Source organism: Saccostrea echinata, unplaced genomic scaffold (genome assembly GCF_033153115.1).
Source record: "Saccostrea echinata isolate AGI-Se365-2 ecotype Australia unplaced genomic scaffold, CSIRO_AGI_Sech_v1 ptg000006l, whole genome shotgun sequence".
NCBI lineage: Eukaryota > Metazoa > Mollusca > Bivalvia > Ostreida > Ostreidae > Saccostrea > Saccostrea echinata.
This window is the reverse complement of record NW_026889755.1, coordinates 2687311-2759399: the sequence shown is the minus strand read 5'-3', so window position 1 is coordinate 2759399 and position 72089 is coordinate 2687311. Positions and strand designations below refer to the sequence as shown.

The 72089-nt window shown below is 34.2% G+C and overlaps 3 protein-coding genes, 2 long non-coding RNA genes and 1 pseudogene across 5 annotated transcripts in view; 2 read left to right on the top strand and 4 right to left on the bottom strand.

Annotated features, from left to right (window-relative positions):
* LOC133180163 (uncharacterized) overlaps window positions 1-936 on the bottom strand; it is a 6906-nt gene extending 5970 nt beyond the window's left edge. Inside the window, exon 1 of the mRNA XM_061314734.1 lies at window positions 622-936. Coding sequence (XP_061170718.1) covers window positions 622-936 — 315 coding nt within the window. The remainder of the gene's footprint in view (window positions 1-621) is intronic.
* Window positions 937-6045: 5109 nt separating this feature from the next.
* Window positions 6046-7477, top strand: LOC133180226 (uncharacterized). Its single transcript, XR_009720283.1, has 4 exons — window positions 6046-6226; window positions 6315-6442; window positions 6581-6692; window positions 6806-7477. It is a non-coding gene; the product is annotated as an uncharacterized LOC133180226 (long non-coding RNA).
* Window positions 7478-18310: 10833 nt separating this feature from the next.
* Window positions 18311-24765, top strand: LOC133180162 (myb/SANT-like DNA-binding domain-containing protein 4). Its single transcript, XM_061314733.1, has 6 exons — window positions 18311-18501; window positions 18870-18937; window positions 22195-22341; window positions 22632-22700; window positions 23362-23430; window positions 24563-24765. The coding sequence occupies exons 1-6, from the start codon at window positions 18311-18313 to the stop codon at window positions 24763-24765; spliced, it is 747 nt and encodes a 248-aa protein (XP_061170717.1).
* A 392-nt stretch (window positions 24766-25157) lies between these two features.
* LOC133180218 (putative nuclease HARBI1) lies at window positions 25158-26035 on the bottom strand (annotated as a pseudogene).
* Window positions 26036-36049: 10014 nt separating this feature from the next.
* On the bottom strand, window positions 36050-38919 carry LOC133180225 (uncharacterized). Its single transcript, XR_009720282.1, has 4 exons — window positions 38777-38919; window positions 37105-37146; window positions 36347-36489; window positions 36050-36218 (listed from the first exon to the last, which is right to left on the bottom strand). It is a non-coding gene; the product is annotated as an uncharacterized LOC133180225 (long non-coding RNA).
* An 11151-nt stretch (window positions 38920-50070) lies between these two features.
* Window positions 50071-63788, bottom strand: LOC133180160 (serine-rich adhesin for platelets-like). The gene is made up of 15 exons (XM_061314732.1): window positions 63564-63788; window positions 63222-63308; window positions 62625-63020; window positions 59576-59661; window positions 59078-59141; window positions 57570-57755; window positions 56988-57211; window positions 56639-56885; window positions 56277-56432; window positions 55947-56115; window positions 55475-55665; window positions 54441-54680; window positions 52590-52704; window positions 51052-51901; window positions 50071-50420 (listed from the first exon to the last, which is right to left on the bottom strand). Exons 1-15 carry the CDS (start codon window positions 63786-63788, stop codon window positions 50201-50203), a joined length of 3456 nt encoding a protein of 1151 aa, XP_061170716.1. The 3' UTR covers window positions 50071-50200.
* Between the last annotated feature and the right edge of the window lie 8301 nt (window positions 63789-72089).

Below are 72089 nucleotides of genomic sequence, written 5' to 3'. Positions count from 1 at the left end.
TCATTTTTTTTTTTCATAAAATAACTAATTCGAATGATTGATTGTTGTTATACGTCCCGTTCGAGAATTTTTCACTCATGTAGAGACCTTCATCTATACCGTCGAAGGGCTTCAAATTTAGACATTTACTCGGCACTCAGGGCAATGGAGCAGTGAGAGTTATTTATCGTGCCAACGCCTACCCTTACATGTAGTTTACGGTTTTTAAGATCTCATCCGAAAGACCCGCAACTTTCACTTCAAAGTGCCGAGCGCTTGGGGATGGAAGGGATGCTTCCTATTTTTTTTTTTATCGACTCAGGTCAGTCGCGGCCTTGATTCGAACACACGACTTTCCGATCACGGAGCGAGCGCTCTACCGGAAACACAATTAACACTCCAGCAATCCATATTTAATACAGGCAGATTTTTTTTAACCGAACAGATCACAGATGAACGAAAAACTACAATAGAGGGTATCTCTAATTTTCTTTAGCAAAGAAAAAACTTGCATGATTCACAACCTATCCAAAAAAAATCCACTTTCTATACTCTTGTTCTAAGTCTTATATTCCAAGAGGTTTAAAAACTCATGAAAGTCAAGGATCATCTATGGCTCTTAAAATAAAGTATAACTTTTACCCTGATCCAGTCGATTGCGTTAGTATAAATCCAGCCATAACTTGGGGTATAATGATCTCTTCCGGTCGCTTTATTTTCATAATTGATTTCACATATATTTGCTCCTTTGTGATAATTTACAGATTGACACCTTGCTGTCCTGAGACATTCTTTGACACAATCCAAAATACTATAGTTGTCAAAGACATTGATTATTTTTCGGTCAAGTCTATATCCATGCTGTAAATGTGAGAATCCATTTTGCAAACTTGAAAAACAATAAAATATACTACTCCAAAGAATAAGAAAGCGTTTCAGATTTCTTTTTAGTGTCATATTTACATTTAAATAAAACTAATAATGCAAAATTTTCACATTAATTGTATATATTTCTAGAATACTGTTTCTACTTTCGATCAAGGCATCTGAATTAACAAATTAATGATAACGTTACAGCGTGCATGGTTATAATTTCTTTTGTTTGAAACCTGTTTAACTTTGCAGCATACGTATGATTGATTATGTTCATTCCTTTGAAGACAAGCCATTTGTTGCTTTAAATATTTTACTTTACTTAAAGGAATACTTGTGATTTCTAGGGCACGATTTTACTATTTCAACACAGTAAATGGTTTTCTCATTGAGTTTCTAATACGTAAAAAGACTACATTTAAAACCACTTTACATCAGCAATGAAGATGAAATTCATCAAATATTTAACTCTATAAATTCACTGGCGGTTTTACTTAGATAATATAAATAAATTATAACTAATTATTAACTTCCAGGAGCTCTGAAGTTAAAATGGTATCCACTTGTTTACTGATGAGAATTTGAACTCTTCGTATAATCTTAATCATTTTCTGAGATGTCAAAATTTTCAGCCCACCACCGGCAAGTGTTGGCGTCTCCATTTGAGTAAAAAAAATCACGAGAGGTACGTTAAACAACAAACATTTTCTCTCATTGAGATGGTCCTTTGTATGGCAAGGCTGAACCTACAAATAAATGTTGGCTGGTTATTAACTGATCGACAATAGACAGGTGAACACAAGAAAGAAACTGAGAGTAACAAGAGTGTTGTCATTTATACCAGCCTCGATCCAATTTCACCCCCCCCCCCCAACTGAACGACAGAAAACGTAAATTGATGGCTATCGCGGCTGATCAATTTTGAAGGTAAATTCAATACTTGGAACAACTGTTTGTCGCCATGTTACGGAGATCTATCAAAATATTTAGTTCGATACCCTATAATGTCTCTTAAGAGGCATAAAATACTTCAGTCTTTCAACCCTCATACGCTTAGATTCTCTTGTGTCTGTATGTCCTACATGCCTGTGTATATCTCTCTTTTTTTTAAATTACATTCCCCGACCTAAAGTAATGTGTTTAGAGTGATCACATTGTAATTAAATGAAAATTTCATTAAAAAAATCACTATTCATAAACAAAACGTTGGCCCTGCATATTACTATAAGGTTTCTACAACAAAAATGACACACTTTCCCACTCCTGTGTCTGCAGTAAAAAGGATTTGGCTCTATCTCTTTGTTTAAAACTATTCATTTGACCTAAGAACCTTATAATCATATTTCCCCAAATCTCATTCAAATAAATCTAGGTTTTTTTTTTTTTACCTATGGATATTCCTTAAAGGTTCAATTACCTTTTTATGCCTTTAAATCGCTGGATCTCACCCCATCGCTTCCCTTTCCTTTTTGATTTTCTTAACTATACTCTTAAATCGTGCCTTAATCTAACCTTCATCTTTTGGAAGGATGTTAAAATTCATGTTTAACCCACAATTTATTCTACCAAAGTATCTATCCACAAACACAAGATCGCACAAATATGGATTTGCAATGAATATTAACTCGTTACATACTGGCTTACAGGTGCTTACTTGTAGGCTCGCGCTGTGTCAATAAAAACGGAAGCTTGCTAGGTATCTGGCATTCAGTTAGTATTGCAAGTAAGCATACTTTTGAAGAAATTTTTCCAACACGGTGACTTACATCAGTTCCCGTTGTTCTCAAACATTACTTTTATCAATTTTACCACCAAAATACCAGAAAGACGGGAGAAAAAAAATGACCAGTCGTGTAGTATATATCTTCAGAATTGGAAATCAGAATATACATTTCACTGACTACCAGAGAAAGGATACACAAACATCTGACAACTAGAGAGTGGATAGGCGGCGCATAGACATCCCTCGCAATGAACGTTTAAAAACAAGCGTCTCAGCTACTGTTTGTCAAAAGAATGAGGGCTACAATAAGATCACAGAGGTAGATTTGTTTGTATGTTGTTTAACGTCTCTCTCTCGAATTTTTCACTCATATGGAGACGCCACCACTTGCCGGTGGAGAGCTGCAAATTTTGTCCTATACTCGGCACTTACGGCCATTGAGCAGTGAGGGATCTTTTTCGTGCCAGTACCTACTGTGACACAGGACCTCGGTTTATACGGTCTTATCCGAAGGACCGGTCTCCACGTCCCACAGTGGGATTCGAACCCGCGACGTAAGGATTAACTCCTTACGACGGGACTCTAGAGCAGACGATCTGACCACTGCGCTACGCGGGCGACTCACAGAGGTAGAATGAATTGTTTGGAAATGTTAACCAAGTTGTATACGTTTGTAGCTCTACTGGTCAGAGTCCGTCTGTCTGTCTGAAAACAATTTTTCAAAATGCTACTCCTCCTACAGTTTTGGTCTGATTTCAATATAACTTGGCACACAAGTACACTACACTTAGATACACAATTCTGTGTATCGGTTTATGATTTCGGTGAACGGTGTTGCCAAGGTTACTAAAAATAGAAATTTCTGTGAAATACTTTCAGAACGCTACTCTTCCTACAGTTTTGATCTGATTTCAGTATTACTTGGCACACAAGTACACTACACTAAGATACATAATTCTGCGTATCGGTTTTTGATTTGGATGAACGGTGTTGCCATGGATACTAAAAATAGAAATTTCTGTGAAATAGTTTCAAAACGCTACTCCTCCTACAGTTTTGGTTTGATTTGAATATAACTTGGCACATAAGTAGACTACACTAAGATACATAATTCTGTGTATCGGTTTTTGATTTTGACGAATGGTTTTACCATGGTTACTTAGATTGAAATTTCTGTAATATTCTTTAAAAAAGCTACTCCTCCTACAGTTTGAGTCTGATTGCAATAAATCTTGCAACAAAAAGAGACTAAACCAAGGATCATTATTGTATTTATTGTTGTTGCAATTTTTCAAGTCCAAGTGCTTCTTTTCTCTTCCTTGTTATAAGTACAAACCAGTAGAGCTACAGTCTCGTCAGAGACTTCTGGTTTTTAAAATAATTTGGTATATGTTGTTTCTTTTTATGCCCCCGTATCGAAGATTCGGGGGTGTATAGTTTTTGCCCTGTCCGTCCGTCTGTCTGTCTGTTTGTCCGCCAAAAACTTTAACATTGCCCATAACTTTTCATTGGTTGGAGCTATGGCTTTCATTTTTCACATGGGTATTCCTTGTGACAAGACCTTTCTGTGGGTACCACCATATTTGATCCTTTTGACCTTGACTTTGGAGTTTGACCTACTTTTGAAAAACTTTAACATTGGCGATAACTTTTGAACGGTTAGTGCTAAGGCTTTCATACTTAGCATATGTTATCCTTGTGACAAGACCTTCCTTTGGATACTAACAACTTTGACCTTGACCTAGGAGTTTGACCAACTTTTGTAAAACGTTAAGATTGGCCATAACTTTTGAACGGCTGGTGCTAGGGCTTTCAGACTTCACATATGTAATCCTTGTGACAAGACCATCTTTTTGATTCCAACAACTTGGACCCTTTGACCTTGACCTTGGAGTTTGACTTACTTTTGGAAAACTTTAACCTTGGCCATAACTTTTGAACCGTTGGTGCAAGGACTTTCATACTTCACATACATAATTCTTGTGACAAGACCTTCCTTTGGATACCAACAACATTGACCTTGACTTTGGACTTTGACCTAATTTTCGAAAACTTTAACCTTGGACACAGTTTTTGAAAAGTTGTTGCTAGGGCTTTCATATTTAACATGTTTTTTTCCTTGTAACAAGACCTTCCTTTGGATACCAACAATTGTAATCCATTGACCATGACCTTGGAGTGTGACCTACTTTTGATATATTTTATTCTTGGTCATAACTTTTGAACGATTGGTGCTTCATCTTTCATATTTCACCTGTATATTTCTTGTGAGAAGGCCATTCCTTAGGTACCATTAATTTTGACCTTGACCTTGATGTTTGAATAACTTTTGAAAAACTTTAACCTTTTCAATATTTATTCAATGGTTGCTGCTAGGGCTCTCATATTAAACAGGTATATTCCTCGAGAGAAGACCTTACTTTTGGTACCAACGTATTTGATTTGCATTTGAGAAAGTTTAACCTTTGCTATAGTCGCCCGCGTGACGCAGTGGTTAGAGCGTCTGCTCTAGAGTCGCGGAGTAAGGAGTTGATCCTTACGTCGAGGGTTCGAATCCCACTGTGGGACGTGGAGACCAGTCCTTCGGATGAGACCGTATAAACCGAGGTCCTGTGTCGCAGTAGGTGCTGGCACGAAAAAGATCCCTCACTGCTCAAAGGCCGTAAGTGCCGAGTATAGGACAAAATTTGCAGCTCTCCACCGGCAAGTGGTGGCGTCTCCATATGAGTGAAAAATTCTCGAAAGGGACGTTAAACAATATACAAACAAAAACAAACCTTTGCTATAAATTGCCATACGGGGGTATCGGTGTTTCTCAAACACATTTTTTTCCCTTCTTTTGTTGTTGTTAAGTTTGGCTATTGTTGTTTTCTTTTGCAAAGTTACCATTTTTTGCATTTTAATTTTCGATTTAACACTTAGGTTCAACCAGACATTTACAGTAAAAGTCATTTGTAAGGAAGTCACAGGGACCTCGACTTTTACTTCCTTTGTAACTGAAATTCTTTATATCCATATAAAGAACATAGGGAAAAGTTGCTAAAAAGATTAATGAAAAAATTCTTATAACTGAGATTTCTTTATAAAACAGTTCTTCATAACCCAAGTTTTACTGTATTGCGTTCCTAAGAAAACTGTTGCCATTTGAATACATACTGTAGATTCCTAAATATACGCGAGGAATTAATTATCGCGTAATTACGCGAGAATCACCACTCGCGAAATAAAATTACTCGCTTTTATTTTTATTGTGCTGAAATCAATGTAAAATCACTTGATCAACCGTCCACTCGCGAATCATTGTTCTCGCGATTTGACGTTAAATAGTCATTTCGCGATAATAAGTACTCGCGAAAAATAAGGAATCTACAGTATTACTCGGCAATATATCTTTGGCTGCCTATCTTGTAAACTTATATAGACTTGATATACTTTTGCGTATTTTATTAATTATTCAATGTGCTGTTAATTTCAGCTGAATAGACGATGTAAGCTGTCCCTTTGAAGGTTTACAGAAAAATGGACATCAAAATTAGCCAGAAAATTAAAAAAGACAAAGGCTGACGTAGGCTTAGAGGAGTGTTAAACGACGCTGCCTGCAGTTGAAAAATGAAAGAACATCAAAAGATGCCACCCAGTCTGTACTCGAAGGTAATATTTTATTTATAATAACAAGTAGTATAAAATAAATTCTGATTCATTAGTTTAGAAACTACAATATTTGATATAATACATGTAGGTGCAACATATAGTTCAAAGATCGGGCTGGAGGAATCGGTTGACTTAGAGACATCAGCATGGAGCCGAAGTCAGTGTGCCTAAAAAGCAGTTCATTTATAGTTTTTGATCTTGAAACAACTGTACTAGGTAAGTGTTAAGCTTATAATTCAAATATTGGCAACAAGTTTTCCTTCTCATATTTTTTTTAGCGACAATTATTTTAAAAAGTTTTATTTTATGGTTGAGCAGATGGTGCTAAAAGTTAAAACCCTTTCTTTAATATAGGCAGGTCCTCAGAAATCCCTCAGAGAGCATGCGTTTGTGGTACAGAAAAAAATTGATGTCTACAAGAAACCAACATGCTGCAGCATCAGTATTTCTGCATCTGATGCAACAAGTTAGTATAAAGAAGTTATAATGTGAGCAGTAAATAACTTTCGAGTCCTCCTTACATCTAGTGTCTATTACAAAGTGTTCACAGATTATTTCACCATGGTTTTCATGAAACAGTTCTTACATATGTTGGAGGTGTTTTGAAACACAATGGAAAAAATGTAGAGTCAACATCAGCATCTGAAGGACTCCAAAATTTTCTCAAGTTCCTGTCATGGTTTCCTGATTCCATTTTGATAGGACATAATATCCAAAATTTTGATTTACCTGTTCTCCTACACCAGCTGACCAAATGTAACCTTTTGAAGGGCTTTGAGGGGACAGTATCAGGATACATCGACACGTTGAAGCTTTCAAGAAAAGCCATCGATCTCTAAAGCTGATGTCGGAAACTATAAACAGCGATCTTGTTCAGAAATTGTTGGGAGAAACCTATGAAGCCCACAATGCCATCGCAGATGTTTCTTCTCTACAGAACTATTTGATCTGAAGCTAAAGTCGCACTGTGATAGTGATGACATATTTCATTTGTCCTACTACAGTTGTAAGGTATCTTTGGATCCACTTGTGAAAGCAAAAGTAGTTTTTTCTGTAACATGTAACATTGAAGAAACTTATTAGCCTCTCTTTAACTATAACTATAACTGCAGGTTATCCACAAGCGAGATCCCCAGAACGGAATTCACAATGTGTTTAGTGAGAACCTACCAAACTCTAAAAAACAACGAGTTTCAAAATCAAAACCTGTAATTGTCAAAGTGGTACATTACCTTTCTAATGTGTGAGATATTTTTTACCTCAAGCTTTATGCAGGTAATATATAAACATGTAATATCTAAACTGTTTCAAAGAGTGTTCTGTAGTTAAACTACTTTTATGCCCTGTTCAAACGGAGAGTTTAATTCGAATTACTTCACGCAATATAGGTACACTCAGTTGGACCACACCATAATGGAGAGTTTTTCCAATGAACTCTCTGGCATGTGAAATATGTAAAACTCGGCAATGGATTTGTTGTACTTCACTCTTATTTGGAGAGATTTGCTATTTGGTGACCTATTGCTATCCGTTTTTGTCCGTCGTCGTGCGATGTGCGTTAACATTTGATCATTTTTAGCTCTACTGGTCAGAGACCAGAAGAGCTTATGCGATAGTAAGGTGTCCGGCGTCCGTCCGTCTGTCTGTCTGTCTGTCTGTCCGTCTGTCTGTAAACAATTTTTCAAAACGCTACTCCTCCTACAGTTTTGGTCCGATTTCAATATAACTTGGCACACAAGTAGACTACACTAAGATACATAATTTAGTGCATCGGTTTTTGATTTCGATGGACGGTGTTGCCATGGTTACTAAAAATAGAAATTTCTGTGAAATTCCTTTAAAACGCTACTCCTCCTACAGTTTTGGTCCGATTTCAATATAACTTGGCACACAAGTAGACTACACTAAGATACATAATTTAGTGCATCGGTTTTTGATTTTGATGGACGGTGTTGCCATGGTTACTAAAAATAGGAATTTCTGTGAAATTCCTTTAAAACACTACTCCTCCTACAGTTTTGGTCCGATTTCAATATAACTTGGCACACAAGTAGACTACACTAAGATACATAATTTAGTGCATCAATTTTTGATTTCGATGGACGGTGTTGCCATGGTTACTAAAAATAGGAATTTCTGTGAAATTCCTTTAAAACGCTACTCCTCCTACAGTTTTGGTCCGATTTCAATATAACTTGGCACACAAGTAGACTACATTAAGATACATAATTTATTGCATCGGTTTTTGATTTCAATGGACGGTGTTGCCATGGTTACTAAAAATAGAAATTTCTGTGAAATTCCTTTAAAACGCTACTTCTCCTACAGTTTTGGTCCGATTTCAATATAACTTGGCTTACAAGTAGACAACACTAAGATACATAATTTAGTGCATCGGTTTTTGATTTCGTTGGACAGTGTTGCCATGGTTACTAAAAATAGAAATTTCTGTGAAATTCCTTTAAAACGCTACTCCTCCTACAGTTTTGGTCCGATTTCAATATAATTAGGCATACAAGAAGACTATACTAAGATACATAATTTATTGCATCGGTTTTTGAATTCAATGGACGGTGTTGCCATGGTTACTTAAAATAGAAATTTCTGTGAAATTCCTTTTAAACACTACTCCTGCTTCAGTTTTAGTCTGCTTCTAATATAATTAGGCATACAAGAAGACTATACTAAGATACATAATCTATTGCATTGGTTTTTGAATTCGATGGACAGTGTTGCCATGGTTACTTAAAATAGAAATTTTTGTGAAATTCCCATTAAACGTTACTCCTCCTACAATTTTGGTCTGATTTCAATCTAATTTGGCACACAGTTAGAATACACTACGATACATAATATGTCTTTCTGTTTTTTTTATTTGGGTGAGTGGTGTTGTCATGGTTACTAAAAATAGAAATTTCCGTTGAAATACTTTCAAAACGCTACTCCTCCTACAGTTTTTATTGGATTTCAATATAACTTGGCACAGAAGTAGACTACATTAAGATACATAATTCTATTCATTGTTGCATGTTGCAAAGTTTCAAATCCAAGTGCTACTTTTCTTTTGTTATACAAACAGACCAGTAGAGCTACAGTCTCATCAGAGACTTCTGGTTAGCTTCTTCGACGAAACTGCTTAACCAATTTCGACCAAATTTAGCATATAACATCTACGGGTAAAGGGAACCAAAAATTATGAATTTCATGGTCCCTGCCCCCCTGGGGCCTGAGGGGTGGGGCTAAAACCACCAAAATTAATACAATCTTTAAAAATCTTCTTCTTTACTCCTGGGCATCAAGCAATCAAACTGTTGGCATAATAAGCATTGAGCCCTCTACCAAAATTGTGAAATCCATGGCCCCAGGGTCAGGGGTTCAGGTGCTAGGGAGGGGCTATATAGATCATATAGGGAAAGTGCATTATTTCTTTGAAAATCTTCTTCTCTGCTCCTGGATATTAAATAATGTAACTAAGTACATAGTCATGATGAGCAAGAGTGACTCTTCCAAAATTGTGAATTCCATGGCCCCAGGGTCAGGGGTTCTGGTGTTAGGGCGGGGCTCTATTGATTATATAGTGAAAATGCATTAATTCTTTGAAAATCTTCTTCTCTGCTCCTGTGTATTAAATATAGTAACTAAGTACATAGTTATGATGAGCAAGAGTGCCTCTTTCAGAATTGTGAATTTCATGCCCCCTGGGTCAGGGGTTCTGTTGTTAGGATGGGGCTCTATTGATTATATAGTGAAAATTCATTAATTCATTGAAAGTCTTCTCTCTCCTGGATATTAAATAAACTAAGTATATAGTTAGAATAAGCATGACTGCCTTCTCAGAAATTGTGAATTTCATGACCCCAGGGTCAAGGGTTCTGTTGGTAAGGCAGGGCTCTATTGATTATATAGTGAAATTGCATAAATTCTTTCAAAATTTCTTCTCTGCTCCTGGGTATTATTCAAACAGAGGAAGTGCATGGTTATGATAAAGAAGAATGCCTCTTCCAAAATTGTGAAATTCCTGGCCCCTGGGTCAGGGGTTCTTGTGAAAGGTGGGGGGGGGGGCTATTGATTTTATAGTGAAAATGCTTAATTTCTTTCAAAATATTTTTTCTAATACTGGTTATAAAGCAAAGATACAAGTGTATAGTTATGATGAGCAAGGGTGCTTCTTCCAAAATTGTGAGTTCATGGCCCCTGGGTCAGATGTTCTGGTGTAAGGGTGGGCTTCATTTATTTAATAATATAGTGAAAATGCATTTCTCTGAAAATTTTCTATGATTCTGGGCATATTCGAGGCAAAGTGAGTAAAAGTTTTAATATGCAAAGGTATTTTTATTAGAATTTTGAACACCTGGACCATTTAATCAAGTGTTGTGGTCCTGGCCAGGGCTCTATTAACTTGTATTCTGCTGAGCAAAGTTATTCCCCTTTGCCATTCATCTTTGATAATTCATCACTGTAAGCAATGTATTTGAAAAGTTACTAGAATACGAGAATTATGCAAGAATATTTATCGTATAATACAAAAAGTACTTTCATAGTTTTAATGATCATGTAGACTTGAAAACAATAGATGAATAAAATTGAGACAAAAATATTTTATCTTTTAAATGTTCTTCAAAGGCCAAGAGAGGCCAATTTGAGAAGTAATAAATAAATATGGGGTTAAAAAATAGACATTTTGTTAATAGACTGCATGGTAATGGTGATAAATTGGGGACAGATAGATACTAGACCAATTATTTTGTTGATGCTAATCGTACTAGTCTATTTTTCTTGCATTTGGGCAACAAAGCTTCATTTATCAGTTTATGGATCCTCTAAATGATATTGTACTCAGGTGACTGTTAAGGGCCTTGGGCCTCCTGTTCGTATTGAAAGACTAATTGTTAATGCCGCAAAAGTTAACAATAAGTAAATAAGTAATGTGAAATCATTGTAGGTCTTACGAGACTGCATGTCAGATCATGTCACTTAATGTAATTAAAACTTAAGTACTGCATTACTGACACATGCATTTTTTTTTTAATTTTCAACAACCTAAACTCAGTATAAATATAGTTGAATTTAGTACAGAAGGACACTTGTTTCATGCAGCATCAATTTACTGGGACTTAAAGGAACAACATGCAATCATTGGTCCAGCTTAGTATGTAAAATTAAAATAAGTTAATCCAGGCTGGCACTACATACTTTTTAATGACCTCCCATGTTATCCTAAAAAAATTGGGAGTAATTGCCCAATCCAATTTTTTAAGGAGAGTTTCCAACTCTTCCCATTCAATTTCTGTAATTAAAAAAATAAAATACATTAATTCATGAAGTAAGTATTTTGATTTTTTCTTTTAAATTTTTGTATAACATGCATTTATAGTTAAAAAAGCATGTCTTTTTTGTAAGAATTTGTCAGCTTTCGGGGCTTTGGCCCCTGGACCCCCACCAGGGATTTGCCCTGGACCCACTGGGGCTTCAAGGCAGCCCCTAGACCTCCTGCCTTCTACTGCCCCCCCCCCCCCTTTATGAAATTCCTGGATCCGCCACTGCATATATATATATATATATATATATATATATATATATATATATATATATATATATATATATATATGCACAGGAGGAGGAGGAGAATAAAATAGAAATTATCATCAAACGTTTGCTTACAATGTAGAACGAAGTAGATCTACTGCATATATACACATATATATATATCACCAGGATATAACAAAATTACAAAATAAATTTTTTTACAGTTTATGGATCATGATAAAATCTTATGTTCCCTCCCCTTTAGCTGAGACTGTGATGCACGCCACCAATACGAATACATATATAACTATAATTTTGCTCGTGCACCATGCACAAGTTACAACATTCATTTACCATCATTACATTATATAATCTACCATTGTATATTAAATTAGAGTGTCCAGTGCTCAATTACACTATTTCTCGTTTCATAAAATAGCAAGTGTATATTCATTAGTAATAACGTCATTGTACAATTAGTTTCAACCATTGTTTACTATCCATTTTGACGCCAACACACTAATCTAGCGCATGCGAACCAATAACATCCAAAAGCCCACTAAAATTAACTCATAACGATAAAGAGCTCTACAGGAGTAAAATGCGAGGGCGAAAGTGCGAGTGGCCCCAACGGAACACCATATAATAAGAATATATACTACATGGAGAAAACAAATTTAATGAACCCTCATTTGTTAAACAGTTGAAAAAGTATGATATTTTCTTTTTTGTGGAAACTCATATAGGACATGATTTTATTGTTCCAAATATTGAGCCCTTTTATTGTCATACTATATGCAGACCAATATCTAATAATAATAGATACTTTGGAGGATTAGCAATATTTTGTAACAAATATATCAAACAACATGTGAAAATTTTAACAAACAACAAAGATTTTCAATGGTTAAAATTTGAAAAGGATTACTTTGGATTTGAAATTGATTTATACTTGTGTGTTATATATATTCCACCATTAATGTCCTCATATTATAAAGCTCTACAGGTAGATATGGACTGCATTGAAAAAGATGTATAGATACTCAAATTTGGAGACGTTGTATTATGTGGTGATTTCAATGCCAGGGTATCCAATGAAAATGATTTTATATCCAATGACAGCTGTTTATATGTACCCACCAATATTGACTATAGACCTGATAGAACTATTAATCAACGTTCAAGTCAAGATGAAATTATTGATGCAAGGGGCAAACAATTATTAGACTTATGCATTAGTAATCAACTAAGGATATTGAATGGTACAGTATTTGGAGACTGTTTTGGGCAATGCACTTGTTATACACCAAATGGGAGTAGTGTAGTAGATTACGTAATCGATTCCGAGAAAATTTTGCCATGTTTTTTTGTATTTTCATGTAAATCAATTCAACCCAATATTCTCAGACTGTCATTCAATACTAGAATGGCAAATATGTGCAGATTATTTTTTTATCCTCAACGTGTGACCTGCCTACATTTCATTTAAAACCCAAATTTGTATGGGAAGATAATTCAGCTGAAAAATTTTGTGCAGTACTTGCAAGCACTGAAATAAGTAAGAGACTGAATAGGTTTGTGAATAATCAAATTACCGAAAGTACACAGAATTCTGTAGACAAAGCTTGTGCTGAATTGACAGATATTATTCTCTCTGCAGCTAAACAATCTTTGAAAGAAAAGAGAAATTTATCTAACAAAAAAAAAAAAAAAAACAATAAAAATAATAAACATTGGTTTGATAATGATTTAGTCAAAAAAAGAAATAATTTACTGGAATATGCAAAAATTCTTACTAAATACCCTTAGACCCTATAGTAAGAGGACATTTCTTCAAACTTCGTAAAAATTATGCAAAACTCCGAAAATTTAAATATAAAGAGTTCAAAAACAGTATGCCAATACATTTTTGGGCTATTTTCATGTAATTCATCAATTTTAATTGATGAATTACATGAAAATAACCCAAAAATGTATTGGGAATTAATTAAAAAAAATCTCAAAACAGAGTACAGATGAAAAAGGTTCTTTAATATCCTATAGTGACTGGATACAGCATTTCAATATGTTAAACACTAGTGAAGCTGCTTTGGAGGAACATGTTTCTAAACTAGAATCTAATATGTACTTCAATGAATTGGACTATAGAATCACTAAATCAGAAATTTCTGAGGCAATAAGCAAATTAAAGTATAAAAAATTTCCAGGATTGGACAGAATATCTAATCATATGCTGAAATATGGACAAAGCTCACTCATTGATAGTCTGCAAAATTATTCAATATCTGTTTAGCTGGTGGTATTTATCCAAACCAATGGTCCTCTGGTATTATAACTGTACTTCATAAATCTGGTGATGCACATGACCCAAATAATTATCGCGGGATAACCATAACTAGTGCAGTAGGAAAATTAATGAATAGTATTCTCAACAATAGATTAGACAAATTTCTCGAGAAACATCAAATAATTAATGAATGTCAGATTGGTTTTACAAAAAAGGCAAGGACATCAGATCATATGTTCATTTTTAGAAACATAATTGAAACTTACTGTCAGAACAGAGATGGTCGCTTATACACATGTTTTATAGATTTTAGAAAAGCATTTGACACTGTAATTCACTCAGGTATAAAATATAAATTGCTTAAGTTGTGTGTTGGAACAATTTTTTATATGCTTATTAAAAGTATGTACAATAATAGCAAGTCATGCATTAAAATAAAAAATCACCACACAGATTTTTTCACAATAAAACTTGGTGTAAAACAAGGTGACAATCTCAGTCCAAATTTGTTTTAGATATTTAAAAATGATTTATCAGAGTATCTTAAAGATGCAAATGACCCAATAATACTGAATGGTAAAAAAGTACATAGTCTAATGTATGCAGATGATGTAATATTACTGTCACATTCAACAACTGGCTTACAAAGTAATATTGATAAATTGCAAAAATTCTGTTCTGATTGGTGTCTAAAAGTTAATACTAATAAAAGTAAGGTTTTAATCTTCAATAAAGCGGGAAGAACTCTTAAACATAATTTTATTTTTGAAAGTAAAGAAATAGAATGTGTGTCTTCTTATAGGTATTTAGGAATATATTTTAATGCAGCTGGAAATTTCTCTAGTGCTCAAGATGATTTGTACGAAAAGGCAATGAAAGCATACTTTAAATTGCAGAGAGACTTTTTATCATTACAACCAAGCATTAGAACATCTCTTCATGTCTTTGATCACACTATCAAACCAATATTACTCTATGGCAGTGAGATTTGGGGAATCTTAAATCGCCCATCTTTGTTTAACCGCAACAGTATATCTTTGCATGATTTTTACTCCAAACTAAAGTGTGAAAATCTCCATATGAAATTTTGTCAATTTATCTTAGGTCTTCATAGAAAGTGCTCAAATTTTGCAACTTTGTCAGAACTTGGTAGATTTCCATTACACCTTGATGTTGTAAAAAATATAATGAACTATGTGAATAGATTAGAAAATCTTGGGACTTCTTTCCCATTATTAAATGCAGAATACCTTCAAAGTAAGCTTAATGCTATTACATGTAAATCGCAGTCATTGTATGGTATAGTATGTAAATTTCTTCAAATTGTTGGGTTAAACCATATTATTACCATAAATAAACCCTTATATTTCAGGAAAAAAGGCAAAGAATTATTATATAATCATTACACAAATGAATGGTACAATATGAGAAATTTACAAAAAGGAAAACTTGAAACTTACATAAAATTTAAAACCAATTTGGTTTTTGAAAATTACCTAGCACTGTTATCACCTGAACAACGCAAAGTACTTGCAAGGTTGCGGACATCAGCACATAATTTACCAATAGAACGAGGTCGTTACTTAGGGGTTCCCAGACAACTAAGAATTTGTACAAATTGTTCTTCTCACCAAGTTGGAGATGAAAATCATTTACTCTTAGAATGCCCAAAATATAATTTACTTAGGCAAAATATGTATGAAAGTATACAACAACATCGTGAACAAATTTTACTTCTTGATAACATGAACAAATTAATATGGATATTGAATTGTGAAAATTATGATGTTCTTAAATCCCTTTGTGAATTGATCAAGGGAGAAATATAACGTGTCTTCTACACGTATATAGAATTTAAAAACTGTATACTTTTAACATTCAATAAATGTTAGTTTGGTCATAAGATAAGCAAACATGGTGACTTATAAAGTACCAATGCACTCTCCCGTGGTATTTTTTGGAATTTAGTGGAATATATCTATTCAGTTTATATTTTTGTATATGTATATCTCTGGCTTTTTTGCATTATGATATACGGTGGTACTTGTTTACACTTTACAATGTGTATTTCAAATTGTACTTGTTAGCAATTATATCAACTTATGAACCAAGAGTAAATTGACTAAGTATATGTATTAAGAAAATGCTGAATATTACTATTATCACATTTTGTGAATAATTATTATATTTATACGTTCTGTTTAATAATCATGTATGTAATATGCTCAAAAGGGCCCCGATTTGGAATAATAAATAACATACTATGTAGTATTGAGAAACTGAGAACCTTATATTCTCGGTACAAGTTTTGGGATTTAAACACAAAACAAGGCTATATATAAATGTAGAAACTAAGGATCTAATACACACGGTTCAAGTTTTGGGACTTACACACAAGATAAGGGATAATGTAGGATCTTATACACATGGTTCAAGTTTAGGGACTTACACACAAAATAAGGATATATATAGAAACTGAGGATCTTATACACACGGTTCAAGTTTGGGGACTTACACATAACAAGGGTATATATAGAAACTGGGAACCTTGACAACATTGCACAATGTGGTGGACTTATACATAAGATAAGGGTACGAAAACTGAGGACCTTATACACACGCTATAAGTTTTAGGACTTACTCCCAAGATAAGGATATATTAAGAAACGAAGAACCTTATACACACGTGCACAGTACAAGTTTGGGGACTTACACATTATAAGGGTATATATAGAAACTGAGGATCTTACACACGGTATAAATTTTAGGACATACACACAAGATAAGGGTTTACAATGAAACTGAGGACTTTACACACACGGTACAAGTTTTTGGACTTGTAAACAAGATGAGGGTATATATAAAACCTGTGGACCTTATACACACGGTACAAGTTTGGGGGTCGCCCGCATGGCGCAGTGGTTAGAGCGTTCGCTCTAGAGTCGCGAAGTAAGTAGTTGATCCTTACGTCGCGTGTTCGAATCCCACTGTGGGACGTGGAGACCGGTCCTTCGGATGAGACCTATAAACCGAGGTCCCATGTCACAGTAGGTGCTGGGAAGAAAAAGATCCCTCACTGCTCAATGACCCTGAGTGCCGAGTATAGGTCAAAATATGCAGCTCTCCATATAAGTGAAAAAATTCTCGAGAGGGACGTTAAACAATATACAAACAATTTAGTTTAGGGACTTGCACACAAAATAAGAGTATATATAGATATATATCTTCAGAGTTTATTTTTCTTATTTATAACTATATCGGATTTCCAATGTTTCGGCATGAGCATCACTGAAGAGACATAATTTGTCGAAATGCGCATCTGGTGCATTAGACTGGTACCGTATAGGATTTACATTATGCCTCTGCTGGTGGACTGTTAGCTAAGTACTTCGGTACTAGCTTGAAAATACGGATGTATATTTAATTGCTGTGGTAAAATTCAGAAATTTATTTCAAAATTTAGGATTATCTCCCTAATGCATAGTACTGATCCTTCGATGCTCCAGTCTTTGGCACCCCTTTTCAGCTCTTCAAAGTTTTTTTTTTCTTTTCATACAAATATTTTGGATTTCCAGAGTTTCGGCATGAGCATCCCTGAAGAGACATAATTTGTCAAATTGGTACCGTATATGATTTACTTTATGTCCCCTGGGTCGAGGCCTCTGTTGTTGGACTGTTAGTTCTCGGGGGTATCTACACCCCAGTAGCTAAGTACCTTGGTACTAGCTTGAAAATACGAATATATACTTAACTGCTCTGGTAAAATTTAGAAATTTATTTCAAAATAAAGGATTATCTCCCTCATGCATAGCTCTGATCCTTCGACGTAGTTGGCTCCAATCTTTGGCACTTTTTTTAGCTCCTCAAAAGTCTTTTTTATTTTGATCTTTTGGATTTCCAACGTTTCGGCTTGAGCATCACTGAAGAGACATAATGTGTCACAATGCGCATCTGGGTCCGCCGTCATAAAACTTTGAGAATTCTCAAAAAAATTCTCAACTCAAGTCTTGAGAATTACTCAGCTAAGAATATTCTTAAATTCACTGCCATAAAACGATTTGAGAATATTCTCAGCTGAGTAATTCTCAGGACTTGAGTTGAGAATTTTCTCAAGATTTTGTTCTCGCGAGACTGTTTTCGCGGATTTTTTGCGCTTATTGAAGCGGCCCAGAGGAGCTCTTTTTTGTCTAGAGGTAAGAAACCACATTGGTTACATGTAAATAACACGTATCGTCACTCGTATCATCTGCTTTTGGGGGGTAAAATCTATCATGAAAGAGAGTCAACGTAGTCAAAAGAAACGCTCACAAAATTGGGGAGATGACGAAGAAGTTACTCTCATCGAGGAAGTGAAATTAAGATCAGATGCCTTGTTCGGGTTGATGAGAGGGAGCGGGGCAAAAGGGAAATTAAAAGAAATCCGTGAAAAGGAGTGGCAAATGATTGCTGATAAACTAAATTCGTTAGTATAGACCTAATATATGTTTCTGAAATTCAAATGTAACATTATACTCGAACAGATATCGTATTGGAAGTACACTTACGTGCATGTTACCAGTATGTGTGCCTCTCCACAACATTACGTGTATACTAGATCATATACACAAGTTTAAGTATACATGTACATAAAACAGATATATGCTACAACGGTAAACATCCTGTTGTTTTATAAAATGGGTAATAAACTGAATAAAACACAACGCACGCACATAAAATTACCGTGATTTTTTTAATGGTACATATTGGTTTTTCCCTATCTATTTTTAGATCCGTTTGTATGTTTAAGCATGGAGTGGATCACTAATCAATATTCTTCATGTAATATTGTAGACAATTTGATTCAAAAAGAAGAAGCTGGGAGGAAGTGAAGAAAAAGTACTATAATTTGAAATCTAGAAGTAAGTACATGTATGCATAAAGCCATTGAAGAGGGAAGGGGGGGGGTACTTAGATTCAATTTTTTTTATTTTTCATTTCCATGGGCAAGCAGTTTTCTATTTACATAAATAATAATTCACTGGAATAATTATTGAATATGTGGTTGGGGATAGGATCAAGGGTCCTCTGCCCAGAGATGTAAATCTGTGTATCATATATTAGCCCAGCCCTGAGGTCTTTCTTAAAACAAATTATGTTTTTTTATGTTACTAATTTACAATGTATAATATTCCATGCAATGAAATTAAGAAACAGCAACTACCTAACATTTTGAACTATACTGAATTTATTAATCTCTTCATAATTTTACAATTACATTAGTTTTTTTATTGATGTATATGGCTCGAAATTCGCTCTTGAGTACATCTTGACCTATGATTTTAACAAAAGGAATATAAAATAAATTATTTAAAAAATTGAAATAAGAAATGTTTTATATTGAAAAGTATATTGCAAATATATAAAAAAGATAAAATAAGCAGATTTTTTCATCAACTTACTTTTTTTTCTTGAAATTAATTTGATAATTCCACTAGAATTACGCATGTGTAGGGGGACATTTTCAACCATGTCAAAATAAAAGTCAAATATACGGCGATAATACCTTGTACACAGAATATCTTCATTCACTACTGTTTAGGAAGGATAAAATTAACATACAAAAGTATTTTAATGCACATTATGCCTAAAATAAAAGAAAAATAAGAATTTATTTCTTCTCATATTTTGAACGTAACGTCTGTCAGACTCAATACACCGGGTACATTGTTATAAAATGGGCCATTGTTTATGCAAACTATTTTATGTTTCTTGTCTACTGATAGAAAATTTACCTGTTTATCAATTAAGTGATCGCAGATTCAACAGAAAAGCACGTGTGCTTAGAAATTAACAAATCTGTGGGATGCTTCCTGTGTCTGTCATGGCAAGTGGGCATTACGTTCTATTTTAAGAATGGAGCTCGGATATGCTTCTTCTTATACATTTGACTTAAAGGTTATGAATATTTAAATTTTCTCCAGTGTTCTATGCAAATGTGTTTACATTTCGATAAGAAGAGCTACAGAGAGAGCCCGAGAAGCCATGAACGTTTGTCTGTCAAGTGTTACGTTACACAAAGTATGTTACGTTCATGAAAATATAAGTTGTCTTTATCCTAGATTTTAAACACATATCATCAAATATTGTCAGCTGGTAGGTGTATTTTTTTTAAAATATGAACTTGCACGCTCTTCATCACTACATAAACACTTAAAATTTGACATTTCTTACATAACGCACCGATTGACAGACATTGCCTGAATACTATCGTAACGGTGACGGACAAAACGAATGTCTGTTCATGTTACGTGAAACAAACGGGTGCATTCAGATTTATACGTTCAGTGAATTAAACCAAAAAGTATTTTTATTTAAGAATATTAGGGTATCATAAGGCAAAATTTGTCTTTATAACTTAAACAATACAATTTTGTAGTTGTTTTCTTGCAGTTTTAAAAACGAGTCTGTCAGGGTTACGTGCATCCGTACATGTTATGATATAGGTTTGATCTATATGAAATAATTTATTTTTTTAAATTTCATTAGTATTTTCATAAATAATAATGTCTTGTGTATTATAATTTCAAAGAATAAAAGATAAGCTTTGAATGATAAATTTTATTGGCTCATTTCAAACAAGTATTGCTCAAGAAATATCGTAACATGACAGACATGGTGGAAAATTTGTATGTTACAAGCGTATAGCAGAGATTTATTTTTTAAAAATTCAAATTTAAAATCTGTAAGGAATCAAAATTTGAATAATGTCCATTTCTTACGGCAACATTATCTTTTTGATAAAATAATGAAAGTTTATGGTTTATTTGGCTGGCTAAGTAAAGGAATCTGTCACTGTTACGATCATCAGTTTGTGCATCAAAAGTAGCTTAATAATCTTTTTTTCTTCCACGTAAGAGTGAAAAAAATTTTTGCATTGTTTAAGGAATTGTTTAATTCTATTTTTTACAGATTATTTGTATTGCTAAGCATCAGAAATGTAATTTAATCATGTCACGTTTTATCATACGTCTGTCATGTTACGTTATATGTCTGTCATGTGTTACGTGACACATATTTCAAACATTAATAAAATATTTATTTTTGACTTGATTATCTATTCAAACATTTTTTTGTCCTATTTAGAGTCAAAACTTCAAATACACATAAAGAAATCTAAGAAAAAAACGTGTCTACAGAATTCTTTATTTGTCCTCTCAGAGCCATATCTCAATACAATTGTAAAATTGTGAAGAGGTTAATAAATTAACAATGGTGGCAAGTAAGACAAATGTTTTATAGCATGCGTGAGTGTGAGGATAGACAAATAATAAAATTATACATATAATAGGTATATATATTGACACAATTCAGTGAAAAATGAATGAATTCCAACAAAATTGTAATGGTATTAACTTGATAATATATTTAAAAATTTATTTTAGAAATATTTCTATTTTATACTGTGATTAAATGAATGTATGATATATATTTGAAAATGCATAATAATTATAATATTTGATGATTTATTTTTTAGAATCTTTTTAGCTCACCTGAGCTGAAAGCTCAAGTGAGCTTTTCTGATCACCCGTTGTCCGTCTGTCCAGCCGTCCGTCTGTAAACTTTTCACATTTTCAACTTCTTCTCAAGAACCACTAGGCCAATTTTAACCAAACTTGGTACAAAGTACCCTTGGGTGAAGGGGAGTTTAAATTGTTAAAATAAAGGGCCAAGTCCCCTTACAAGGGGAGATAATCAAGAAAAGACAAAAAATAGGGTGGGGTCATTAAAAAATCTTCTTCTCAAGAATCACTGGGCCAGAAAAGCTGAAAGTTATGTGGAAGCATTCTGGGGTAGTGTAGATTCTAAATTGTTCAAATCATGACCCCGGGGGTAGGGCGGGGCCACAATAGGGAAACATTGAAATATATAGGAAAAATCTTTAAAAATCTTCTCAAGAACCACTGGACCAGAAAAACTGAAACTTATGTGGAAGCATCCTGGGGTAGTGTAGATTCTAAATTGTTCAAATCATGACCCCCGGGGGTAGGGCGGGGCCATAATAGGTATTACAAGGGGGGAAGTCTGGTAATGAACAGCATGGCCAAAGTTACTCAGATGAGCGATGTGGCCCATGGGCCTCTTGTTTTCTTTTCTGAGTTATATCTTTTAATTAAAGGCAAAGAAAAGCTTGATGGGTTAAAGCACCCCAAAACTGGTGGTGGCCCCCCTCTTCCACCACTTACACAGGGAGAGGAAACATTTCTCCGCCTTGCAGATGGAGAACCAAATCTTTGTGGTGTACCAGGAGGGATTGATACAGATGGTATGGTTAACAAGTTAGTTATGCATGGGAATGAAACATCACATTGAATCTTTGGAAGAGAAAGAAATAAAAGGCAGAAAAAGTTATGGTGTAAATCATCAAGTTGAATAAACAACTTATGTGTTATTTATAATAATTTCAATCTCAAACATCAGTTTATTTTTTGAAATTACAGGAATTAGGATTATTAAGATCCTGGTATTTATAGCTATATAGTGATTTTTTTCTTATAGATTTAAAGAGTATCATAAATGAAGTTAATTATCTCAGATATTTCTTTAATTTTATAGCACCACATACTTCAGAATTATTGGCAGATATGGCAGATACTGAATCAACAGCTGAAAATTCCCAACAAGGTAAATAATGCTGCAATATTTCATAATTACTGAAGTACATATTCTGTTGTGTCTATAAAATCATTAAAATTTATAGAAAAATTTCAAGAATAACTTCAGTTAATAGTAACAGATGAATTAACTTATTGTTGCTTTTATATCTATCTATCTATCTATCTATCTATCTATCTATCTATATATATATATATATATATATATATATATATATATATATATATATATATATATATATATAATGCATACATCATATTGTGATAGCTATGAAATAAGAATGGATTTTCACAGCAGTATCACTACACCTGTTGATATAAAGGATACATGTACATGTAATGATGCTGTTAGTGATGGGCAGTTGGAATTTTTTTCATAATCAATTAATCGGAATAATCGGATTTTCTATAATTGATATTGAGTGATGTCTAAAATGCACTTTTGATGTATTTTGTATCATTGGATTCATTTATTATTACTTAATCCAGAGAAGACTGAATCAAAAAATCATAGGAATAATTGCTTTTAACTAATATTTTGTTTGATTGATTATCAAAATTATAATTGAATACCTATAATCGGGGACCATTTTGATTAGATAATTGATTTAATCGATTAATTGGTACATCACTAATTGCTGTAGCTACAATTAGTATTTCTTGGATTTCAGTTAAAAGTACATCGACTGAAAACCCATGTACATCAAAATCTCTGGAATTCAGCTCCAGTTCTTTACAAGGTAAAACGAGTATTACATATGTGACATATGGCAGAGTATGTGCGTAGTCTTTGCAATCCCAAGTAAACTTGGCACCAAGTACTGTTAGGTGAAGTTCAAATTTATTTAAATGATTGGCCAGATTCTTTTAAAGTTTGTAGGGGAGATGATTAAACAAGAGGCCCATGGGCTACAACACTCCCATGAGTCACCTTGGCCCTGCTGTTCTTTGGAAGAAAATATTTTAAAAGATTATTCCTTATTCCCTTGAAAACCAAATGGAACAAAAACATAAGGTGAGAAATGTTGCCCATGGCTACTGGCTTATTGGTTTCTTTTTTATGCCCACATGATTCAAGATTGAGAGATTCGGGGGGCATATACTAAGTATCTTTTGGTCTGTCGGTTTGCTTGTCCACAAAAACTTTAGACTTGGCCATAACTTTTAAACGAATGATGTTAAGGCTTTCATATTTCACATGTATTCCTTGTGACAAGACCTACATTTTTAACCTCACAAATCATGACCTAGACCTCGGATTTTTACCTACTTTTGAAAATCTTTATCCTTGGCCATAAGCTGCCATAAAGGTGGCGTCAATGTGTAACAGGGTTTTCACGTGAATGAAGAAAACTTTGGTTGTTGTGTTTATACGGTTCTTGTTTGTATCAATTTTGTTTCCACAGAGATAACCTTCAGTTTATAAAAAAGAAAAATTAAAGTCATTAAGTTTAATTTAAAAAAAAATTGCAATACATTTTTATAATGCTTTTCTTTTTTCATTCAGGAAGACAAACAAAATCATCAAAAAAAAGAAAGAAAAGAGAGGTCTGTATATTTTTTTTTTCAATTTTATGTCAAATACTTCTACACATACATATGTACTACACCAAATAATTAAGATAATCTCTCTCTCTCTCTCTCTCTCTCTTTGCAACACAAATATGACCAATGCAACCTAATTTGTATGTTAACACCTCCACTTATTTTTCTTTTTAACATAAACAGTTTTATAAGTTTTCTTAAATAAATTAAGCAAAGAAGAAAATATGAAACAATAATCTCATCCAATGGATTAGCACAGACATGTATGTATTACTCCTAACTGTGTATTTATATGCATTTCTGATGATTATTTTTTAACGTCTTCAGGTAATGAATCCAGAAAAAGGAAGATTGATGAATTAGAAGAGGCAAACTTAATTTTGGATAATAAAAGATTAGAAGAGGAAATTCTTAAAATTAAAGAAGAAAGGGAGGTTCTTGCATTGAAAAAAGACATTTTAGTACTGAAAAAACAGAAACTTGTTTTAGATATTCAGACCTCCTATCCTTGTTTTCTTGATGAAATGTAAATTTAAAATATTATTATCATGTATATTTAGTCAGCTTCTATAGTATTTGAAAAAAAAATGCATTAGTACATGTACTATCATTGTGAGAAAAGTAGACAAAATTAAGTTTTGATTTTAAGTGACATCTTTATCATGCATCAAGTTTTAGTTGTTTTGATCTATGGGGTTAGTGGTGTTAATACATGTACATGTATTGTAGATAACATTTAAAGAACCCTTGTGTGATAGATGTGTCAAGACAGAGAGAGAGGGGTGGTGGTGATGGTGGTGGGGAGATGTGTGTTAATTATTACTGGTGCACATGCCCGCCCGAGACAAAAGCTGCTGAGTCACAAAAAATTTTTGCTCTTAGTGAAAAAGAAAATTTGTTAGTTTTCCTCAAAATGTCTTTCTTAAAAGAAACCATTGGTGATGGCAATCCGTTTGGAAATACCCTCGTTTCTTGCAGGGGGAACAGGGCCATTGGCATTCACAATTTGCTGCAGACAGTTTCTAATGTTAATATCCCTGCAATCACTGGACACTATGGTGTCTCCCCTTTCTATCCCAATGTTATGCAGGATACTGCATGCAGTTATGTATACAACTGCCTGCTCTAGAGCTGCCTGCTCTGTGTAGATCTTATTCCAAAGTGAAGAACTTGAAACTTTCTCTTAAGGATCCCAAGTGTTTGTTCAATGAGAACACGGGTTCGGCAGAGAACTTCATTGAATCTATCTTCAGCAGGTGCCTGTGTGGTCAAATATGGGCTCATCAAGTGCTTTGATAGAGGGTAGCCAGAATCTCCTAAAAGAAGACCATCATGGGCTCCTAAAAAAAGTTAGCAAATTTGACAGGACTTGGTGCAATCTAGTCATATGCATGGTCTTGTTTTTCTTTTTTTTTTTTTTTTTTTTTTTTTTACCAAGTTACCCTCTAATATAAAATAGTATAAAAGGACAGATTTAGGAGGGGGGGGGGGTACCCCCCTTCCCCTCAAATAAAAATTAATTCCCCAGAGTTGGAATGTTTTAGGCAAGCAGAACTTAATTTTATCTATTTTTAAATAACTGTTCGGAAAATTCTAAAGGGGCCATATCCCTCCCCAATCACTCCCCTGGATAAATTCACTAGTGGTATAGGGAGGGTTAATTGATTTAGTATGCATGTTTCACATACCATTTTCAAACATTTGGAATAAAGTTGAATTTTTCCATATCCTGGAGTCATGAGTACTCCCAGGCCACCTGGCACTCAAAGATGTTATTCTAAAATTAGGATCACAAACCATCTGAAAAGGATTTAAAAAAAAAATATTTATATTGCTTACAAATGCCAGTGGAAATTAAACTTTATGTGCATTATAACACAGAACATCTTTGAAATTTTGTAATTAATTTAATTACCACTATAAGAATAATATTATAATAAACAGTTGTTACCTGGATGTTCAAACTGTGAAAACCCTTTCTATTTACATAATCTGCTTCATTTTCCTTAGGGATTGAGATTCTAACACGTGTGCAGTCTATGCACCCCAGTACTTTTAGAAAACCTACAGAAAAAAATTAATTCAGGTAGGGATGGGCCACAAAATGAGATCAAAGTATAACCATATAATATTGTGTGAATATTATTTTCATAAAAATAAGCATAGGAAAAAGTACACTAAGTATTTATTAAAAACATATTAATGTGATTGCAAATATTCCTATATTGTGTGGATTCGATTTTTTCTTCATATTATAGACCTTAAGGTTACTGCTGGGATAAAATTTATCATAATGCATGTATGCAGGAAAAAATGCATTTAAAAAATATTCCCAGAACAATAAGGCTATAATGTGTTAGTCATTGACAATGAAGCAACCATGCTGTCAATTCAAGTGAAGGTATATCACATCCCATAGGGCTTGGGTGGGACCATGATATGGGTAAGATTTTATCATATGAAAAGATTTTTTTCATATGATAAAGAGGATATTCTTGAGAACATTGAGCACGGGCAATGTGACTCAGGTGAGCATCGAGGCCTATTGCCTGCTTGTAATATTTTTTGCACAAGCACTTGTTTCTAAAAGTACATGTAAATACATTGAAACAGTGTTGCTTGTTGGGTGTAATTGTACTTCTGTCTGATTGTTGAAATATCTTGGATCCACCACTCATATTCCCAGTAGTTTCCCTTAGTTGGAACTCTCCATTGCAAAGCGACTGTGCAGTGTCAGGACTGCTAAGTTAACGTTTGTTTTTATACACGATAAACATTATTTTTCTCTTAAAATGCTAAGATCCTTTTAAATCTACAGAGTATGAAACCACAAAGAGGTGAGAAATATGTACAATTTAATTTAATAGCTTTTGAAAGAAAAAAAAGTATGAGTGCTAGTTCATACGAAAAATATTGCAGGATGTATGAAAAGTCATTATGAGCTTGAAATGCCATAAATATGTGTATAAAGACCCACAGGAGGATACATACTTCATCATAAGATTAAAGATTTTGCCTTTTATTTTGAACACCACACGTGATTTGCAATGTATTAGACTACTTGTATACATGAAGTGTAGTCTTCCGAAATTGATATGCTTTATACATGTATGTATATATAAATGTTATTAAATTACTTCACAGATTATCAACTTCTAGCGTACCTGCCAATCTTCTAAAGCCTTCCTTCACTCTTAATGCCATCTCTCCTGTTGGAAATGTGATGAATCTCCTGCAGAGGATGTTGATAAGTGCAGATGCACTTGACACTTGACTGTCCTGCCTACAGATGACTCAGAAACTCCTAAGCTATCTCCTACCAGTCTGAGATGAGCTCCTGTTGCCACAAATCTTAAAAAAAATTAGCACTTGGAGGAGAGCAGGAATGGGCTGGTTCCTATTTGTGTCTGATTACACATTTTCTTCCTTTGTTTCACTGAATAACTCATTAATAAATAATTAATAATACTTTTCCATGAATTTTGAAAGCTGAAAAATATATCGTCTCTGAGCGGTGAAGTGTTCTCGACTTGGAACGCACTCTCTCTTGATGTCGTGATACCTCAAATCATATCAAGAAATATACCAGTCTGCAAAAGTCCCTATCAAACACAAAGTAACTTTTAAAAGATAAATTTACACAATTTTTATTCATGAACTTTATTAGTTTTAAAATAACCATAAACATAACTATGCAGACCTAAAAGTTTCTGCTTCCAGGCTGATATGACATGATTTTAGTATGCTATATATTCTATATACAATACTATCAACCAAAATTATTTTCTGAAAACATGTTTTTTGACAAGAAAAGGGGCAATTTCTGATCAGCAATCTACCACAGAAATGGAAGAATCCTCTTGCAAGCGACAGAAAATAAAAAAAAAAAACCATTGACTTCATTACAAATGAATTCAGTTAACAAGCATTTTTCGCATTTTATTTCCATGTTGAAGGTTCCTTGAAATGTTTTTAAAAAAGAAAAAAAACTGTCAAAAAGAACTCGAGAAATGTAAAAGACAACGTATACAATCCGATTTAAAAAAAAAAAGAGGAAAATGTTGATTTGCATAATACTTTATTAATTCATTGAGAGTGATTGCAACTCTGTTTTTTTTTTTTTTTTTAATTTTGTTACAGTTCGCACAGTTTACATTTATTGTAAATAAAAGAAATTGATATTTTTGATATCTATTATGATAATTTTCAGCATTTTAAAATTGTTAATCATTTCATTAAAATGCAGGGAATATGTTAATTTGCATACTACATATACATGTAATACTGATCAGCTGATTGTTTCGTTTTTATAAAACAATACACTGTAAATTATTAATAGATGGGTAATTAGGACAAATCCCTCGTTCATAATATTTTAACTAAAAGTGAGCCGTCTCTATCGAAAGAAGCTTAAGTGGTTAATTTAATGTGTGTAATTAACAAACCACCTACATGTATATGTTAATAAATGTAAGTACGTTGTTTTCGGGCCGTTGAACCAACGCTGGGCTAACGTTGAAAGCCCAGTACAGGCCCGTAGGAAGCAATTTCAGTTTGGGGGGGCACAGCCGAACATTTTTCAGTTGACAGTTGAGGGGGCACTACCAAAAATTTTCTGACAAGCAAAAAAAAAAAAAAAAAAAAAGGTCGTCAACTACCAAATATTCCTTGACAAGCAAAAAAAAAAAAAAAAAAAAAAAAAAAGGTCTTCAGGCGGCTTTATTGAGGGGGCACATGCTTATAGTATCTATGTTTACTATAGTAATCTATATATCGGCAAAATTATTGGGGGGGGGGCACGGCCCCCCCGTGCCCCCCCCGGTTCCTACGGCCATGCAGTAAATGCCTCATTATGATAAATACACAAGTTGGGCCAACATTACATGCCCAACACACATTTGTGTTTCATGTGAATACGTTTCATATCAATATTATTTGGTTGGCCCTATGTTGGACTAACATTACATCCCAGTACGCATTGGCTTTGTTTTATGCCAACATTTACTCGGTTGAACCTACGTTGGGCCAACATCAAATGCCCAACATATGGTGCTCATGTTTCATGCCAACATTACTACAATTGACCAATGCTGGCCCAACATTACATACCCAACACCGATGGACCAGCTTTAGCACCAACATATTATACGTTTATACTGCCCAACGCCAACACTATACAAACCATTAACCAACGTCGGCCCGATTTAGTCTTGCTATCTGGGTTTATGTGAACTGATGGCATTGTATAAATGATGATGTGTTTACTGTCAAATACTTAAACACAGATTATTTTCAAGATATAGTTTGTCCAGAAGGATTTTGGAAATATATATTTGTTATACTAAGTATAGTAATAAATGTTCCTTTTTTCATGTTTTGTTGATGGTCAAGCATCTATGGTAACAAATGACTGGAATTGATTGCAGGAGTATGATTAATGATAATGTGTTTAAAACTGAAACTAAAGCAAAATTTTATTAATATATCGAATTACCCTCAATTAAAAGTATTTTTTTACCTGTATTTTGGACATTGCGCTGTTAGTTTAGTAGGTATTATTGTATCACACCCCCGCTTTAGATGCGTATGCTTGTCGCAAAGCCACTGGGGTGGACTATTGGCAAGAAGATAAAAGTGTATTGTAACGCTCAACCTTTGAGTGTTTTTGATTTATTACATATTTTTATTTAGTCGCATATAAAGCTTTGTGTTTAATGAAAATGCAAAAACATTTATAAAATTCAATTATTATTTTATTTCTCTAAGTCGCCAAATTGTATTATAGTTCACATATGTATATCTTCTTTTCCTTAAAATATTCTACAGTATCTATGGAATTTTATTTGTGTGAACTCAATGTCAACAGATGGATAATCCATTCATTAATTTTCTTTGATGTGAACATTTTCTTTGTGGTCAAGAAATTGCCGACTACGTAGTTACAAAAACACAAGTGTCATGTCAGTTTCTTATTTACTCAAGTTGAGCCCGTTTTAGGAAAAAGTAGTTTCACACTTACAATTGGTTTTATTATTACGCGTTAATGCCTTTTTATTCCTTTTTCTCAGTATTCCGCAATTTTAGAAATTTTTATTGGGCAGCCTTTTTATGAACTAAATTTTGTCAACGGGCGAGAGTTGGGCGACGCGCATCACTTTCATGATTGCGCTTGAATAATAAACATCACAAACTTAATTCCAACTCTTCGCCTTTTTCTAGGTAGTGTATTTTATTCATTATTTTTCATCAATAATATTTTTTTTAATGTTAGGCATTTTGATTTTTTAATAATTTTTTTTCTTCTTCTTTTAAATCTAATTAAATCATTTTTTAAAATTTTTTCTGTAAGGGTAGTTCAACATACTAATTTTGAATTACTTTAATAAAAGCTTTGTTTAGGTGTAATATTCATTTTTATATGAACATGATTTTATGTGGTCGCACATTTATTGCAAATATGTTTGATTGTTTCAAATATGCTTTTTAATTTTCCTATGGTGTAAATAATGCTTAATTTTTAATAAGGGAAATAACTCCGTTATGCGTGAAATGATTAGAACTCTTCTGTGAAAGAAGTTAGGATTTTTGTAATTCATATGCAAATCTTGTTAGAATTGCTAAGATGAAGCAGGAATACCTTTCTAGAGCTTTGTAAGTGTTCGATTTTTGTTTCATATTGTTCAACACGTATTTCCCTTTAAAATGTTACCAGTCTTTATGAAATCAGGCATTTTAATTTCTTGTATTCAAAACGCGTTTATGTCAAAAGTAAACTTCTACTTTCGTTTTCATATTTACTTCTCGAAGCTGTCGATAAATTGTTTTATTTTTTTCTTTCATTCATTACATAAGTGAATTATGATTGTATCTGTATACGTCGGTGTTCTCGTTTATAATTATATATATATTTTTTAAATTGATTTCGTCTTTTTTTAAATTTTATTGTGGTATTCTGTTGAAACGAGACTTAAGCATGTATCTTTATATGACTTTCATGATTGCGCTTGAATAATAAACATCACAAACTTAATTCCAACTCTTCGCCTCTTTCTAGGTCAAGGACAAACCGTTACCAAGACAGTCTAATTGACAAGAACATTTATATATGCCTCATTGCCGGAGTGGTTATGTGCTAAAAACATACTAAATCGTATGAGACAAAGTGGCGGAGATCCATTCGATCTAAGCTCTCACAGCCAAGCAAACACTCTACCTTTCCCCTCATCTCTACAAGATTCCCTTACATCAAAAACAACACCTCTCACTTACAGACGTGAAGTACAAGTGTGAAAATGCCAATATTAAGAAACCAATCATCAATCCTGGCAAAGCGTCTAAATTATAAACCCAATGTGCCACTTAATTATCAGCAAGACATTTCCGAGGCATCAACCTCCAAATCGCAGACTAAACAAACTGCAACAGCTACAGCAACTAATAATACCATCACTGAGTCTGCAGGAGCCTCTAATATGATGCCACCCCAAGTTCCTCCCCCTCCACCACTCACTCAAATCGACACAGACAATGCAGACGAAGTACAACAACAAAAACAAAGTGTGCTGGGTTCTGAACACTCTAATGGGAATATCTTCCCTCCATCACCAGCCCTGTCTACAATATATGCTACATCTGCAAATGCTATACCAGCACTACAACCCACTATGGTACAAGATGCACCTACAGCACTACAGCAACCAATGACGATTCAACACACCCTCCCTTCAGAATCGCAAACTTTAACAGTGCAGCAGCAACCCCTTCAACAACCACCACAACCTGTGACAGTTCAGCAAACCCCACAAGTACCACCACCTTTGGGAGTACAGCAAACCCTTCAGCAAGCTCCGCAGCCAGTGACAACTCAACAGACAATTCCACCTGCACCAGCAACATATCAGCATCCAGTCGTGCAGACAATTCAGGTTCCTGTGCCAGCTCCTACCCCATCCCCTCGTGCCAGTATTACTTTGGAAAAGTATGATGGCAAAAAATCTGCCATCCAGTTTTGGACTCAGTTTATGACCTTCGTTTCTCTCATGAATGTTCCATTCCAGAATATTGGTAGCTGTTTATTCTTCTACTTGAAAGAAGCTGCACGGGACTGGTATATCACCTTAACTCCAGATGTTACGTCCTCATTGGAGAACCTCAAAACTGCATTCCTCAATCGCTTTAGGCCACAGATTCCATTTAGCCTCGGCCTAGTGGACATAATTCAGAAAGATGGTGAAACTGTGGAACAATACGTAACCCGAATAAGGAAACTTGCTGTAGATTCAACCATGCCGGAGGACTGTTTAACAACCATGATAATGAAAGGTTTGACACCAGCCGTGAGAAATATTGTGATGCCCCAGTTTCCACAAACAATTGATGATCTACGTAGAAAATCAATCATTGCTGAAATGACTGTGCAAATGAATAAGCAGACTATTTCAACTAGTGCTTCTGAAAACAGTGTTGTGAATGCATTGACAGCTGTGTGTGATGTCACCAATCAATTTCAGCAAACTATTGCGGCTATGAATACATATCCGTCACAAGCCTCAGTCAAGCAACTTAACCCTGAATATTCTCGACGTCCAACCCAACGGGCACCTGTCCAACAGTTTTAACCTGTGCCACAACAGATGTACAACTCAGCACCACAACAGCCGTACCAGCCTGTTCCACAACAGCAGCCATACCAGTCTTTCCCTCAACAGCCATACCACCCTGGGCCACAGCATTCATACCATCCCACAAAACAGCAGTACAATCGTGGTCCGAAACAATATAACCGCAAACCACAACAGCATGCCAACTACCCCCCAGCAGGCGGCAACCAGTCAACCCGACCTAATGGATACTGCAACGGTTTTGGAAGCAAGTCATGTTTTCTTAAAGCAACTTGTCCTGCCAGGGGATACACTTGTCAAAAATCTCATAAACCTAATCACTTTAAGTTTGTTTTGGTGATTTCCTTGAACGCCTAAATTTATCACATTAGGGACTCGGGCCTGTATGTAGAATCAAATCTAGGGATGGATTTTCTCAACAAACACAAGGCTCACATTGTGCATGAACGATAGACAATGGTCAAATTTGTGTTGGTGTTTTTGTTGCGCAACTATTCACTCCTTACCCCTTATATTCAAATTGTATCTTAAAAACATTATTCTATGGGTTTTGGTTCTAGTCACCATTAAGTAGATTCTGCTGTTCCCTAGTGCTAGATTGTTTAGCTGATCACTAAACTTTCATCGACTGTTCCATTTCTCATGGCTAATTTAGGTTTTCTTTGGTTCTGTAAAAATTTTTCACATACTTGTCTTTGACCATTTCTTTCTATGTCCCAAGCATTGATACATTGTAATAGTTTTTTATGCCTCAACATCATTTTAGGTGAAAACTATGGAGAGAATTCTGTTTCTTTGTTAGAGACAGATTTTCTTTTCAGCATATCATTTATTTCCCCTATATGTTGTAACTGTTTTTCTTGGATCAACTCTTGTTGGTATACTTAGTTAAACTTGTGAAACTGTGTATTTTGGTCATTCTTGCATATTCAGTCACCTACAGTGTTTATCCCGTGTTCATTTGTATTCCATAAAAGCCATAATGATATAAAAACCGCCTTACGATTTGCAGACCTTTATTTCTCGTTGGGTCGCACAGTATCCAGGACAGCGTCCCGATTCCAACTCCCCGAATGTTAACAGAATGTTGCTTTATAGACAAGATTGATAATTGACAAACTTGAGTAATATATAACATGAGTTATTTGATTTACAAGTAGAGTTAAGGATTATATTTTTAAATAAACAACAATTAAGTCACTCAAAGCACAGTCCATCTGGTCATATCAATCATGGCTAATTAACACAATTAAATATTTTATAATAGATAGATCTGGCAGATTGAAGCGATTATGACAACTCATTAATTAATAACAAATAGGTGAAATTTTGACCGTAGAAAGTATTCGAAGTAATTGTCAAAATGTCCAAAGGTACATTTTCATCTGTGACAATTGCACAGTGCGGAATCGATGTATTTACTACTAAGCATATGATAAAAATGAATTATGCAGATGATCTCATGACTGACTAAATGCAAAGTGAAGCATTTCTGTCATGTGAAGGCAATTTAGAAGGAGAGTTATTGTTTACCTACATATATGTATTAAATATTTTAATTAATAATGGTCTGTGAACTTGAGTGATTAATATTGCCTATGCACAAATTAAGTTATACAGTTTATTATAATAGGAATTTAATCTCAGCTCCTCCATCTCCATTCAGAAGATTTGTGTGAAATACAGTGTCTCTCACAGTGGCAAAGTTCAACAAATGCAAATAACTTGTGTCCCTAACTATACTTTGCAATATCCTTGAATACGAGGGTCATTCAATATGTACACACACACATACATATATACTGAAAGGAAAATGAAACGCAGGGTAACTTAATATTCGACAACTATTTCAATATTCGACCAGAAATTATGAAAATTTGTATGGGGGGAATTCTGGTTACTTATGGTCAACCATAAATGGCATACGTCACATAAGGAAAGTGATAAAAACCAAAAACACGCGCAGATTGACGATAACAGACGTGTCAAATAAATTTAAATAAAAGTTGGTACTCTGGATATATATATATATATATTATAGTTTTTCGCTATTCAATGTCAATTTGAATTTCTTGCAAAAATGATACGGCCGACGGAAATTCAGAGTTGTCTTGCAATTGCTTTGCCTTAGAACGAACAAAGGCAACAATAGGTTGTTGTAATGTTTGTTGTGGATTTTCTACCAGAAGACGTCTTATCGATCCCCAGAGAAAGAGTGAAAGGGATTTCGTTCAACCATGACGGGAACGTCTGCGCGTAACGAGACCTTGTCAAGACGGGGCTATCCATCTTACTACCTGCGTAATCGCAACGTCACTAGTACTACCACTAGACCTCTTTCAATACAGTAAGCAATCACAATCTTCACTTCCACCCAAAAACTGGAAGAAACCGATTGCGCAAGTTTGGTCTGCGACTTTGTCGACTTTATGGAGGTGTTAGTCTCAACCTCTCTTTAGGAGTGAAAAATTCTCGAACGGGACGTAAAACAACAAACAATCAATAAAACGCGCACGTGAGCGTTGTATGCCTATTTTTTTTCAGCATGTTTACCCCAACCCAGTGTAGCCAGAGTATATCAAGGCTTTCTAGTAAAAAAAAATTAACCTACTTGACTCTGACAATCCATCTTAAAGTTTGTATCCAATTTAACATTTGTGGGACTAACTGGACTGTAGAGTAAGAAGGCGTAGGAATATCCCCACCCCTCTTGACCAGCTAAGGGCAAAGTTGTTGGAAAGATTGGATAATATCACTATGAGAAAGATATATGCACCGAAGACCTCCTTGCACAGGAGTATTAAGGCTGTGTGCGATGCGTAAGAGAGGCATAGGAAATAACTACTTTTTCGATTTCACTTTTGTGAGGGTATCGTCAAATGAGTACCACTTTCTCTCGAATAAATCAATTGTAATTTTCTTAACTTATTGATTAAATCGTTTCTAAATCTAAATATAACAATATTGGAAAATATATTTAAAAAGTTATGATTTAATCATATCAAAAGTGTACTCTGATGTGATTACTCCTACTCTTCATACTAAAATTATATATAATAAAATTATGTATAATATTTCATTTGGTTTATTTCAATTTTAAAAGTCAAAAAGAAAGATATTTCAAAGAAATGAAAAAAATTAAGAAACCAATGAAACATGCCTGAAGAATAAGCTACATTAAAAACATTGAGACGAGATGTCAAGGAAGTTCATTCTGCATTGTCAACATAATCAAAAATACATGCTAGTCTACTGTCGCTTAATTTACAACGTTTGTTCAATAAATTAAGTTATTTTACAGTATATAAATAAAAGTCTCAACATCTGCATATCGTTGGTTTTGCGTTAATTCTTATCATCTCCTGAAACACAGAAGAATAAGATTTAAACTCAGTATTACCTTGCTTAATAAGAGAGAGTGAAACTAATACGCAGGGAATCAAATTAAACAAGAACAGAAAAATGAGAAGAAGATCAGAACAAAACATACATTTACGGATGTCTACAACATATAGCGTATTCTCCTGCTGGGTGGGTATTGCACGTGAGGTTAATGGGGCAGCGTTTTTCTCCAGGTCCACATGTGACATTGCGTATGGAATATCCAGAGAGGCACCTCGAGTCAGGGATACTCTAAAACAGGTAACCGGATATAGAATTAGACTAGATTGATAGAGACATTGATATAGAAATTTTACGGACATATTAAAGTTTTTAAAACTTTATCGTTATCAATTCTCTAAAATTTATATTCATTGGATTCCGATAAACCTTGAATCAAATACTTTAACTCATGCCTCCAAACCACAATTTATCAATTAATAGATTTCAGTATTTATTTGAAAAAAAAGAAGAAGATTTTCTCGATGCAATTGACATGGGCTGTCAATTTTTATCTTCGTGTGTGGCATTAAAATGTAAGAACCGATATGCATTTTTTTTTTATGAATTAATTAGTTTTACTGTGAATATATAGATTTGTACCGAATTAACTTTGCATTAAATCAATGTAAAAATTTGTCTTTAAGATTTTTTAAGTATTATATGCAGTAATTTCTTTCATTTTCAAAAAGTTGTCGCAGTGTGATAATTTTTTAGGAGTTTATGAATGAACAAATTTATTCTGAAAAAAAAAAAAACACAACTTAACTTTGAATAGAAAACATTCTTAAATGCAATAGGATATTCTGAATTATGGTTCGCAGAAACAAAGCATATAAATGTAATAATATGTATAAAATCATTTACCACCATCTTCCACAAATTCTCTTTAGTCCTTTCAATAAAGCTCTGGAAATTTAATAATCATATTTTACATTAAAAAATAACACCTTTTTTACTCTAATACAAAATAACTAGAAATCAGATTTGAAAAAACATTGAGAGTGAAATTAATGCTGAAAGTGAAAAATAATACCCATAAGGAATACTTTAAAACAAACAAAAAAAGTACTTTGAGCAAAGAACTTATAAAATAAATCACCGTAATTAAAGAAGATATTTACTCTAGAAACCCCGATGATCAGGCCTTGAGACCATAAACTGAGAACAGACTTGAGTCAAAATTTAGATTTTAAATATCTTGAGTTATATTATGTAACATAATAATGAACTAAAAAATTTGCAGGGTTGTATAATATTCTAATTCAAACATATGATGAAAATTTTGTATCGTTATGAAAATTATTCCATGTTATATTGATTCAAAATTTTGACTAAATTCTGTTCTCAGTTTATGGTCTTGGAGCCAGATCAGAAAATCAAAGAATTGTGGTTCCCTGCTTTCGATGTCTTTGTGGATGGGATGCCATTATTTATGGCATATTGTGTCATATATGAACGCCCCATCATATGTTATTTAAAAATAATCACCAAATTTAATTTTTTTTTTTTTAAAGTCAAACATGAAGGTCAAGGGATAAAATAACATAGCATGCTAGGAAACATCTTGTCACAGGTAATGCACATGTCAAATATGACACCCCCTATCTCTTCTCAATAAAAAGTTACAAGGAAAGATGACATTTTTTAACATAAAGTCAAACTTCAAGGTCACGGGCTCAAACATCATAGTATGTTTAGAAAGGTCACAGATAATATACATATGCAATATGAAAGCCCTACGTTTTTCTCTTTCAAAAGCTATGACCGATTTAAAGTAATGTTAAATTTTTTGAAAAGTAGGTCAAACTTTAAGGTCAAGGTCACAGAGTCATAAACTGAAAGTATTTTTGGAAAGATCTTGTCGCAGGAAATAATATCTTTGTTCATGTTCTGCTACGAAAAACTTCAAAAATCGAAAAATAGAGGTGCAAAATAGACATGTAGGGTGTAACCCTCATTTTTCTTACCATGTCATCTGTATCTTACCTGTAAATATTTTCAACCTTCAAACTTGGTCAGACAATTTTGACCCGTTCCTGCATAGTAGGGGGCAATATAAAAACATAATGAACATATAAATACATCGATTTTTTTGGTACGACATTGCCACATAAAGTTGGTATTAAATTTTATGGAGGGAAAACAGTGCCTTATGCCGATTGACCCCGCAAAGGGAAATAACTTTTTTAAAATGTTAAAGTGGTGTATGCCACCATGCATTAAATGTGAAGTCTAATTGTTTTATTTATTGGCAAAGAGGAGTTACATATAAGAGGTGGGGACATGTACTCTCAAGTGTTCCGGACGGATACCATCATCACATGCCCCCCCCCCCCCTCCATTCTCAAGCAGGAACTGAACAAAGTAACCCTGAATAAAAAATGTTTGGTAGCTCTGTAGTTAATAGGTTCATGAAATTTGCCACTGTATGAGAAAAGTTCAGAAAAATAATATATGCAATTAAAAGATATGAATATCCATATAGTAAATTTTTTTTTGCCAAAAAAGAATTAACAGAAACGAAAGACATCCTTACCACTAAGGTCCATGAAAATACAGCAGGGATCATCAAAAGGAACACGATTCGACGATCCATATTTTAAATCCACTCAGAGAAATTGCAAAATCGCAACAAATCTTAAATATATATCTTAATTTCTTTAATCATTCACCAAGTCACCTGGTGAATGAGACGTGCATGTCTCCAATTGTGAAAGATCCTGATAACTTGATTTGTGGTTTTCCACATCCGAATACTAATGAATGAATGATTTCCCTCGGCTAATTTTACAGAAATGTTTTTTATTATGTTGAATTAGTGAAGTTAGAAAACAAGAAATTTAATATTCATTACATGAAATACTAAGTAAGTTCCTCTAATTCTAATATGCTGAAGGCAGAAAGAGGGGAAATCAGAGGCAGGAGGAATAACATTCTTGAAAGATATATCCAGGAAAAGCATGGATCCATTCCTGATGTTTTCATAGTTTAAGGTCTAAAGACACGTTCCTCAAATATCTGTTTTGTTTCTCTTCGTATTTTATATCAAAAAAATATTCATAACAAACATAATCATATGATTTCTTAAATGTTTTCAATTTTTCTTAGAAAATAAATGCAATAAAAATTGTCATTTTGAGAATTCTAGTGATTTAAAAATGGATTATATAGGAAACACTACCCTCTGGTATTTTGCACAAGTACCTGGTAAGATACCTCAATTTTTGTGAGGAAACTTGTTTAAGTAGTAATACTTCAATGACAAATTCTTACGGAAAATTATATATTATTGAGGAACGTGTCATCTGACCTTAATCTACTTATAACCTTACTTAATATCTGAAAACCTCGCTCATACATGGCTCATTTCCAGCGTAACATTTCTGGAAAAAAAGGGATATCCTCAGTGTTTTCAACGAACCAAAATTTTAACACCGAAGTCAGATCCCATGTTTCATTTTGTCATTTACTTCGAACTAGCCACCGTCACGATAGCCCAGTCGGTAGACCGCTCGCATCGTGATCGGAAGGCCCTGAGTTCGAATCTCAGCCGCAAGTGACCTAAGTCGATATAAACTAGGAAGCAACTGTTCCTTCGACGAGCGCTCGGCACTTTGAAGTGAAAGTTGCGGATCCTTCGGATGAAACCTCAAAAACCGAGCCCCGTGTCACGGCAGGCGTTGGCACGATAAAAATCCCTCACTGCTCAATGACCCAGAGTGCCGAGTGAAGGTCTAACTTTGAAGCCCTTCGCCTGTATATGGTGACGTCTCCATATGAGTGAAAAATTCTCAAATGGGATGTAAAACAACATAAAATAAATCATGCAATCATTTAATCGAACGCAGCCGAAGTCATATTACGTAAATTCACAGTAGGTCCTCCCAAAGAACCAGATGCAAAAGCGAAGTGCAAAGGGATTCATATTTTCTTAAAGTGGGTTGAAATCTTCTTTCGGAAGTATTGATGAATTCTTAAAGCTTTGCTAGTCCTGTAGATTTTTTTTTAATCAAATTTTATATCAAGTATACTGTTAGAGCTCTTAAATTCTCTCCATCGAACAATATCAATACCCCCTTCCTAAAGATACGGTAACACTATGCGATTTTTCATTAGATTTTTATTTGACGTGCATTGCTCAGGTTAGTCAAAAGATGTTGATTGGTGGGGTGGTCACCTGATACGATTCTACATTCGTTCGGAAACAATTTTGAAGAGAAATGAACAGGGAACTTGTTTGTTTTTTTTTTTCAGTATGAAGTAGTTTACACAGTATTTTCCCCTTCAATTTAATATTACGCCATTTTACCCCATTATGACATTCATATTGACGTTGATTATGTTTGATAAAATGGTTATCCCTATCCTTCATTATGGTTACAGGATACGGGGATTAAAAAATGTGAACATTTTTCAGAAACTTCAACTCAAATTTTGTAAACTTGTACTTCATCTTAAGACATCTACTCCAAATTATATGGTTTATGGTGAGCTTCGTTGATATCCATTGAGTGTAAATATTAAAATGTAAATGATAAAATTCTGGGTGAAACTGTTGAAATGTAGAGAGACAAAATTGTGTTATATTTTATATAAATTTGTTTACATGTACAGCTCATTAATGTACAACACTGTTTATTGTAGTGTTAAATATATTGAATGTATAGAAGTATTAAATACAAGAATGTGGTTTAAATTACGTTTGGATGACGCAAAATATGATGGTTATATTTAATTAAGCAATCACTGATTGATACATTTCTACAGAAATGGAATTCAAATTTTGATGGATCTAGTAGAGACAAAATTAATAATTTATTGACTAATAGTACTTTAACATCTAGAAACTATTTAAACACCAATGTGTCAATGCATACTATAATTATACTGGTAAGATTTAGAACAAGTAATCATAAATTACCAATCGAGACAAGCCGATGGAGCAACATATCTTCAAATCAGAGACTCTGTACTTTATGTAATAATGATACTGGAGGCAAATACCATTATTATGTCATGACCAGCTTTAAAATGATTGTAGAAAATTTTATTTACCATTATACATAGATAAGTTGATCAAGTGATTTTAAGTTTTAAAGTTCGTTTTTATGTAAAAAGGGATCCACGTCAATAACCTTAGTAAATTCATCAATATAGTTAATAAGAGAGTTATCCTTCCAGATATGTTAACTGTACACTATTGCATCATCGATCTATTTTGATTGATATTGTTGTATTTTTTCCTTGCTGCTTTACACAAGGTGAGAAATTGAATAAATTGAATTGAATCGAAGGTTACATAATGTGCCAATGATCACTTCGCAGGAAATCTTGGTGAATAGTCACGTTAAATAAAATCTCACGTGGAATCGCTCACCAAACTTGTAGCCAGACGATTTTCGCAGCGCCGACGTCGCTGTCAAGATATTAAGAAGAGTTATCGGTAGACTGATCGATCGTTCCAATCCAATGGAAGCCCTTTATGAGGCTGAGGTATTAGATAGATACCACTTATCAGAAAAAAAGTTTATCGTTGGTCTTCTTGAAAGAACAACTGCTTTATCAAAGCCAGCGAAACAACCCCCACGCACCTTGAACCAAGTTTTTGGTTGCTCTCGGTATTTTGCAAGGGGGTCTTTTTATATCACACTTGGAGGCACTTTGTCTGTGTCGAAGAATACGGCAGAGAGAGCGGTACGTCAGGTGTCAGACCTTCTATGCACACAGGTCTGTCTGAAATAGGTACGTGAATCCATTTACATTAAATGTGCATTCCACAAAATTGAAGGTTAAAAATGCACACAGAAGCATCTGCACATCTTGTTGTTTCCATTTGACCATCACCAAAGTCGTAAAAATGCAAAACTGAACCCGATTTCATAATAAATATGTTGGTTTTCTTATATACCTAAAACTTCCCATGTAGAATTTATATATCTATCTATCTATCTATCCACATGACATATACAAACAACTGTGGTCCATCATCATCTCTAACTTTTCTATGATCTTTACCTAGGAGCAATTTATTACATTATTTTCGTCGTGTTTCCTCCAGAATTTTTCACTCATATGGAGACGCCACCACTTGCCGGTGGAGGGCTACAATTTTGACTTAAACTCGGCACTCAGGGCCATTGAGCAGTGAGGGATCTTTTTCGTGCAAGCACCTACTGGGACACGGGACCTCGGTTTATACGGTCTCATCCGAAGGAACGGTCTCCACGTCCCGCAGTGGGATTCGAACCCGCGACGCAAGGGTCAACTCCTTACTCCGCGACTCTAGAGCAGACGCTCTAACCACTGCGCCACGCGGGCGACTATTTTCATCGTAATAAATAATTCTATAATGGTTTACTTTTCAAACATGAGAATAAAAAATCTTTTTACGCCCCAAACACACACGCACAAAAAATGGGTAGACATGTTCATATTTTTGATAGAAATTTTAATACTGTCGCAAGACGCTCAACTTTTGTTATATGTGTGGATGGGACCATGATAAAAATTGTTGCCAAACAGTTAAATGTATAATCACTGATTCAGAACCCTAGAACGCAGGGAGAGAAGAAGGCACCCTCAACTTTTTCTTAGTATATTGTCTTTGGGTGAAAATTTTCATTAAGATGCTGGGCTGGTGCTAGCCCCCCCCCCCCCTCCCCTCAACTTCTTGTTACTGCTAGGTCACGCACTGGCAAATTCCAGCATTTAAGAAATGTACCAAGTGAAAGGAACACCCCGTCTTGGTTGTCAAATCTTTACTTGTTTATATGGAGTTCGATCCCCCACATTTTTTTTAAAACCGTTGCTCATATTTTTTTTTTAAATATGACTAATAAAAACAGTGCAAGCCAACAAGAAAGTACATGCAACTATATTGGTTTGAAATATTTTTAACCATTACATTAGTTATAATTAACTTTTCAGATGACATGTGATCCACAATTTAAAGTCCTTGATGTTGTAGCAGAGTGGCCAGCGAGTGTCCTTAACGCTCAAATCTTTAGAGAATTGAGCTTGTGCAGAATAATGGAAGAAGGTATGTGAATACATGAACTTAATAAAGGTATAGAATGTTAAATGTATTTATACATGTTGATATGATTAACATATTCTTTAAAAAAAATCTTTTATGTATCAGATATTATAATTTCAGTTACTTCACAAATAAAAAAAAAAATACAATTTCAATATAATGTACAACAGTTCGTGAATAATTCAATAATGATGAAACCTCAATTCAATTTAGGACAGCTATCAGGGATTCTACTTGGGGATTCAGAATTCAGGATATGGGCTAAAACCATACCTTTTGGCCCCTTGCATGGCAGAGGATGCTCCTGGGAAGAGGCGATTCAATGTTTTTATATAACGACCCTACTCTATTTGTTAAAGCCATATATTGCTTAATTTTGATAAGTTAAAAAAAACAAAATTAAAAGGATCTTTCTATTTAGGTAGGGGTATATTTAAAAAAAAAAGATTACCGTCAGGACTGGGTTGCTCAAAACCTTGGTTAGCGCTAACCGCTGGTTAAATCTCTTATCCAGCGGTTAACTTTTAACCACTGGTTAAATTCTGTTGTTCAAAATTTATCCACTGGTTAACTTTGCAATTCAGTGGTTAAATATTGGCCAAAGTTAGCCATTCCACAGAGGTGGGTTAAGTCTCTAATCCAGTGGATAATCATGGCTACCTTGTTATTGTTTTTTGTCAATTTTGGAGGATAACAAAAGAAACAAAGTCTTATATGCATCGTAATCATGAATTTAATGTTAAGGAGTACTAACAAAGACACAGTCATTTATAAGTCAAGTAGAAATAGCTTTGCAGCAATATGCAAGAGGGGATAACAACACTAGTCTATCTAAGAAATGATAAAATTTCATGTCTTCAGCATCAGCAAGAATGTTTCGAATGGGTTCTTTCAAGGCTAAAATTGTTGGCGTTGCAAAGGATTTCATCAAGTGGCATGCTGATAAAAAAAAATGATGATATTCAATATATGTATGAATAAATGAATAAAATTGTTTGTCATTTATATATAGGCTTAATAACGGATACAAATAAATTGATACATTAGTTTGGTATTACCGTAACCAAACATAAATTATTAAAATACATTAAAATAAATTGGGAATCGCCCCCCCCCCCCCTCTTCAAATGCCTTGCTTTTTTATTCAATCATTTTCTACAATATTAATTATTATTCGCTTGACAATGATTTTTTATTGGCCCCATTTTGTTAAGCGATGCTTCTTGCCTGATGCATTAAATAAAGAGTGTATCCCCTATTTCCTTTGATTTTACATTCATTTTGACTAGATCCCTCTGTGATTATAAATAAATAAAAATAATTACAGAAAATAATTTGCACATTTGATATTTATAGATATCTTTATATAGTCCTTTATTTTCTCTAAATATTGATACTTATTAAAAGGTGTGGTATTTATGTTATAAACTTTGGATAATGCATTAATGCATTTTAGTTACACAGTATATGGGTACGAAGCGAAATGCTTTAGTGACGAACTCACTTCATCTATGTATTTGACCATGACATTTCTGTTATTTACAGAAGTGCGAATAGTAGTGACTACCAACTATCGGTGTTATTAGGACAGATATAAATGTGATGAAAGTCTATTCTTTTCTTTGTAAGTGTTTGAAATGAGTTCCCTCTGGCAAATTAACTATTTAAATCGAGAACGCAGCCAGCGCGAATTTCCTCGGATGCATAGCAGACGATGTTTACTTGGTGATAACAGGTAAAGGTGTTCAATCAGTTATTATTTAAGTATGAGATGATGCAAATTGATGTACTTACCCTGGAAGTATAGCCAAGTATTGAATAAGAATAATCCCGAAGAGATATGGTGAGTCACTATGCATTGTCTTGAACACTAGCCTGTAGATTCAATGAGGGCTATGATGCTCACCATCAGTCTTTTTTTACACAGCCTGCTATCCATCTTCGCCGTGGCGCTAATTCTCCTATACCACTCTATGTTCTTATTGATCCTCCACTTGAATTTACAGCATAGTTAAATTCGTAGCCAAACCTGTGCTTTCTTGACTTTTTGTGACTTAAACCGTTTGTTTAGTGCTGATAAAAGTTACATCTATAGGTGTTTCTCCACTTCTTCAATAAAAGTTGTAACATTATAACTTCTCACGTTTCAATCATATGATATTTACCTTGGTAGCCATTTTTTTTTGGTTGACAAGTGGACAAATGTAATGCATTGTGGGATACTAACCACTGGTTAAATCATTTAACCTATGGTTAACTAACCAGGGGCTAATTTTATTTTGAGCAACAGATATTTGACCAGTGGTTAGTTGGCCAGTGGATATAGAATTTAACCATCGGCTAACTTAACCAGTGGTCAAAATTAACCAGTGTTTTGAGCAACCCAGTCCTGGTGCCTGTGCATCAATTGTATCTCTCTTTCGGTATTCCAATTGATATGACGGACTTGACCACATTAGATGACCTAATTCAGGAAAAGATAGTGAGAAAATACCATTGTAATTAAAATCTAACCCACCCCTCCCCCCCCGTTTTATTTTGAAATTTTAACGCTTAAAAAGTTTTGACCCATTTTTATCTTTGACCAGGCACATTCAGGTTATGAAAGATAACGTCGAATTCTTTTCTTAATAAATTGTCTTTCATTTTAAATTCACTTACTTGCAAAAAAAGGGACACGCGACAAAAAATAATAATAAAAAAAATAATAAAATGACAAAATTTCCCTGTAGATGAAGGAAGAGATACAGGCATTTCGAGCGAGATGAAGAGAGATAAGGGAAGAATTGAGAAGGCCTCAGATGAAGGAAGTTCTTTGGGCATCTGTAGCGAGATGTAGGAGGCACAGGAAGAAATGAGGAGGAGCTTCGGACATCTCTCTCGAGATGTATGGAGGAACAGGAAGAATTGAAGAGGCTGGAGATGGAAGAGATACGAACGGATTTTAACTATAGTCTGAGAAAAAAATGTGTTCTTTTAATCCAGTACTATTGCAACCATTAACACCGACTTGAAAAAATATTTTAATATGAAATGACTGTTAGGAGTGTTTTTGTGTCTTTTTCCTTTGTTCTGTATAGTTTTTTTTTCTTTTTATAAGATGAAAAATCATATATATTGGCATTTTAATTGATGCAATTATTGCAGGAGTGGCACATAAGAAAGTACAAGATCGACTACTTGATCAAGGTCAAGGATTGGATCTTGTTCCACTCACAACTGAAATTAATCCGAAGATCCGAGGAAATATTGATTTCCAAACTTGGAGTGAAACAGAAAAAGTTTGAAACAAGAAAACAGGACGAGATAAAACAGAAGACACTTGTACACGATGTGGACTGAATGCCAACCACAACAACTGTACAGCAGTCGGTACCATTTGCAATTATTGAAAGAAACAAGACAATTGGCGATCAGTCTGTAGGAATCGCAACAGATCTAAGATGTACTCATTAGAGCCAGAGGGTTCATCTGATTCTGAAACTGATCAATAAGGATGAAGATGCCATGTTAGATATTCTTTCTACCAGTGATGATTAATCAGATACTCGTAAGTCAGAGAAATAACCTCTTCCACTAAGTTCAGGACAAACCTCTAGAATTCCGTATAGACACTGGATCTAAATGTAATGTAATTGTCAAGTCACAGTTCATAAAACAAACTTGCACGGTAAGGAACAGAAATCGCAGAAGATACTGCGTTCAAAAACTACATATTTCGTTCCAAATTCTGTGTCGACTTGCCACCTACACGAGGCAAAGTTTGAAGCAGTAAGCGTGTCAGGAAAACGTCATAACGGGTGCTACAACGGCAAAGGAAATTTCATTATGCTTGTAGTAATTTTCCAGATCTAATCTGCAATACAGGACCTCTCACAGGAGAACATAGCATTACAATTGACCGAAATGTAAATGTGATTTACGGAGTGTACCGTCACCCAGCGTCTTTAAAGCTACAAATCATTGAAAAGCTGCTAGAAATGGTGTCAACGGTACATTGTTCCCGTTGAAGAACCCATCGAATAGATGGTAAGGTCAATGGTTGTGAGCCTGCGGAACAGTCAAGTGAAACACTGTTTTGACCCTAAAGATCTGAATGAGGTCATTAAGAGAGAACATCACCCCATGAAGACTGTAGAGGAAGTGTCATCCTATATTCCAGGCGCAAAATTATTATTTCCAGTTCTTAATGCCATCGTTTTTAAATTAAGGAAGAACAATTTTTGTTTTATCCTGTACTTTTGCAACCATTAAAGCGAGACCATGATGCACAAACAGGAAAATTAACAAACATAGAATTTTCTTATGGCCCGTGGAAATTTTGTTCAATTCCTAAAAGTATTAGCTTTCAGAAAATTAAAGGTTTCGGAAACTAAAAAATCTACTTTTATGGAGGAAAAAAAATATTTTTGTATGCCCAAGACGAAAAAATTACTTTACTTCTTACTCCTTATTATGCGCGAAGTTGAAGAAGTTACATGTACCATGGTCTCAAGTACCAAAACATGAATGTTGGGACCCACGAATTTTGACACAATTTTCCAAAAAAGATTATTTCAACGTATTTCTCACCTTTGCATGTCCCATTCGAACGACAATTCTTACAGGATTTTTTTTCTCCATTACTCGTACAGAAACAATGAGAATATTGATTAATGATATGTTGTTTTACGTCAAATTCGAGAATTTTTCACTCGTATTGAGACGTCACCATAAACCGGTGAAGGGCTTCAATTTTAGACCATTACTCGGCATTAAAGGTCACTAAGCAGTGAAGGATCTTTACCATGCCAACGCCTGCCGTGACACGGGGCCTCGGTTTTTATGGTCTCATCCAAAGGACCCGCAACTTTCACTTCAAAGTGCCGACGGCATGGCAAAGGAACAGTTGCTACCCATTTTTTTAACGACTTTGGTCAGCCGCGGCCGAAATTCGAACTCACGACCTCCCGATCATGGAGCGAGCGCTCTACCGACTGAGTTACCGTGAACGGTACAATGAGAATAGTTGACAAAACTCAATAGACAAGATACTGTAAATGAAGTTATCTTTAGTAACGAGTGTAAGGTGGAATTAAGAATGGATAAACGTATTCTTGTTCCCAGACGGCCCAAAGAAGAGAAGGCACCTCCTTGCTTCATTCCTACTCGTTGTGCACGCACGAGGCTTATGATCAGAGGTTGCATTACAATTTGTTTGTTTTGTCCATCTCGAGAATTGGAGGCGCCACCATTTGCCGGTTGAGGGCTGCAATTTCGACCTATACTCGGCACCTAGGGCCATAGAGAGCAAGTGAGGGGTCTTTTTCGTGCCAGCACCAACTGCGACCCGGAACCTTGGTTTCTACGTTCAAATCTGATTGACCGGTCTCCACGTCCCGCAGTTGATTCGACCCCGCGGCGTAAAGATGAACTCCTTACATCGCGACTCTAGAGCAAACGTTCTAACCACTGCGCAACGTGGGCGACCATTACGTTTAAAGTTAAGGGAAAAATTACCGTTTTAAATGATAAGGGATCAATAGCCGTTGTAAATGCTGACATTAAAGCTTTCAAAATGCATTAAAGAGATCATTGTTAGGTTACGTCTGGCCAGTTATTGCTTGTCATTTCCCGTATTACAGCTATTGTTCATGTATTCCTATCTTTCGAGCCAAAACTGTTAAAGATTTCCTAGAAAAAATTCACATTAACATGTAATTGCCATCATAAAGTCCAGACATTTGTAATTAGCAAAAATTACCCCCTCCTCCCTACCCTTTGGAATAGGTAACGACCCCCCCTCCCCCCAGCCAGGTGCGTTACATGCATGGTTCTTCCACATGCAGGTGTTGTCCTGATAGTTAATGAGCGATCCATGAACACCCCTAGCAACTGCATGATACTGGCTGGCTGACCTTAGCTTCCTGTGAGTTGAAGGTGAACGCGGTTTACTAATTTTTGTAATGCCACCTAACTGGGCTCTCATACTTTCACTTAAGAGCATACGCCCTGTCTTAGAGCCCACAATTGTAACGTCAGTTATAGGCCAAGTCTAGGACACTTGTTTTAGATTGTCCAACCTGTGGTTGACCAGGCGTAACTCTCCCAAAAAAACTATCAACAACCCCCTCCAGAGTGGACCGTCTTCTATCAGTGCATATATCAGCTGAAAACTTAATATGTCCCCCACAAGAACCTCAGAAATAGTTCCTTGGGCGAGCTTTTCTCCTCGGACTACATTTAATATATGCTAGGCCGACAAAGTAATCATTGTAAATTTCTAACAGAAATACATCTGCCCTTTTCAGCAGTCAGCAAGAAAGATTGCACACGAAACAGCAGGTGTGCGAACAGAGCCACATGTTCGTGAAGTGACAGGATAATTCGTACCTTATATTTCCAGGACCAATTCAAGTAAGAAATGAACTTATAAATTAATCCTTGGTGTTTATTTAATTTTCTGCTGTTTGCTATTTAAATATAATCCTATTCCACCTTGAATATCAGTCCAAATTTTTACTGACCAAAGTTATGGGTTTCGCAAATTTTAATTAGAACCTAGCTTAATTACTTGCAAGTACAAACGTCGTAATTATTCCGAAATTATTTCAAAAAAAAATCTGCTAACATAAACTAGGGTTGTTGCAATGTTAAATCTTATCGATTTTATATTCATTACTAGTAGAATGTTTAAATGTCTACAATCATGGGAGTGCATGAAATTTATCAATAAACCTAACTACTTTAAAAGTAGTAATTTTTTTTTATTCTAGGACATTTACAATAAAATAAACTATATTTCTTACATTATACAAAACATTAAACAAACACTGTATATAATCATTGGAATATTCAAGTTTGAATACAGAGTATTCTACAAGTGTGTATTTGAAAGGATAAATACTAGCTCTGTACACGAAAGAAAAGACAGAATTGTCAAATTTAGTGTCTTTGATATTTACTGGCGTTTGCATTATGACAAGACCCTCCACTTGATTCGAAATGATGTAGAGGTGCGTGTGGAACGTAGGAATCTTCATTGTAGGATAAGGACGAATTAGCATTGTACTGAAACCCTGGGTTTTGTTTTCCCACCAAAACGAGGTCTCTCCAGTTTCTGATTGGTCCAATGTCTTCCTGATGGGTTTCTGGACATTTATTCCTGTTTAATACATAAAATAAAATATTGACTGAATATTTATATCTGTTTCAAGAATTTACCGATTAAACAATGGACACGATCGTCTGTGTAAAAAATGTTTATTTGAATCTTCAATGTTATACTGTACACGTCAGTTTAAAATGATAAAAGTGTTACAAGGAAGAAATTTATCTCTAACTTTGGAAAACATATATAGTAGACATTTTATTCAAATCATGTAAACCAGATGTCTTTTAAAATAACTCATTGTTCAATCTCCAAAGGGTCCGAATGGAGTTTTATTATGTGAAATCCACAACAGAAAGCTCTTTGGTCTTATGTCCTATGTAACTTATATTGACTTCAATATACATGTCAAGTTTAGGGAAAATCTAGGTATTTTTGAGGGACCAATCTTAAAATATTGTTTCATGTACTAGAGGGTTTTATGAAAAAGTGCTAGATTTTGCACTTCAATGTAAATTTTCACGAATCATACAACGGACTTTGGTGTAAACTTTATACCAAGAACAAAAAAAAAATCTATCGTCTGGTGAAAGTGGGTATCCAAAAATGGAAAAAGAAAATAAAAAGTATTGCACAAAGAAAACTCCAGTCGGCCTCCTTAAAATCTAAACCGAGGAGTACTTACGATTTACTACATTTTCTGGCTACCAGTCCTATGATTATCATAATTAATACAATTCCAACAATGGACGTCGAGGCTCCAACGATCAAATGGGTGTTTTTAACTTTGGAATGAGTCGATTCTCCTTTGGTATCTTTTGTATTAGTGGAAGTAGTTGTGTCGACACGTTCTGCTGAGGTTTCTGTTGATTTCAAGGTTGATGTACTCAGGGTTGATTTAGTTTCGCTAATTGTTGTAGTTGAAGATGTATCCTCTTTCGCAGTTGCTTTGCCGTCAGTACTTATTACCGATGTTGTTGATGATTCGGAAGTTGACGATTGAGAGGAAGTCAATGCTTCTGTGTTACTTGTAGTTGTCATTTTCCATGTAGATGTCGGTTTTGTAGATGATGGCGACGTGATTGGTTGAGTTGTTGTCAAGCTCGAAGTTGTTTCTTTGATTGTTTTAGTTGGCGGGTTTGTAGTGAGTGCTGGTGTTGTTTCCAGTGTCGTCAATGCTATTGTTGTTGAAGTTGATGCTGAATCGGTTGTTGATATCACTGCTGTTGTTTCAGCAGTTGTGGTTGATAGATCCTCCGTCATCTCTGCTGTCTCAGGTGTTGTGTCAGCAAAACTTACTGTTGTTATTGTCGATGCTAATGTTGTAGGTTTAATGGAAGAAGAATCGGACACCATAGATGCATGTTCGTTTTCTGTAGTTGTGATCGGAGAGGTTGCTTTGGTATATGTTGTTTCATCTTGTGCAGCAGTCGTTATAGAAGTTGTAGTCTCTTCTATTTGTTCTGTGGAGCTAAACGATGTGTGTGTGTGGATCATTGTTGTTGTCATACTTTCTGTTGTTGTTTGTCCACAGGCTACGTAGATAAAAATATTTATATTAGGCCAACTTTAAAACTATGTTTGCCCTCTCCCGACTTACGATAAAAAAAATTGGATCATTAGATTGGTGGTATTCTTTCAACATCGGTGCTGAATTTTCAAAATCTATTTTCCGGAATACATAAAAAATAATTGTGTCATGGAGTTAAAAAAGTATTGAGTTGGTCCATTTTAAGGCAGTTGGACCGGAACGGGCAACCGATTTTTTTTTTAAATATTACCATGCTTAACTGTATTACTGTCAATAGTTTTATGGAAGAAAATCACATTCATCTCGATACAAATCAAAAGGAAATAATTCCTTCACGGTAGCTCAGACGGTAGAGCGCTCGCTCCGTGATCGAAGGCTGACCCAAGTCGATAAAAAAAATTAGGTAGCAACTTTTCCTTCGCCAGGCGCTCGGCACTTCAAAGTGAAAGGTTTTGCGTCTTTCGGACGAGACCTTAAAAACCGAGGCCCCGTTTCACGGCAGACGTTGGCACGATAAAGATCTCTTACTGCTCAATGGCCCTGAGTGTCGAGTTAAGGTCTAAATTTGAAGTCCTTCACCAGTATATGGTGACGTTTCTATATGGGTGAAAATTCTCGAATGGGACGTTAAACTACATACAATCAATCAATCGAAAGGAAATAAGAACAAACTATGCTAATAAGAGTCTTACATTCATTTTCTGTCCAGTTGAATTTATCATTTGTTGTATTGCAGTATAGACACTCATTGATGGAACTATTCTGCATGGAACTGAAGCATTTACCGTCGATGAAACAGAAATTTTCCTGTAAATACATGTAATATATGAAAATGAGATTTATCCTGCTTAAAAGCTGAACACGTTTCGTAAAAGGAATTTGTCCGCCATATCTATTATCTGAGGGCCCCTATGTAAGCCGTTCATTTAGTCACTGTTTAGTGTAATCAGTTGTCGTCTGTGTAGACAGACGTATTATACATGGCACTCCGCAGGTGTGTTAAGGCAGTGCCCAGATCAAATTTCGGCGCATTTAGACTTTTTTTTCGTAAAATGTAATATTGATAAATCGGAAAAGCCATAGATAAATCATTTACTATTATTATCAATTGTATAGACGTCATTGAGTCTTAGGCTAAAAGAAGCACTCCAACATGACGTCATCACGTGACGTCTATAAATAAAAAAAATTTGCCTTAATGAAAATGTGAAAAGTTCAACACTACCCCGGAGATAATTCATTTCTTTGAGTGAAAATGATTATGTAAAAACATCACTGGGTCATGAAAAGTGCTGCTAGAATCCTACTCTCCCGACACAGAAAAAAATATTACAAAGTTTCGCATGAATCCTTACCAAAATTTTTACATTTTATACACACGATGAAGGAATTGTTATTAATTCATGTTAACCACACGATTCTAGCAGCACTTTCCAAGTACTATAGAATACAAGCTTTCCATACAAACAAAAATTATGTTTCAAAGTATGCGGCGTAGTGTTGAACTTTTTCATCTTTGTTATAGAACGACAGAGGAAAGGCTGATCGGGATTTCAAAGCACTGCCCGTGTTCGTTATAAGAAAAGATGATAAGAATATATCAGCGTACCTGATTCTTAATCTTTAATTCCTTATGAATCTCTCATAACATTCATGGTTTATGCTTTAAAACTCCCATTTCATATATTTGTTTTCATGAATTCTCTTCACCTATAATTTCACTCGGCAAATATTTGATCAATAGTTATGACGTCATGGGTTTGGTATTTAACCCCCGTGCTATATATTAGCTATTTATACCACCCAAAAACGAAAAGATTTAGTTTATATTATGTTTTGAATGATTCCCTTCATTTCTTGGACCTGAAATTAAAATTTAAATATATATATGAAGAAATCATTATTTCTAAAGTTCACGTCATACAGCTTACTACATGTATGACGTCATATTGTAAAGGCAAGTAGGATATCTCTGGGTGTAGCAATAACATACCCGCGTCGGTAGCAAAGAAAATAACTTTGCACGGTAATAAAAAACGATACCAAAGAAACTTACAACCGTTGCACAGGTCACTGCAGTATACAAACAAACCCAAATACACGTAACTGCAATAAAATGTATGCAAAGACAATGCAAGACAACTAACGCGAACACATGTCGCCATTCCACGTGACAATGAAGCAGACAGGTGTTACGAATGCGAAGGATATACCCCAGTGCTGATATCATAGATGGTAAAATCAAATATGGTGTATGCTTATTTAAGAGTCGTGTTCAACTTTTAAGAATTCAAAGCTCTTAAGGTAAGCGTACATGCATGCAAGACATACATGAATTTTCAAGTACTTAGATCTACATTTTTTTAAAGGGAAATATGGAAAAAGTAAAAGCAGGTTTTTGAAATTCATTTGACAGACACAAGTGTTATTCGAGAGATTCACAGGATGTTTATGTATGTTTATATCGTTAAAGGTCAATCACAAAACACTTGGTAAACATTAAAATATACTCCAAACACGTTTAGAAAGAGAGCACCACTTACCTTTAAGGTGAAATACACATTTCCGGATTCATTGTGGTACTCCTGACAATGAGACTGATATATAATAACTTGATACGTGTCTGTGAAACGTACTCCGTCATTTGAAATGTTAAACTTGACTTCAGTCGTCCAGATACCAGATGTGTCATACGGAAGCGGACAGAATCCCTCAAATAAGGTTCTCTCTTGTAAAGTCATCTGTCTCTTGTGCTCACTTTCCTCCGTTTGGTTAATATTGCTCTAAGAAAATATATATTATATTCATGAAAAAAAACCTATGTCAAAGCATTGTCAAATGAACACGTATAGTAACACTGATGGATTGAGTGTGTGTTATTTTACGTCCCATTCGACAATTTTTAACTCGTATGAAGACTTCTGCATATACCGGTTAAGATCCTTAAATTTAGACTTTTACTTGGCAATTGAGCAGTGAGGAATCATCATCGTGCCACCCATTATCGTAACACAGGGTCTTGAACTTAAAGGTTGCATTCAAAAGACCTGCAACTTTCAATTCAAGGAACCGAACATTTGAGGAATGAAACCTTTTCTCATCATCTTAGGTCTGTCGCTGCCCGGGCTTGAACTCACGCCCTTCGAATCACAAAGACCGTATCGGTAGCTCAGTCGGTAGAGCGCTTGGTCCGTGATCAGAAGGATGTGTGTTCGAATCACGGTCTCGACTGACATAAGTCGATAAAAAAAAATGGATAGCAACTGTTCCTTCGTCAAGCGCTCGGCACTTTGGAGTGAAAGTTGCGGGTCCTTCGGATAAGACCTTATAAAACTGAGGCCCCGTTTCATGGTAGGCGTTGGCACGATAAAGAACACTCACTGCTTAAATAATGGCCCTGAGTGCCGAATAGAGGTCTTAATTTGAAGCCCTTCACCTGTATATGATGACGTCTCTATATAAGTGAAAAATTATCGAACGGGACGTAAAATAACATACAATCAATCAATCGAATCACAAAGCGAGCCATTTACTGATTGAGCTAACTTTATTTTTACAAATGACAATTCAGACGTACCTGTTTTACGGTAAGATAACATATGGAGTCCATGTTTTCAAAGAAATATTTTCCCAAGATGGTGGCCTCTTTACAGGTTGTAGTAGAGAGATCACAAAGACCAGCACTGGGAACACTTGTAATTGTGGGAGGTCCAAGTAAATCAAAGGAGCAGTCGCTCCCCCCAAAGCCAGTGTCACATGTACAGTTTCCTTGTAATAAAGATGATAAATGACTAAACATTAAGTCTACATGTACATGTAAGACGATCTCTAAAAACGATATCTTTGGACTGATAATGATAAAACAGATATCAGAAGTTTTGTAAAGTTTCTTGTAAATTATCATTAAAATTTTGAGAAATGAATGTAATAATGCTATTGAATTTATTTTATCTCATATTTATCTCTTGGATATTGCAGATTCTTTATTTTCAAATCAAAAGATTAGCAAAATAGTTTCCTAACATCGTATGATACAATGAATAGCCTACCCCCATCACAAGTTCCATGTCCGGTACAGTTGCTTGGACAGAGGTTTTGTATTGTATAGGTCACTTCCGGTTCTGATTCTTGCAGTGTGGCATTTAAAAGGACAAACGTTGAACATTGCTGTAGAGCGGCTTCGACGTGAATGTTCGTTAGGTTCTCATCGCCTGTCATCTGAAAACAGATCTTAGCATTGAATTTGTTCAACTCAAACGATTTTTAAGCAAAAATGGGCCACTTTTCAGTATAAGTTAATTGATACATGTACTAGAACATGAGATACTACAGTATATGCCTAACGTGCTGTACACTGTTCTAACTTGTAATTGACCTACTCTTATGTCTTCAATGCAGTTGGATAAGGTTACATTACTAAGGTCAGTCACATGTTGTTGACACGTGTTGTATTCAGGTGAATTTTCAAAAGCCTGTAGACAAACTCTCTCGGAGTATTCAGTCGTCCGTACGTAGGAAACCGTGCGTTTCTTTCTCTGGAATTGTTAATTAAAAAAAAAAAACATTATCACCAAGATGAAACTGTCATCGTGTATTCATTAGAGATTGTTCCTTATTAATTCTAGGTTTGCAAATTTCAGGATCAATATTTTTATGCATACAAGTCAATCTAGAAATTTTCAGTAGTTTGATAAGTTAAAATTATTTTAAAATGGAGAAGATTGTATGAGTTATAGCATACGATTAAAGGATCCCTCTCCTTGAACATATCGGACACATCCCGTTTTCGTCTTCTGTTTTGTACAAGGTCTACATTACATTCATACTGTTTGCCTCGGTTTGAGTTGCAAGGTGTGAACGTGTTGTAGGAGCATTGGGTTTTCCCGCTCTCAGTGCATGTACAATGAGGAACAAGAATGGTCGACACAGATTGCAAACTGTTGTAGACTAAAGAGTCGCCGCTGAAGAGATTTTCGTTGTCTCGAATCCTACGTGCAAAAACATGGTTGAAATTGTTATTTTACATCGAATGTTTATGTATAGTTTGACGTTAAAGAAATTTTTTTGTAAATGTAATTATGAATAATTACTTCCATGACTCGGAGAAGTCATTAGGATAACTCAGACCGATGTCATCTATAATAGTACTGTTTCGCCTTCTGAAGTCGTTTTCCATCACACCATCAAAATATCCACATAAACCATCGGCATTCCCTACATCCATAGCAGAGGGTAGAATTTCAAGATCAATGATATAATGTCTGTTCCATTCCATTATATATATGGCGAGTGAAGTACCAGTGGGGAAATATATCTGAAGATGCAGTATAAATAGAATGATACAAAATGGCTGACTACTAAATCAATATGTCTAATTTTCTTAACTTTAAATTCAGTCCTGTTGTATATAATTGAAAGTCATGTTAGTTGTGCACTTCGACACAAAATTGCTAGATCAGGGCGAAGGTTACTTCACCTCCTGAAAATTTGTGATAAAATTCTGAATTTAATAGTAGACTTTTAAAAAATTCCAATCGATTTTAAAATAAGATTTGTTGATAAATGAAATTAAATCCCAGCGGACTTTAATTATTTTTCTTTTAAGTTTTGAGAATTGAAATGGTGTTTCAACCAACCATTTTTCTCTGTAGTTATATGTATAAGTAGCTGACCTTATAGTATTTGTCGTGGATTTTCGTGACTTTCAAAACATTGTCCTCGCAAAGTTCATAACTGATGATTTTATTTTCTCCACACAAATCTATGACAAAGACATCTCTTCCTGCTCTTGCTGCCACTGCGCAGACGCACCAAGGTCCATCATACGACGGGAAACATAAGTGGTGTTTGGACTGAATCTAAAATTTCAATGTTAAATTCATATTTATAGGTATGTACTATATTACTTTTTATGAACATTTCTATCCTTTAGGCTTTATATTGAGTTTTGCATTACCTATATAAATTCATTAAGGCGATTTCTTTAAAATAGGACATATCATGGCCCGTTTTACAGAAGAAATTACGACTAAGACCAAAATGTAATTTAGCGAATAGTTTTCTTCCTATATTTATTAAAATTGGAATTTATAATTTTTATAAGGAGTTTTAACAGGTTGGGCACAGTTCCTTTTTTTTAGTAATTGTTACGCTAAAAGGGAATTTTCCCTCTTTTCAGTAATAATAATTAAAAAAAACATTACTGTATACGGGAATTTTCAATCGTTTACCCTCTTTTCTCGTGTTTGCCTTGAATAAAAGATTACGTGCAAGAATATTTTCACATCCTCTCAATATTTATAGTCTATTAAGTGTATATATGCTTAAAACTTCAATAATTCAGCAAAAAACTGAAAAAGAGTGATGAAATATTTCTGCAATATAGATTTCTTACGGAAGCTAATCTGTGTTAGCAATTGCTAACTCGTACATGAAAGTATTCGTTCTAATTAAATATTATAAACTTTTTTTTCAAAGACATCGGAAAAATAATTTTTAATACCACTGCTTCTTTTACAGATGAAATAATTAGATGAAATATTAAATTTTAAAAGATACTCATTCAAAGATGGTTTGAGAATTAAAGTCCTTGTAAGATTCTATACTTTTCGTATCATTTATCAACAGGGAGAAGTGTATTACTGCTGCATACATGTGAGTTTAAATTCCTATACATGTTCAAAATATGTCACCTCAACGAAACCAAGCTATGAAATTTTCCGTGTTTAAACTAGTAGTAATATACTTGTAATGGAAATATTCACATCCGTTGGAAGAATACTCATGATCTCGTACGATTAAATCTCATCTTACTCCCGTCTGCAAAACTAAAGAACTGAATTTTTTTTTTGTCAACGAGGTTGGTTTAATAATGTTTAAACACATCACATCGTCTTTTTATTTAATACACGAATTTGGGGCATTATTTTAAAAATATGACGAAAATTCCCGTTTACAGTAATGTTTTTTTTATTACTGAAAAGAGGAACAATTCCCCTTTTAGCGTAACAGTTACTGAAAAAAAGGAACTGTGCCCCACCTGTTTAAGATGTTTCTGTATATAAGTAAATAATAAAAGAACTAAACCTTGCAAGATTTTACATTAAGCGCAAGTTCTTGGACTTAGTCGTAAGTTCTTTTGTAAAATGTGGCCCGGGGCTTTTTGTTTGATCAGCCTTACCCATTGTAGTTGATGTTGATTTCGATAATTTATAAATTCTCCAGGTATCTGACACTCGTATGATCTGTAGGGAGAACACAGATAACATGTACAAGGTAAGCACATCTCTTGTTACATTACAAGATTTATTGACTTTTTCCCCTTGTAACGAACAATTATTCTGAAATACGTTAAATAACGATAACGAGGTATCAAAGATTTGAAGCAAATGTTAAGGATGTCATCTATAAATTGAGCAAAGCATTTCACCAGACAACCTTCAAATTAAAGGATTTCGAACTTACATGCATATTTGATATTAAATAATAACAGTAAAATATTATGTAGCAAACTACTAAGGAAATATGACAATTAAATCATCGGTTTAGACAAGTTTTACTGTATATGTCATGCTGCTCTTGATAATAAACCCATAAAGGTTTATTTCTCTAAATATATTTTAGGAAGATTGTAAATTATACACAATGCACTCTGCAGACTATTCCCATATTTTCTTACTTTCCGTCAAAAGTATACATATGTGGATCCGCTCTAACACCACACGATCTTCCTTTCCATTGTTCATTTCCTTCTCGAACACTTATCTGTTTCATTATAAAACAATTATGAATATCGTAAAAAAGAAAAGAGCAAATCAGTTAACATGTACAGAAGTTAGGTACTTTTTTTTTTAACAGTGAAGAGATTTTCTATAGAATAAAGGCAAGATTAATACATATGAGAAGCACACAGAGACTATTATATAATCACTTACTTTATTTTTCATTCATGTATTTTAAAGATTTTATTCGCCGAGACGTTACGCATAGTATAGAGTAACGTAACTGCGTAACTTGTAACATTAAAAGACGGGCGCTAGTAGTTTTTAGTCATTGTTTCGTTTTGACCACATGGAAGTTTCCGCCAATTTGCACAAAGCTCCTATAATGTCCTGTGATGATTTCATACAAAATTCATTAACAAATTTCCAATACTGACCGATACCGACTGTTCGTAAAAAATAATAGCATTCCGTAATATGCCGTGATTTTGACATGTAACAAGGAGAGATGGAATGTTTGTTAAAGAATTTTCCCATATAGCAAGTTCTTCTGGTAAAACTAAAGGGAGATATAAAATGTGCAAATCAAGAAGTACATGTAAATAGATGTAAGCAAGTATTTGAAGAATAGTAGAGTGAGTTTGATGTCTAGTCGGTTTTGTTACTATGACACAAATAAGCTAATTATGATATTTTACAAGACGTATATCAGAGATGTGAGCTCTTTTCTTTTTTCAGAGGAATACTTGCTATCCATAAAAATCTTATTTTCGAAATGTGCAAATAAATAAAATTTTATATCAAAAAATAGAAAGTAGTTAAACCTTAAAAAAAAAAAAACAAAAAAAAAAAAAAAACAAAAAGAAAAAAAAACAGAGCAAAAATTGGATGTCTAGTCTTATTTGTTACGCATTCAATTTTTAACGTTTTCGTGCTTAGAAAACGTAACGTCAAAAATATAGTTTTACTTGCAAACTTGCCATTATTAAGGGAAATACAAATCATATCATCAGCAGAATAAAATATTTATTAGTGAAAAAAGAAGAAAAAAGAAAATGAAAGAAGACAAGAGGCCCAAGGGCCTTAACGGTCATCCGAGTATAATACAACAATTTAGAGGATCCATAGAGTATAAAATGAACTGAAAGGTGAAGCTTTGTTGCCCAAAAGCAAGAAAAATAGGGTGATCAGGATTAACAAAATAATTAGTCTAGTATTCATTAACAGTTCATAAATTAGGTTCTAATCTGTTCCCCATTTATCACTCTCACCAGACAGTATATTAAGAAACTATCAGTGCTTCTGTACTCTTTTAATTCCTTGTGGAAATCTCTTACATTGGCCTGAGTAAGACTCTTGGTCTTTGATGAACATTTAAGGTACTGGTATTCCATCCCTAATAGCCTCAGATTCAATGAATTTGAATACATAACAGATGTGTACGGGTGGAATACTCAGTATATTTAGACATAATCTACATTTATTACTATTAGCATGTAAGAATGGAAGTGTCCTAATTTATGACTTGACCTTTGTTGAAGAGTTATCTCCCTCTTTTTTTAAGTAATAAAAATCAATTTTAAAAAAATATATGGTAAAAAAATTGTTTTCAATTGTCATTCTATTTCTAATGATTTAATTGATCTTTCCACCACAGTAGTTATTGATATTCTTATTATCTGAATTTTTATTTAAAAAAAAAATCGCTTGTCTCCATAGACTTCAATGCAATTTCTATTAATTAAATACTGCTTAGTTAATTACGTTTTTGAAACTTTCACTTGGTAAATCCTTTTCTACTGTAAAGTTCTTTGAATTAATATCAGAGTATTATATACGTGATTGATATTTAAGGATAGAGAATTAGTTCCTATTAGGGATGGAAAACCTTAATAAGACAAGTCTACCTGATCATTAAAACTATGAAAGTACTTTTTGTATTATACAATAAAAATTCTTGCATAATTCTCTTATTCTATTAACCTTTCAAGTACATTATTTACAGTGATTAATTATCACAAGTAAATGGCAAAGGGGAATAACTCCTCTCAGTAGAATACAAATTAATAGAGCCCTGGTCTGGACTAGAACACTTGACCAAATGGTCTTGATGTTCAAAAATCTGGTAAAAATACCCTTCCTTATTAAAACTTTTACCCTTTTTGCCTCTGATATGCCCAGGAGCAGAGAAGATTTTTAAGCATTGATGCATTTTCACTATATAATAAATAGAGTCCCGCCCTAACATCAGAACCTCTGATCCAGGGGTCATGAAATTCACAAATTTGGAAAAGGCATCCTTGCTTATCATAACCATGTATTTGTTTAAATAATACCCAGGAGAAGAGAAGAAGCTTTTCAAAGAAATAATGCACTTTCACTATATGATGTATATAGCCCCGCCCTAGCACCAGAACCCTGACCCAGAGGCCATGAATTTCACAATTTTGGTAGAGTCACTCTTGCTCATCATAACTATGTATTTGATTTGTTTCAATAATACCAAGGAGTAGAGAAGAAGATTTTCAAAGAAATAATGCACTTTCACTATACGATCTATATAGCCCCACCCTAGCAACAGAACCCCTGACCCTGGGGCTATGAATTTCACAATTTTGGTAGAGTCACTCTTGCTTATCATAACTATTATTCAATTTGTTTCAATAATACCCAGGAGTAGAGAAGAAGATTTTCAAAGAAATAATGCACTTTCACTATATGATCTATATAGCCCCGCCCTAACACCAGAACCCCTGACCCTGGGACTATGAATTTCACAATTTTGGTAGAGTCACTCTTGCTTATCATAACTATGTATTCAATTTGTTTCAATAATACCCAGGAGTAGAGAAGAAGATTTTCAAAGAAATAATGCACTTTCACTATATGTTCTATATAGCCCCGCCCTAACACCAGAACCCCTGACCCTGGGGGAATGAATTTCACAATTTTGGTAGAGTCACCCTTGCTCATCATAACTATGTATTACTATATGTAACAATATACCGAGATATCAGGCAAGGACACATGCTCAAATATTTTACTGCCAACCCCGTTAGTACCGCCTGTCTTTAAGTTAAGGGTCATGTGACTATTGATGACGTAACCATCCGTATCCTGGCTGTAAACCGGAAATGAAATACTTTGCCTCCATTCGCCGTTTTCATACTTGTGTTTCTCGTTGTAGCTATAGCTTTTTACTTTGACCTCGCACTGATTAGATGATCCTCCTCCACTACATTTAGACGGATCATCTGTTTTGAAGGTCATATGAATGTTCAGGTCGCTAACTGGTTGTGGAACTCCATTAATATAAAGCGATTCAGAGGCAAATGGTATTGTCATCTCTAATTCGACATTCTTAGATCCTTTTCTCTCCAACTCAATACTTGGATTGAGAATCTTAAAAAAAATGTATTTAAGTGTAATTCAATTTTTTACCAAATGTATAACTTTTAGGAAAAGGTTTAATAAAATGCAAGGGAAAAAGTTAGCAAGATGCATTTTGAAATTACAGAGTCTTTAATTTCAAACTGGGAACTGAGTACTATTCTTTAAACTGTCTTAACAGGCATTAATCTGAGATATTTATTATAGTAGTACCTTAATTCCAGCAAAGAATGAATTTCCAACTTTGAAAAGACATGGACTGTTTGCTTTTTTACGTTTTGCACCAACTTTGCAGTGTACCTTACGAAAGAAACAAATTTTGTTGAAAATTGAATCACAATTACTCATATTTGTTTGTTTACTCTTTTTTCGTATATTAATGCAAGCATTTGTTCTCTTATATTTTAAAGGAATTGACTTCAAAAAAGCATGTTTTGAAATGATTTCTAACAGAAAATAATTTGATAATATTAACTTTACATCCAGATGTTTCAAGCAATATTCCCAGATCTTCCAAACATCATAGTTTTAATGATTTAAAAAAAAATGGCTTACGTGAGACCCTATCTTTTTCTCGGCTCTCAACATATTATGAGCTGTTATCACAGCAGTGTAATTACTGGTTTCATCAACAGTCTGATTTAAAACTTCTTGTCCATCAATAAACCAAGTAACGTCGTAAAAAAGTTCTTCATCAGATTTCAAACTAAAGTTGCAGAGAAGGGCCACAGCGGGGTCATATCTGATTAGATGATTTAGTATTTCTTTTTTCCATGTCATATTATGGTACAAAACGGAAACAGCTGATGGTACCCAATCAACACCTGTTTTTGGGCGGAAGAGTACAAAAGCAATAGGACAAAAGAAGCTTTAGAAAGGCTACAGTAGACCGATTAGAGATTAGAAAATTATACGTACAATATTCCGTGTCAACTGTGAAAAAAAAAATTGTACATGTATGATAAAAATAATAATAATAAATGGAGAAATATAGAGTTTAGTTAAAATAAGCATCAAAACAACAAACCTTTGTCACAGGTATCATTAGTCCATCCAGTAGCACATCCGCCAATACAAGATCCGTTAAATCGGTCACATAAGTACGGTGTTAAACAGTGACTGCTACATCGATGTGAACAATCACGTCCATACCAACCAGGTGTGCAGGCTGAATTAGAAGATGAAAATCCTACCTTTATTTATAGCAAAGAGAGATCTGTGTCTGTCTAATTCCTTTTGTCTTAATGATTAATTCATAATGATAAATGGAGTGTTGAAAATGTCAAATAGCATTATACCAGTTTACATATATTATATACAGGACATATATTTTTTAAAAGATCTGGACGTTTAAACACATACACATATTTCCTTATTAAGGACAGATGATACAAACAGAAAAAATGAATGCCTAGCGATTGGTATATATTTTTGGGGCTATTTTTGTTTCAAATGATGCAAATAATAAATTTCTAAAATATTAAGAAATTGTACACCTTCTATCATGTTCAAATTCTACCTTTTTGCAACCATCCTTATTAATCTATACATTTTTTTGTCACTTCAAATTCCTATACTGTGAAACTTTGAATGAAAAAATAGAAACTACGCGGTAAAACTTGTTCATTTTACTTATATAAACATGACTCAAGTTGTTATTTTCAAATGTTTCATGAAATTTGTTTCTATCATCTGTCCTTAAAACGCTGTTCTTTATTTGTAGTATTTTATTTACGTGAAATACTTAAGTTAGTATATAATCATGAAGATGCATGTAAACTTCTAAATAAAAAAATGTGGATCCTTTTATACAATCATACATATGGATATAAAACCAAGTAAAGCTTGCAATATTCTCAATATTCGCTATAAGCGAACAAGCTTGTAATTCTGTCTATTTCCTGCTCATTTTCAAAAGAGACAGACGAGTTTGTGACGAAAACATATTCGCGATTGCGAGTCGGTGCCACCCCCCCCTTTCATGTTAAGATAGAATAATTCATTTTTAATAGCTTATGTTTAAACACTAACCTTGATTGCACCTGCTTGATGTCCAACCATTATTACAACCAAGTAAACAATTCCCGGTGACGTGATGACAAGTTTCGTTAAAACAATGTCCACACTCGTAAACACAATTAGCACCATATGTGCTATTCGAACACTCTTCAATAGTTTATGTAAATTTAAGAAATAAAATAACATTATAACACGTGTTTCGCCTAAAATAGCATTTGTTACATTTCTTTAAAAAACCACAGGCAGAAATAAGTTAAAGATTGAATATTTACCATCTGTGCAGTTTGTTCCGGTATACCCAGCTTGGCATATACAAGATCCGTCAATAGCGTTACATTCGTCACAATTTGAAAAGCATGGTCTACATGGGCTACCATAATGATTTCTAGGGCATCCTTTTAGAACAAAGATATTTAAAAAGTAATAATTCACCAAAAAAAATGTAGAGATAAAGAACATTAATCTGTTTCGTATTTGCAATACACATAGAGACTTCCTGGTCAGAACGCGTTAGGTTAGAATCCCCTGCTGACCGTTTAAAAACGCAAGTCTCCTGTAATGAAGGTATTCGTGGTAAAATGTAGCATGAAAACATCTAGTATGAACAACATCAGCTTAGTTATAGAGTCAACGATAAGATTTATTCTCGAATGGACTATTATTATTCTAACGGAACTTATGAAAATATCGACTATGAAGAGAGTAATTGAGATATACCTTTTTTTTTGGTATGCAATTTTTTTTTAAATGACCATTGAACACTTAAGATATTGATCTTGTGTACTCCTTTTGTTGTTTAAATATGTAATAACATTATATATTTTTAGGCATTATTGTGAATATAAAATTATATACTCATGCTTCTCCATCTAAGATTCAATTTGATTTGAAAAGGGTTGAGTTTATGATAGTTCTAATACTTCCATTGCATTACAGGGGTTAGGAAGGTAATGAGCGACAATCAAGCTTTAAATTCCAGTGTAACAAATATGATTGCAAAGAAAACAAAGACCGTTGGAAACATCATAGTAGGGATCAGGACACTGGAAGAGTTAGTATCCCCTATCGACTGGTCACGCTGTTTTGAGTCCTTTGTCTTGATCATTAAATGATTTTATCCGTAGACAAATCGGTATGAAAATAATCGTCTAATAATCAATACTAGAAATGTCAGTCACATTCGACCTAATGATAATTGGTATTTGTAATCAATGAAATTGAACCGACCATTAAAGTTCGGATCTGTTGACTATAAACAATGTCCCTGATACCTGGGTAACATCAACATTTTTGTCAGTAACTTCATTGATTCTAAGCATACTCCTTACAATGATCGAATAGACCTTGAATGAAAAAAACTAAATGAGGTTAGAAAAAGGATATTATAACATTAAGCATAAATATAACCTTTGGACACTGAAATAAATATCGTTTATATGTTATGCATGCGTATGTCTGGGAGCTGTTCACATTAGAACTTTAAATAAAACCAAAAATTAAAAATTATCTTTCGAGGATTGAAAAACAAAACAAAACGCTATTTCAACTATGTACACTAAGTTTACAGCACATTTTTTTTTTGTTTAAATTATTCATAAATTTTAAGTATTTATCAATAAGCAATTATTCCGTCGAAGCAACGAAAAAAAAAATACCGTCCCACCTCCCTATGTACATATATTTTCACAGCCACAATTAGACTGGCTGCATGTTTCAGAATCCGTGGATGACTTCTATTTTTTTCCTTCGGGAATTTCAAAAACAAATTGTAGTCTGTACAAATTATTTCAGCTGATAAATGGGCACAATGAGTTCCCTGCTTTCAATTTCAAGAAGTCAAATTACTTTTGAATTGAAATACATGTGAATGCTTCATTATTGCTTACACCAAGTTTTAACTAAAAATGCAAGTTCCTGAACATGTATTATTTGTATAACTCGTTCAATTTAATTGCACGGTTAAGCATTTAAGACTCAACAAATGAAGACTTACCATAAATTTCTACTTCGCAGAAGGAGAGTAAAGAGCTGTTAATTTTTGTGAGGTCGTCAACAGAAAAACTGAACGAAAAATGTAGATAGGAGTGTTGTTTAAGATATGGGATTTTTATGACATATGATGACGAGGCAGGTATTTCTTCTATCCCACTGTGTTGATTCTCTGACGAACAATCTCGACAAATGATATACTGGAATCTTACAGCTGATGTCCCTGTTATGATACATGAGAACATATCGGTAAAGATATGCAAAATAAGCTCATGAATGGGGAACTACGTGTTGAAATATTGAAGAAGTGCCGATGAAAAGATACACATAGTTCGCTTTTAGAGCATCATAATGAATCAAACTAGGCCATTTAGAAAAAAAAAAAAAACTGTTTCCTCGCCCTCTCCCGACTTACGATAGAAATAATGAGTAGGTAGGTGAAATACCTATCGTATAATTAATAAAATTGATTCTCTTTTTTTAAATGAGAGTTCATATTCTCTAATGGAACTTGGAAATATTTTCATATATACGGTTCTTCCAAAACCTTAGAGAATTAAAAGTGCGGCAAGATTTGTAATGTATAACGTCACGGTACCCATTATTGCCGAAAAATACCACATTTTTCTTTGTTATGTCCTTTATATAAGTTTATTTAAAATAATTTCTATACGTATCTCTGCAAAGTTCATTCAATTAACATAAGTGATATTTTTTCATTCGAAACAAGTCTATCTCGACTTACTTTCGGGCTAAAAATAAACCTAGTCCATGACCTTGGATACACAGGAAGTCGAGTACCCATTATTGCCGCTTATATCTTTTCATCATTATTCACCAATTAATTGCTAAATGAACCAAACAATTTTAAATTTATGATAATAAAAGACAGAAAAAAGTCTACGATGTAGAATTATTTAATTAGAAACGCAATTGTAATGTTTATTCTTAATTTTTGGTGATATTTTTTTTTCGATGTTGCTTCGGCCGCATGCGCAAAAAGTAAACACATGGACTAATGAAGGAAACATGTGCTATTCAGGCCTGACAATGACCGAAACGCTATTTTTCCAAGTTAACGCAGTCTTGTGACAGATTGTAGAAAGAGAGGTACATGCCTGGTCGGGTGCAAAGCTTTGGCAAACACTTTTAAACCAGTTTTTGCATAATTTCGCTTGTAAACCAACCATCAAACACTCATTTCAACATGGTGGGCGGGGCTTCGTTGTTAAAGCAGACCCATGGTCATGATGGTGCACTACCACATCGATCGCAGTAACTGGATGTATAATTGGTCAGTATCATTTGAATATTTCTCAATAATATGAAGCATTGGTATTATGTTAACATTTATCGAATAAACCACAGCCCCCACCCCCACACGCACCTGGTCCCTAGCACTCAAACTGCAAGTTTAGGAAGTTTTGCACGGTGGTTTCACTTCTTCGTCGAGGTGATTTTTATTTAGATATTTCTTAACAAAATCTATGAAAAATTGGCGAATTGGGTATAATTTTAATATTTTTATGAAACAAATCACACAGAACACCCCCACCTCCCATTAAGCATGCAAACTGCAAAATTAAGGAAATCTTTTAGAAACGTTCAACCTTGAAGAAAATATGAACATGTCAATTGAGAGACAAATTTATGTGGTATCAGTGTAGGTGACTATTTACTGAATGCATGTTCAAGAATTTATCATGATTCTTCATTTTTCTCAAAGAGCTTGCTTGTTTGTGTAAATTCAGGGTTTTTTTTTTTTTGAAAAAGATGTTGCAAGACTAGTGGGTTCTTTCCAAGAATATACCCACAAGATGACGGGGACTGTTGTGACTGTCAAGTTGGTCTTCTCTGAGGAAGATAGGAGATGTGCAAAGGTATTAAATTTTTAAAAGTATGATTGGTTTGTTGAATATATTATTCTTCATAAATTATTTAGATATTTAACCATATTTTAAATCTAGATTGTGATTTAATTGTATACCTTATTTTAATGATTAATTTTTAATTAGTCAGAGCATCACCAAAATTAAACCCGAGCTATGTCAGAAGGGACAAATATTAGTCTTTCTGAAGGCCTTCTTAATTGATGTGGAATACATGACTATTTAATTGCAGAAGGTAACTCATATACATATCTAATAATTCTAATGAAGAGACATATAAGTTATCATTAATGTTAGGCATTTTTGTCCAGCTCAATTTATTCTTAAAGACCATTTAGGTTGCCCCCGTGGCGCAGTGGTTAGAGCGTCTGCTCTAGAGTCGTGAAGTAAGGAGTTCATCCTTAAGTCGCGGGTTCGAATCCCACTGTGGGACATAGAGACCTGTCCTTCGGATGAGACAGTATAAACCGAGGTCCCGTGTCACAGTAGGTGCTGGCACGATAAAGATCCCTCACTGCTCAATGGCCATAAGTGTCGAGCATAGGACAAAATTTGCAGCTCTCTCCACCGGCAAGTGGTGGCGTCTCCATATGAAAAATTCTTGAGAGGGACGTTAAACAACATACAGACAAACAAACAAATAAAGACCATTTAGGGGCTTAGCTGTTCAAAAATGATTAATGTTCAAACATACTGGCATGGCTCTGGATTTTAGAGATATTAATATTAGTGTACCCTAAAATTTTGTGTTTCTGGTAAATTTTTAAATTCTTTTTATCAAGCACATGTCCTCACTTTGCCTTGCCAATGACCAAGTCGATGGTTGACAGCAGTATCTGAAGATTGTGTTTTGATGGAGTTGAATAGAGCCACAGTGATGTCATACAACCCTCTGCCTATGGCTGCTGACATAGCTTGATAGTTTTGTATTTAAAAAAAAAATTAAAAAAATAAGAGAAGAAATGCTGTATTTGTAAATACTAGTACCGTTATGAATTTTCATCCAGATTTTAAAAAGATGTTTCCATACAATGAATAATTAATCAATTTGTTGCAAATGTTAATTGTATATCAAATAGTTTAAGGCTAGTTAATTGTAAATATATTGATTCTAAAAATGTTGAAAAGTATACGTCCATTGTATAAAATTTAAGCAGTCAATTCGTTAAGTTAGGTGAAGGTTAGTACTAGGTACCCTATGATTGTTGATGCATGGTAACATTTATTAACTGCATGTACATTGTACATGTATCTTTTTGCTTGATACAGAATTTGGGTTAGGCATTAATACTATCTCTGTCAATTCAATGAAAGCTGTTTGCCTGAAAATCACTTTTGTTATTTTTTTTTTTAACGATAACTATCATAAGCAGTAAAACACTTTAATATTTCTAATTCGTCTGCATGTTGCACTTTGAATCCTTAGTTGAACATTTAGGCACCCCCCTTTTTTTAAAGTATTTTTTCAAGTTCACTGTCAGAGAAAAATAATTAGATTGCTGATCTAATTTATATTTGGTCGGATAACTGAAAAATATTTTTTTCTTATGCTTTTCAATCTGTTTTTTGTCAAATTTACCATATCACGTACACAGAATTGTGTAAGGTTGTCCATAATGTCGTAGAAAGTATTACGATATATGAAGTAGACAATATGATGGCAATGCATGTATTTGTTTTGATTTTTAATTTAAAAGCATTTTTCCCCTTATTCAAAAGCAGACTGTAAAATTAAAATTGCATTGTTTACATGCAGTTTTGTTTCCAAATATTATTAATTTCAAAATTTTGTTGTCCTTTACTTCAATATTAAAATTGTTTTACTATTCATAACTTGTTTTTATACTATTACACTGATCTTTGAAACTTTTTAATGACTTTGAAGTTTGACATTTTGATATTGATGAGAATCATTGATGGAATTTCCTTAAATTGTTAACAATATTTTGAAGTTGCTTAACTAAGGAACTCTCCAGTTTTTTTTTTTTTTTTTTTTTTTTTTTTTGGTTGTTGTTGTGCTCTGCTACATAGATTGTTGTTTCTTGTTTCACAATGCACAAGATCACGCCTGCTAATCGATCAATTGCATAACCAGCAGTTATGTATAATAATCAAAGGAGATCGATTTCCGGTTATGCATTTGATAAAAATTTATTCAATACGCAGATGGTAAGTTGACCCGATGCAGGCAATAATTGAAATTTTAATTAAAATATAAGAATGTGATTCCATGAGCAATTTATTTTTCTTTTATTTAACACCCTTATTAAATCCAAGGATTGTCGATTAACCACGATATTTGTTTTGAAGCAAGGGCTAGTAGAGCGAAAATGCTGATTGAAAACAGTATTTGCCGACTGGAATTCGTGTTAATCTCAACTAACCTTAAATATTCAATGTTCACCATTAGTTTGCATCAATTACATCTTATCCACCCAAATTTGGACTTTGATATGTGTATTATTTGGCAAATATTTGAGGTAAATAATGTTGCCTATGCATGCGATACTCCAGTTGTGAAAGTAATTTCGGGTTATGCATGCGATAGAGGACAAACAGTTTCAAACTTCATGATTAAAATTAAACATAATGTAATTATAACGTAGTCTTCCAAAATTTTAAAAAATAAAAGGATAGGATTTTCCTGCAAACAAGTTGAATTTAAAAAAAAAAAAAAGATCTGTTTGATTGTTGAAGTAAATCTGGGGGGGGGGGGGGGTCAGTGACAATCAGTACAAAATATTTTAGAAATAATTGCACTAACATTCTATATGTGTGAATTATTTACATCACATTATTGTGTGTGTATTTCTTAATTTTAAAACCCAAGGCATCGTTAATAGGCCAACGGTTTCAACAGTGGGGGGGGGGGGGGTGTCAACTTCCCCCCAAAAATTTGACAAGCGAAAGAAAAAGAAAAAATAACCCTAAACTGACCAAAAGTGGGGACCTACTTCCCAAATTTATCTGACAAGCAAAAAAAAAAAAAAAAAAAAAAAAAAAAAATTACCGTCCAAATCCTGGAATTTGCCAGTGCTCAATCTCACATCAAAAAAAGGGGGGGAGCACATTTAAAGGAAAAATTACTATAGCAAATTTCTATCCACAGAAAACAGCCCCCCCCCCCCCGCGTTCTAGGTAGGTTAAAATTTATTTGGTGGAAAATTCATTAGATTTATGTTTT

Excerpts from the sequence above, each read along its gene's own strand:
- LOC133180162 (XM_061314733.1), top strand. The coding sequence starts at position 18,311 with ATGAAAGAGAGTCAACGTAGTCAAAAGAAACGCTCACAAAATTGGGGA. Across the intron at positions 18,502-18,869 it reads ATTGCTGATAAACTAAATTC|ACAATTTGATTCAAAAAGAA; the intron begins GTTAGTATAGAC and ends GTAATATTGTAG. Across the intron at positions 22,342-22,631 it reads AGGAGGGATTGATACAGATG|CACCACATACTTCAGAATTA; the intron begins GTATGGTTAACA and ends TTAATTTTATAG.
- LOC133180160 (XM_061314732.1), bottom strand. The coding sequence starts at position 63,788 with ATGACATGGAAAAAAGAAATACTAAATCATCTAATCAGATATGACCCC. Across the intron at positions 56,886-56,987 it reads GACTTCTCCGAGTCATGGAA|GATTCGAGACAACGAAAATC; the intron begins GTAATTATTCAT and ends TTTTGCACGTAG. Across the intron at positions 56,433-56,638 it reads AGGAGAGGGATCCTTTAATC|AGAAAGAAACGCACGGTTTC; the intron begins GTATGCTATAAC and ends TAACAATTCCAG.